Raw genomic sequence first — 71478 nt, 5'->3', positions numbered from 1 at the left:
TTGTGGAGTCATGAAGACTTACAGACAGAGGGAAAAGCAAGGAAATAAAGTACAAGAATCCACCAAGGGGCCTGATGAGTCCAAGATCAAGGTAAAATGTATATTTTTGAACGTTGAGTCAGTTGCTTAGATATAACCTGTTCTGTGTGTGCAGGGATTAAAATGATCTGTGACGGATTTCCATCATATGGATTCTGGAGAGATCATTTTTGACCCACAATTAAAATCTCCAGGTGGGCTGGTTTTGCAATGACTTAGCCTAATAGGCAAACAGAAGCATGTCTGTTCTACAGAGAGAGAGAATCCCTAAATGTATTTTCAAATGTTTTATTTTCTCTGTTACACTCTGTATTGAACTGACTTGCATGATTGTTTGCTGATGTTCAGATAAAGGGAATTAAATAGTTTTATAATGCGCACCACCATGGCAAAGCAATTCAAAGCCTATAATTTATCACTCATGGTGTAACTCTTCAGGGCTGGGTTTCCCAAAACGGATGGACGAAAGATGGCCTGAGTGCGACAATGCGTTGTGAAACCCAGCTCTGTTCTACTTTTGCCATGTAATGTTATTAAATCAAAATCTGAGAACCCCGTAGTAGAATAGTTTACCTATTTACCTAGTCTGCTTGTTGTGTGTTCAATATGGGAGAAATTTCTCGAGGCCCACAGGAAGAGTTAATAATGTATTCCTACGAGAGGTCGACCGATTAATCGGAATGGCCGATTAATTAGGGCCGTTTTCATAACAATCAGAAATGTGTTTTTGGGCGCCGATTTAAATACATTAAAATATATATATAAAATATATATATAATTTTATACCTTTTATTTAACTAGGCAAGTCAGTTAACTTCTTGCGTTGAGCCATCCCGGGATAATGACTACAGCCTCAAGTCATTACCATAACGCAACGTTAACTATTCATGAAAATCGCAAATGAAATGAAATAAATCTGCTAGCTCTCAAGCTTAGCCTTTTGTTAACAACACTCATCTCAGATTTTCAAAATATGCTTCTCAACCATAGCAAAACAAGCATTTGTGTAACAGTATTGATAGCTAGCGTAGCATTTAGCATTAGCATTCAGCAGGCAACATTTTCACAAAAAACAGAAAAGCATTCAAATAAAATTTACCTTTGAAGAACTTCTGATGTTTTCAATGAGGAGACTCTCAGTTAGATAGCAAATGTTCAGTTTGTCCAAAAAGATTCTTTGTATAGGAGAAATCGCTCCGTTTGGTACATCACGTTTGGCTACCAAAAAAAACAGAAAATTCAGTCATCAAAACGCCAAGCTTTTTTTCCAAATTAACTCCATAATATCGACTGAAACATGCAAACGTTGTTTAGAATCAATCCTCAAGGTGTTTTTCACATATCTCTTCGATGATATCGTTCGTGGAAGTGTGCTTTCCCCTCTGAATCCCATGGGAAAATGCCTGCAGCTGAAGATTATGCACCAATTTAGACAAAGGACACCGGGCGGACACCTGGTAAATGTAGTCTCTTATGGCCAATCTTCCAATGATATGCCTACAAACACGTCACAATGCTGCAGACACCATGGGGAAACGACGGAAAGGGCAGGCTCATTCCTGGTGCATTCACAGCCATATAAGGAGACAATGGAAAAACAGCCTCAAAAATTCTGCTAATTTCCTGTTTGAAGTTTCATCTTGGTTTCGCCTGTAGCATAAGTTCTGTGGCACTCACAGATAATATCTTTGCAGTTTTGGAAACGTCAGTGTTTTCTTTCCAAAGCTGTCAATTATATGCATAGTCGAGCATCTTTTTGTGACAAAATATTGCGCTTAAAACGGGCACGTTTTTTATCCAATAATAAAATAGCGCCCCCATAGGTTGAAGAGGTTAAGAACACATTCTTATGTTCAATGATTGCCTAGGAACGGTGGGTTAACTTCTTATGGCTGAGATCCCGTTACCGGGAGCGATATAACAACAACCAGTGAAAGTACATGGCGCCATATTCAAAAGAACAGAAATCTCAAAATCAAAATTCCTCAAACATACTTCTATTTTTTAGTTTATAGTTTCCCACCACAGTGGATATAGTCATTATGAGTACACCACCAATTTTCTGAAAATTAATACTCTTTGATAATCTTCATCAGATGACACTCATAGGACTTCATGTTACACAATACGTGTATGTTTTGTTTGTTAAAGTTCATATTTATCCTGAGTTTACATTCTGATTCTGCTATCATTCACTCCCACAACATCATAGAAGCCTCATTATAATTTCTATTGATGACATCTAGTGGAAAATGTTTTTAAACAGCAATTGGGACTTCCTGTTTTGGGGAGAGTTCACTCTAATTCCTTGCACAAATGTTTTTAAACAGCAATTGGGAGGGGGGAGAGCACTTTTGAAAGCCACTTTGGCCTTTGTTGAGAAAGAGGGGATCCCGGCTTTCCATTGCTACCACGTTTATTTCTTTACTCATACTTTCCATTGCTACAACGGAGTTTAAAGCATCTGCTGCGCCCAAAGGGGGCAAGTTGGTACTTTGTAATAGAAACCCCCCAATTGTGAATAATTATAATTTGTCCCCTCCCAAACTGTTTTAACACAAAGTTGGAAGCAGAGAATTTCTGCAATTCTACATATGGACACTGAATGTCTGATTTCGAGGGGTTGGGTAAAATTGTTGAATGCATTCAGTACTGACTAGATATCCCCTTTTAAGACTCAAACATAACAAAATAAATTTCCCTTCACTGAAACTCTAGTTTTTATTTGGGTGATTTATTTCTCAAACATGGGACCTGGATGCCGAACATCTTATTCCAAAATCATGGGCATTAATATGGAGTTGGTCCCCCCCCTTTGCCCCTCCCAAAAAACAGCCTCAGACCATTATTCCTCCTCCAGCCCTAATTATTCCTCCTCCACCTAACTTTACGGTTGGCACTATGCATTCGGGCAGGTAGTTTTCCTGGCATCCGCCAAACCCAGATTTCGCCATCAGATTGCCAGATGTTGAAGCGTGACTACTCACTCCAGAGAACGCATTTCCACTGCTCCAATGGCGGCGAGCTTTACATCATTCCAGCCGACACGTGGGATTGTGCAAGGTGATCTTAGGCTTGTGTGCGGCTGCTCGGCCATGGAAACCCATTCGTGAAGCTCCAGATGAACAGTTCTTGTGCCGATGTTGCTTCCAGAGTCAGTTTGGAACTCGGTAGTGAGTGTAACTGAGGACAGACGATTTTTACGCAGCCTATAGAAAAGTTTGATCATATGCACATCCTTAACATAGGTACTGGGCTAGTAAAGTACAGATAGGTTAAGCTCCCAATGCACCTCTTTGACTACGCTTCGATCTGAAACGGATCTTCATCCGGTCATAAAACATAGTGAAATGGGAGCTAGCTTGTGTGGTCAACCACTTTGCGGCTGAGTCGTTGTTTCTCCTATGTTTCCACTTCACAATAACGGCACTTAAAGTTGATTGTGGAAGCTCTAGCCGGGCAGAAATATTATTAAAACACTTGTTGGAAAGGTGGCATGCTATGACTATGCCATGTTGAAAGTCACTGAGCTCTTCAGTAAGGCCATTCTACTGCCAAATAGTTTGTCGATGGAGATTGCATGGCTGTGCTCAATTTTTACACATCTGTCAGCAACAGGTGTGGCTGAAGTAACCAAATCCACTCATTTGAAGGGGTGTCCACACCATTTATAAAAGTGTGCGGATATAAGTCCTTCATATTTTCTACGTACTTTATCTGGTTTTAGTCATTTAAGTTTACACAGAACATTTTTCTATGCAGAAAAATCCCTGGGATGTGGACCAATGGGGTAAATGCAGATCGACAAACCCCATGCTTCAGCATAGCCACTATGCCACATCAGTTGGGCTACAGTTGATAATGTTTATTGCTAATGGCACATCTGATAATATAAACTCAGCAAAAAAAGAAACGTTCCTTTTTCAGGACCCAAATAACTTCACAGATCATCATTGTAAAGGGTTTAAACACTGTTTCCCATGCTTGTTCGATGAACCATAAACAATTAATGAATATGCACCTGTGGAACGGTCATTAAGACACTAACAGCTTATAGACAGTAGGCAATTAAGATCACAGTTATGAAAACGTAGGACACTAAAGAGGCCTTTCTACTGACTCTGGAAAACACCAAAAGAATGTTGCCCAGGGTCCCTGCTCATCTGCATGAATGTGCCTTAGGCATGCTGCAAGGAGGCATGAGGACTACAGATGTGGCCAGGGCAATAAATTGCAATGTCCGTACTGTGAGATGCCCAAGACAGCGCTACAGGTAGACAGGAAGGACAGCTGATCGTTCTCAAAGTGGCAGACCACTTGTAACAACACCTGCACAGGATCAGTACATCCAAACATCACACCTGCGGGACAAGTACAGGATGGCAACAATAACTGCCCGAGTTACGCCAGACACGCGCAATCCCTCCATCAGTGCTCAGATTGTCCCCAATAGGCTGAGCGAGGCTGGACTGAGGACTTTATGCCTGTTGTAAGGCAGGTCCTCACCAGACATCACCGTCGCCTATGGGCACAAACCCACCATCGCAGGACCAGACAGGACTGGCAAAAAGTGCTCTTCACTGACGCGTCGCGTTTTTGTCTCATCAGGGGTGAGGGTTGGATTCACGTTTATCGTTGAAGGAATGAGCGTTACACCAAGGCCTGTCCTCTGGAGTGGGATTGATTTGGAAGTGGAGGGTCTGTCTGGGGCGGTGTGTCACAGCATCATCGGACTGAGCTTGTTGTCATTGCAGGCAATCTCAATGCTGTGTGTTACAGGGAAGACATCCTCCCGCATCTGGTACCCTTCCTTCAGGCTCATCCTGACATGACCCACCAGCATGACAATGCCACCAACCATACTTTTCGTTCTGTGTGTGATTTCCTGCAAGACAGGAATGCCAGTGCTCTGCCATGGCCAGCGACGAGCCCGGATCTCAATCCCATTGAGCATGTCTGGGACCTGTTGAATCGGAGGGTGAGGGCTAGGGCCATTCCTTCCAGAAATGTCTGGGAACTTGCAGGTGCCTTGGTGGAAGAGTGGGGTGACATCTCACAGTAAGAACTGGCATCTCCTCCTCAGTCCATGAGGAGGAGATGCACTCCAGTACTTAATGCAGCTGGTGGCCACACCAGATACTGGCTGTTACTTTTGACCCACCCCCCTTTGTTCATGGACACATTATTCAATTTCTGTTAGTCACATGTCTGTGGAACTTGTTCAGTTCATGTCTCAGTTGTTGAATCTTGTTATGGTCATACAAATATTTACACATGTTAAGTTTGCTGAAAATAAATGCAGTTGACAGTGAGAGGACGTTTCTTTTTTATTCTGATTTTATATTGTCCTGCTACTAACAGGGTTAATAATATATCTGAGAATATCCAACAGGCTTTCTAAATTAATAATTTAATATTTATATTATATAATATTTTCAAATATTGTAAATTGAGTTAGGAAAAGTTCCATTCTTGAACATGGGGTGAGACATTTGTTACTCATTTGTAAATAAATCCAGTTTGTTATTTAGAATTATTTCTGTTTTTAGAGGGAGAAAACCAAAAACCTACAGTCATCTCATGGGTCTCCCAGTCGAAGGCGGCAGGGGTATTGAACCAGCATCTGTAGCAACACAGCATGCACTGCCTTAGACCATTGCGCCACTCAGGCACTGTACAACATGACCGGTCGGGAGTGGGCTACAGTACTACAGTAAGAGAAAAATAATCCTAATAAAAGGATAAGAACCTTAGTGTAACAACAGTTTTAGTAAGTAATACTGAAGACATGCACAATTATCAGTTTCTATTTAGGTTTATGTCGTCCATTCATTGTCAGACACAGCAGAACCCAAAAGCATAGTCACTGCTCTAACTCCTCCTTGCGCTGGTCTGGAGCAATGAAGTGGTGACTCAGGGTACTGTACAAAACCACATATTACCTCTTAAGTCCTGCTGCGTAAGTTCGCAACTTTTAAAGGAGGAACCACTGTAGCCTATTGCTATGTGTGCATTGCTGCTCTCATATTGTGAAGAAATAGCCTAGTAGTTTATCAATCCTTTTAGGCTAAATGTTCTGATCTCTTGCATCAGCCTCGTTGCTTTTAAAAGTGTTTTTGATATACACTGGTTGTATGAATTTGAAATCTGTCGTTCAACAACTGTCCCAGTCTATTTTGGAATATTTATTTCTCGCACAGAATGACAAGCTGACCAATAGAATAGGTCAACTTTTGTATTATCGGGTATAGTAGAGTGACATAGGTTAGTGCTTTTGCTGTTCGTTACTCATCTTGTTGGCTTAGAAAGTAGATGTGAACTGTTCTAACGTCTTCAATATGTGCCTCGGGGGCTTTGAAAGTCAGGTCATGGCTCACATCAACACCATCATCCCAGAAACCCTAGACCCACTCCAATTTACATACTTCCTCAACCGATCCACTGATGACGCAATCTTGATTGCTCTCAACACTGCCCTTTCCCACCTGGACAAAAGGAACACCAATGTGAGAATGCTATTCATTGACAATAGCTCAGCGTTCAACACCATAGTACTCTCAAAGCGCATCACTAAGCTAAGGACCCGGACACTAAACATCTCCCTCTATAACTGGATCCTGGATCCCATCTGCCACGCTGATCCTTAACACGGGAACAGCATCAAGGGTGCATGCTTAGTCCCCTCTTGTACTCCCTGTTCACCCATGACTGTGTGGCTAAGCACGACTCCAACGCCATTAAGTTTACAGGCCTAACACCGTGTGTCGTCAGATCACTGACAACGATGAGACCGCCTATATGGAGGAGACCCGAAAGACCTGTAAGTGTGGTGCCAGGACAACAACCTCTCCCTCAATGTGATCAAGACAAAGAAGCTGATCGTGGACTACAGGAAAAGGAGGGCCGATCACGCACCCATTCTCATCAACAGGGCTGTAAGTGGAGCAGGTTGATATCTTCAAGTACCTTGGTGTCCACATCACCAACAAACTATCATGGTCCAAACCCGCCAAGACAGCCGTGAAGAGGGCATGACAATGCCTATTCCCCCTCGGGAGACTGAAAAGATTTGGCATGGGTCCTCAGATCCTCAAGGTTCTACAGCTGCACCATCGAGAGATTCCTGACTGGTTCCATTACCACCTGGTATTAGCAACTGCTTGGCCTTCGACCGCAAGGGGCTATAGAGGGTAATGCGTACGGCCCAGTATCACTGCCATCCAGGACGTCTATACCAGGCGGTGTCAGAGGAAGGCCCTAAAAATTGTCAGACTCCAGCCACCCTAGTCATAGGCTGTTCTCTCTGCTGCATAGGGTTGCACATTTTGGGAAATATTCAGAGGTGGAAACTTTCTGTGGGAAAATATGGGATTTAAATGGAATATATGGGAATTAATACCATTCTAAATGTAGATGTTTTTTTGCATTGGATATATTTACCGTATCATATGGAGACAAAAATAAACCTTTTACCTAATCATAAGTAGACAAAATTGCAAATGATTAAATCCTTCCCCTAGAAGACAAAACAACATTTAGTTACAAATTGAACTTTAATTAAATGAGTTGACTCTTCACATGGGATGATTTCACTGAACAAAAGGGAATATGATCCCCAATGATCCATCGCATCTCAGAAAATTGTCAAATTATAGTCTAGAATCTAAATATTTTGTTACCTTCCTCTCAGGCTTCCATGTCTTCAACCTGGACGTCCTCAATGTCCAACTCTTGAACATCACACTGAGGCCTCATCTTCACGGTCACTTTCTAACATTGTTGAGGATGGCTTGTCAAAATTGGCCTGGATAACTACACATTTTTTAACCTTTATTGGTCAGCCTGTTGCCTGCCTTGGTGTGTGTGTGCTTCCAAACAAGGACCAATAGCTCTCTCAGGCGGCTGATGTTGGTGGGATTTGGAGAATGATGGAGGCAACGAGGGAAAGAGCCTCAGATTTACAAAGTCCCTTCCACCAGGTGTCTGATGAGATATCAAATCTATTTTATAGCCCTTCGTACATCAGCTGATATCTCAAAGTGCTGTACAGAAACCCAGCTTAAAACAGCAGAGTCTGAACATCAGACAGGATGGCATTGTCTCCCTCAATCCGTGCAATGTCTACTGCTATAGGTTTCTGGAGTTTCAGGCAGCTTACCACTCTCCCAAAATACATCATCCAGGAGGATCGTCTTGATGGGGCTGTCCATATCGGCAGACTGTGATCTGGCCATTTCTTGGAAAGACTCCTTCCCCTCCAGGAGACTGTCAAACATGATGACAACACCACCCCAACAGGTGTTGCTGGGCAGCTTCAGGGTGGTGCTCTTATTCGTCTCACTTTGCTTGGTGAGGTAGATTGCTGCTATATCTTGATGACCCTTCACATACCTAATAATTTCCTTGGCACTCTTGTAGAGTGTATCCATTGTTTTCAGTTCCATGATGTCCTTGAGGAGCAGATTCAATACATGAGCAGCACAGCCAATGGGTGTGATGTGAGGGTAGGACTCCTCCACTTTAGACCGAGCAGCCTTCATGTTCGTAGCATTGTCTGTCACCAGTGCAAATACCTTCTGTGGTCCAAGGTCATTGACTGCCTTCAGCTCATCTGCAATGTAGAGACCGGTGTGTCTGTTGTGCCTTGTCTGTGCTCTTGTTGAGTGGTGAAGATGTAATCAAAACTTACCAGAAAGCATTTAGTCCTTGGCTCAGTATAGTAGTGTGGGTTCAATAGCATCTCATTAGTGTGCAAGATCTTGAGAATCAGCTGCACATGTGATGGAAGAATGCAGAGGGTTGCAATTCCATTGAGTTGTGGATAGTTTAACAAAAATATGCCGCAAGCCCTTGAATTGCTTTGTGTATCCCACAAAAAAACGGTTCACTGTTTTTAAGCAAACTTTTTAAAAATGAATTTAAGCAAAATTCCCGGGCTTAACTTCCCATGGCAAATTTTGGGAAATTTACTGGAGCGTTTCCGACCCTTTGCAACCCTACTGCTTACCACACGGAAAGCGGTACCGTAGCGCCAAGTCTAGGTCCAAAAGGCTTCTTAACAGCTTCTACCCCTAAGACTGCTAATCAAATGACGTGAATGGAATTTCACTTCTTGAGTTAATAGGCTATTTACTGTATTGCAAAAGTTAGTGTTTGGTTGTCAACTCAACCAAATATCAACATTTCAAGAAGATTGACTGTCTGGCTTTAATTCATTTGTCATAAAAATGTACACGTCTCCTTCTAAACAAAATCTAAGTTAAAGAATGGAACTAAATAAAGTTAGACTTTAAAGTGCAATTTAAAGTTTGATTTATTAATTTTCTTTAACTTAGATTTTTTGTTGCGATAGAGAGGTGACTACAATATATTAGTTATTAACTTAAAGATTACATTTGAAATCAACCTAAGATTAGAACCCTAGGCCTATACACTACCATTCAAAAGTTTGGGGTCACATAGAAATGTTCTTGTCTTTGAAAGAGATGCAAAAAAAAAGGGTCAATTTTTAAAATAACATCATGTAAATGTTGTAAATGACTATTGTGGCTGGAAATGACATATTTTTTTATGGAATATCTACATAGGCGTACAGAGGCCCATTATCAGCAACCATCAATCCTGTTTTCCAATGGCACGTTGTTAGCTAATCCAAGTTTTATTATTTTAAAAGGCTAATTGATCATTAGACAATCCTTTTGCAATTGTTAGCACAGCTGAAAACTGTTGTCCTGATTTAAAGAAGCAATAAAACTGTCCTTCTTTAGACTAGGTGAATATCTGGAGCATCAGCATTTGTGGGTTTTCTTACAGGCTCAAAATGGCCAGAAACACACAACTTTCTTCTGAAACTCGTCAGTCTATTCTTGTTTTGAGAAATGAAGGCTATTCCATGTGGGAAATTAGCAAGAAACTGAAGATCTCGTACAAAACTGTGTACTACTCCCTTCACAGAACAGCGAAAACTGTCTCTAACCAGAATAGAAAGAGGAGTGGGAGGCCCCGGTGCACAACTGAGTAAGAGGACTTGTACATTAGTGTCTAATTTGAGAAACAGAGGCTTCACAAGTCCCTAACTGTTAGCTTCATTAAATAGTACCCGCAAAACACCAGTCTCAACGTCAACAATGAAGAGGCGACTCCGGGATGCTGGCTTTCTAGACAGAATTGCAAAGAAAAAGCCTTATCTCAGACTGGCCGATAAAGATTAAGATGGGCAAAATAACACTGGGGGAAAAGTGTTATGGACAGACAAATCTGTGTGAGGTGTTTGGATCACAACGAAGAAGATTTGTGAGATGCAGAAAAATGAAGTGCTTGACGCCATCTGCCTCCACCAAGCCTGACAATGTGAGGGTTTGGGGGTGCTTTGGTGGTAGAAAAGTGGGAGATTTGTACAGGGTACAAGGGATCATAGAAAAAGGAAACCACTCCATTTTGCAAAGCCAAGCCATACCCTGGGGACGGTGCTTAATTGGAGCCAATTTCCTCCTACAACAGGACAATGACCCAAAGTGCAGGACCTATTTAGGGATAAAGCAGTCGGCTGGTATTCTGTCTATAACGGAGTGGCCAGCACAGTCACCGGATCTCAACCCTATTGAATGGTTTGCGAGCAACTTGACCGTATGGTACCTAAACAGTGCCAATCCAACTTGTGGGAGGTGCTTCAGGAAGCATGGGCTGATATCTCTTCAGATTACCTCAAATTGACAACTAGAATGCCAAAGGCCTGCAAGTCTAATTGCTGCAAATGGAGGATTCTTTGACGAAAGCAAAGTTTGAGGTACACAATTATTTAAATTAAAAATCATTATTTATAACCTTGTCAATGTCTTGACTATATTTCCTATTCATTTTGCAACTAATTTCATGTATGTTTTCATAGAAAACAAGGGCATTTCTAAGTGACCCCAAACTTTTGGACGTAGCGTCTTTTATTTTTTAGTTGAACTCTGGATTGAATTGAACTTTTGAGGACTTCGCAAATGCTATATACCCCTAAATAGTATAATTTGATGATATGACTTATAAAGTATGGTTCCATTTCATTTGCTCTGTTAAAGCTACCCTTTTGGAATGACTTTGATGGCAGTAATGAATATATGGAACATTTCGGGAGACCTGACCCATGTGAGTTAAAGATCTGTCATTCTCATTGAAATGGAGCAGTGGATCGTTTCTAAGCGCTATTTCGTTTTTGCGTGTCTTACTTTCGGTTTTGTACACCAGCTGATAGTACAATAGTTTTGGTTATTGAATATATATTTCATAGCGGTTTAGATGATTCTCTACATTTGCTGGTTTTGTCACAAGCTGAAATGAAGGGAACTGCATATTGCACCGTTTTGCAAGATCTGTCAATCAGTCTCACGGTAGCACATTGATAGTCGGTGACAAATATCAAAGCCAAATATGGATGGGCTTGGTTAACACCCTTCATGGGAGACCCAAAGGGATAGCTGTAGAGACCAACTTTCCCATATGAGGTGCTTCCCAGCATATTGTTTTGTTCTTTCTTATAGTGGATATACCGTTGAAGATCTGACATGTTTGAAAGATGCAGATTCAACACTTTATACAAGGCTTATCTATGTTGAAATTTGGTAACCATGGTGACAATCTTTTGGTTTTGTAGTTTCGCCCTCAAACATGGATTTTCCACATCACTGTTGACAAATTACTTTGAAACAATGTTGCTTTAACCAGTTTGTGCCCAGTGGGAAGTTTCCGTCATGAGAGTTTTGGGGGCTTTGTGTGTGCCCAATCATGTGGTGTAGTGGTTATGCTGACGTCTACGTGTTCCCCAGGCTCTGCTGGAGCGGACAGGATACACCCTGGACGTAACTACGGGACAGAGGAAATACGGCGGGCCTCCACCAGAGGAAGTGTTCCAAGGAGCACAGCCTGGGATTGGAACTGAGGTAAAGCTGCCGGAGAAGTAACAGTATTTGAAAGGGTCATCGTGGCAAAGCCTTTGACGGATATAGAGAAGAGAGGAATTTGAAAGACTGTGGCCCCAAGGATATCAACAGAGACGTTTACAGCAACACTACAGCAGTCTTCCCCTGCTAAAGTATCAAAGGAGCTCATCTGATCACATTGTGGAACCCTCACTGATCTAGTCTCTTTTCTGAGTTCAGGTGTTTGTGGGAAAGATCCCCAGAGATCTGTATGAAGACGAGCTGGTGCCACTGTTTGAAAAGGCAGGCCCTATCTGGGACCTGAGGCTAATGATGGACCCTCTGTCGGGTCAGAACCGGGGCTACGCCTTCATCACCTTCTGCGGCAAGGATGCAGCAGCTGAGGCTGTGAAACTTGTAAGTCCCTGTACTCAGTCAAGTCTTCATCTTCACAGAACCAAGGGTCTGGTTTCCCGGGCACAGATGAAGCCTAGACCTGTACTAAAAATCACTTTCAATAGAGAATCTCCATTGAATGTGTTTGGTTTTTTTGTGGTCTAGGGCTAGGCTTAATCTGTGTCTGGGGAAACCAGCGCAAGATGTGATAAATTTCAATTTGGACCAGTCATAGGACCTTCTCCAGCTTCCATATCAACCCTGCAAAGCAATCTTTCCTCTTCTTGTTTTCAGTGTGATAACTATGAAATCCGGTCTGGGAAGTACCTTGGAGTGTGCATATCTGTAGCTAACAACCGCCTGTTTGTTGGATCAATCCCAAAGAACAAGACCAGAGAGAGCATATTGGAGGACTTTGGCAAAGTCACAGGTCAGTGAAAGTGTAGACACGCCAATTTAGGTTTACGTTCTATGTTCTGTGGTTTATCATTAGTCAGATATCAGTCATGTGACGCAAGTCTCTCGTTCTTCCTCCAGAGGGGCTTCAGGAAGTGATTCTCTACCACCAGCCTGACGACAAGAAGAAGAATCGTGGCTTCTGTTTCCTCGAGTACGAGGACCACAAGTCTGCAGCCCAGGCCCGCCGCCGCCTCATGAGCGGCAAGGTGAAGGTGTGGGGGAACCCGGTCACTGTTGAGTGGGCCGATCCGGTCGCTGAGCCCGATCCGGATGTCATGGCTAAGGTGGGTGCTGGCTCGCTCGCTCTCACAATCCCACTCACTTTCATTTTTCTTATCTTACAATAAACTCTTTCTGCATAAACTGAGATCAATATGGAGTTGAATTGTAATGTTTGTGTGTCATCAGGTGAAAGTCCTGTTTGTCAGGAAGCTGGCCACCCCGGTCACAGAAGAGCTACTGGAGAAGACCTTCTCTGCGTTTGGAAAGTTGGAGCGGGTGAAGAAGCTCAAAGACTATGCCTTTGTCCACTTTGAGGACAGGGATGCTGCTGTGAAGGTGGGTTACTCTCGGTAAAAACATACTCCTGTTTTTGTGTTTATTTTTTTTCTTCCCTTGCTTCGTATGTGTTAACATTTTTGCTGCTTTTCTCAGGCAATGGCAGAAATGAATGGGAAGGAGCTTGGGGGAGAGGAGATTGAGATAGTCCTAGCCAAGCCCCCAGACAAGAAGAGGAAAGAGCGGCAGGCTCATCGCCAGACCACCAGAAACCCAGGGTGAGGCCACGGAGAGAGACTGTGCTTGACTAATTTCTGTTATCTAGTTGAGTAGATCTCCCATCATGGGATTGCATTGAAGCTGATGTGTTGTTCTTGTATTCTGCAGGTATGATGACTATTACTACTACCCACCGCCACGCATGCCTCCACCAGGTAGGGGCAGGGGCCGTGGTGGCCGTGGGGGCTACGCCACCTACCCCCCAGACTACTACAGCTACGAGGACTACTACGATGACTACTATGACTATCACGACTACCGTGGGGGTTATGAGGACCCCTACTACGGTTACGACGATGTGTACAGCATGAGGGGCCGTGGCAGCCGGCCAAGCAGGGGAGGTCCGCCCCCACCCAGGGCCCGCGGAGCACCACCCACACGAAGCCGAGGGGGCTATGCCCAGAGGGGGCCTCCAATCGGCGGGCCCAGGGGTGGCAGAGGGGGCCGGGGGGGACCCTTCCAGCCACAGAGGGGCCGCGGTACCCGAGGAGCCAGGGGGAACCGCGGGGGCAATGTGGGAGGGAAGAGGAAGGCGGACGTCTTCAACCAGCCTGACTCCAAACGCCGGCAGACCAACCAGCAGAACTGGGGGTCTCAGCCCATCGCCCAGCAGCCCCTGCAGCAAGGGGCCGACTATTCCGGTAACTATGGTTACAGTAATGACACCCTGGAGTTTTCACAGGATTCTTATGGGCAGCAGTGGAAGTAGACACGTCAAAATCATTATTTGGCAAAATAAAATTAAAAGACAGAAAAAAAACGTAAGGAGTTTGGCAACACTTTTTCTTTTCTTTTTTTATCCCTCACAGGGAAAAAATATTTCACTAAGAGAAAAAATGGACAGACCCCCAGAATTGGCACAACATGATTGGCTGGAATAGTATTTTGGCCTGAAGATGTGAATGTAACCATTTTGCTGAATCATTTCTTACGGTTACATGTGCGTTTTAAGATATACGCCCCATCACTTTTACCTTCCAACATTTTGTTTCTTTTAAAGCCAACAATGAGCATTTTAAATGTGGACATTAATTTTCAAAAGTCTGAGAGGCTGTTAAAATCATGATATTGCCTTGCAGGAAAGTTTGTGTCCAAGACCCTCCCTCCCCTACCTGTGTTCCCCTTATTTCTGTTTTCTAACAGTAGCATAGGGACTTGCTTGTAAATAGTTGCTTATGGCTAGAGCTTCATATACATTTTTTTTGCCGTGATGGAGAAAATCCACAGAAGGAGAGAATGTAAACGTTTTGTAATGTTGAAAGTGTATGTCTAGCATTTCTAGAGGTAGATCAATTGTGTTTTTTTAAACTGATATTATTAAATAACTTCCTATGTTTTCTTTTAAACTTGCCCGTTAGAATTTGGTTTGGCTTTACCTTAAAAGCCATAGCAGTTTGTTCTCGTGATGTTTGTATTTATAACTTTTATCTTTGTTCCATTTCAATAAAACTCAGTTGAGCATCATTCAGTTGTCAGGTAACTTCAAATTCAATGGTGTCATTCAGTCTATTTCAAATTTCACAGTTGAAACAAGATTTTGTCTGCTTTTTTGCTCCAAGAATAAATCAAGACACAATGAAATTGTCATACCAAAATAATGGATGACAGAGAGCACAAATGTTTGAATGACTGGGGAAAAAAATTAACACTTTCTTTTCCAGGATATCCCACCCTCTTATGATCCGATGAAAGTTAAAAGATATACAAATGAAATTAACATTATAGTTTACATTTGTATACCGATGCAGTTGTTTTTTTGTTTTTTTTACCTCAATCTTTTACATTGGACTCAACATCAAGACCAGAACAACTAATAATTTAAATGCACTCTCATTCCCTGAAGGCATTGGGTCAGTTGCAACTCACCTCTCAAACACCATGAGGCCCAATTTACACAGTAAAAAAAAACACAATTTATAAGAAGTAATGTTTGTGCTGCTGCTGTAGCAATGACCCTTCAAGCCCTGCTGTCTTTCCATAGCAACATGCTAATAGCAAATGCCTCTGGTCCCATGACTATTATTTGTCTTTTGTTTTGTCCTTTTATTCAAACTTACCCAGGTGGTGAAGCGAGAGCTGCATCGCTTGAGTGAGGAACGTACTCACCCTGAACTGTGTTCCTTACAAAAGGCCCGGGTGAGCTAGTTTAGAGTAGTGTTTCTCCTCGCCTACAACTGCGGCCAAAATCAAAGGGGGGCAATTTCCAGCTAAAGTCATGCCACGCTTGTTATTGTTGCTGATAATATACTACTGTGAATGATGTAGGTTCTACATATTAAATGTTTTATTTTTGTGGGTCTCAATGACAACCCTTGCATCCTCAAACTAGGGTAATGAAGCTTCTATATAATTGCATTGATTTTGGAACTCTAGACAATTTGTAAGTCGCTCTGGATAAGAGTGTCTGCTAAATGACTTAAATGTAATGTAAATGTAACAACTTCAAATCTGGAGAAGGTAATTACCGTCCCCCTTACTTGGGAGTTAGCCTAGTCATCCTGATTGGCCAAGGCGTGGTAGGTCACAGTAGTATTAAAGCCATTTGACCACATTACTCTGAAGCATATTAGACCTATTAATTCACAGAATGAAATGGACAAAAGCAGACAGTCAGATTCTAGGCTTTTTATGAAGGACATGGGTCTAAACCTCCAAACCAAATGAACACCTGTCACTTAGGCTCTGTCTAAAATGGCACCCAATTCACTACTTTTAAACAGCCAATAGGGCCCTGGTCAATAGCAGTGCACTACATAGGGAATAGAGTGCCATTTGGGACACAGGCTTAGCTACACCCCATTGTGATAATTGCTTGAACTGTCCCCATGCCACATTCTTTTGAAAAAGGATTTCCTTTCTTAATCTCAAATCAACTTTCTCGAGGAAAGCGAAGGGACTAGAATTCCTTTTTATTTTATTTTCCCTCCGACTAAGCATATGTTTTATTGGGCAATTAGAAACTCTGACATTGACCTTCTGTATGATGGATACCTGTTCCTACTGTGGTAATTGATAACACTGATCCCAATGTATTTCAAGATTACAATTTAGTCGACGGCTGGGCAAGCGATAGAACAAGATGGTGCCTGGAAATTGGGCAGTGTGTTTGTTTCACAGATGTGCCTGATCTCCCAAGCAAATGTGATTAATGTTGCCAACAATTTAGCATTGTATTAATGTCTAATCAAAGGTATATTCAAATGATGCTATTTAATAAGTTGTGTGTTATATGTTGCTTCTGTCACCAGACTGTAGGGGAGCTGCCCTCAAGCTAGCCCTCACCCTGTCCTACCTGTGGACCAGTTAGGTTGGGCATATACAAATGGAGTAGACATATGGGTAAGGTGTCATTTGTTCCAATTCTATTCTGTTGTGTATTATTCATCTATAACATTTAAAATCAGAGCCCTTAATGTAATATAAATTATTTTATAAGTAAATCCATTGAAGATGCTCTGTGATGTCAATCATTCACTGATATTTGCCTATAATATTCTAGTAGGATTCCATTGATAACCTAGCATTCCATATATATTTTTAACGATTCTATTGAGGTGTAGCTGAACTCGTGCTTTGTTTTACGGGAATGTCTGATATTGGTTGAGATGGCTTTCTCTGTGGCCCTTTTACAGCTCTCCCCCTAAGGAGACTGTTCCTCCAAACTTTCAGCCTGGGCCACAGTGGGCATAGACACCTCCCCTGAGGAACTCTTGGCATATTTGCAAGCCCAGGCTGATGAAAAGACTCCATGGCTACTCTACTACGTTGATCTTCCTGTCCCCATACCTCTTCTCTCTAATTTCATAGAATGGAAGGTGAAAATAATATTTAATTTCTTCGATATAAAATCTTTATTTTACATAAATATAATTTTTGGGGGGACAGTTGCACTGATTATTCTGTTGATTTTGATGTGTCCACATACCTATGCAGGAGTGGTTAGAGGCAGACTCCCTGTCTAAGCAGCTACATCAAGGCCTGGACCTTAAAGAGAGCCTGGCTGCACGGGTGAGGGAGGCCATCCAGCGCCTAGAGACCCTGGAGTAGGCCAAGAGAGCCGCCCGGGGCTGGCACTGTCACCACCCACTGTCGCTGTGGCTCCTCCACCTGTCACCCTGAAGACAGCCTGCTGGACACAGGCTGCTGGACATCAGCCGAAGCCCTAGCAGACAAATTAAATATGAGAGGAAAGTTGGACCATGTTTTGCTTTGACCATTTAGGCAGACCTATTTTTGTTGAAGTAAATTGACTCTTGTTATACTTTGGGATTTCAAGACTGGTGTTGATGTATGTGAAAGGTGGGATATGACTTTGCAAAAAAGTGACAGTGCCCTTTTCGATTGAACATGTACTCCTTAATAACAGGGTCCTGTGTGGCTTAGTTGGTAGAGCATGGTGCTTGCGTTCGATTCCCATGGGGGACCAGTACAAAAAAATGTATGCACCCGCAACTCGTAAGTTGCTCTGTATAAGAGCATCTGCCCAATGACTAAAATGTGACTCACTTATCTAGCATTACATTACAATAGGGGTTGAGGTTGTGTCATTTCTCTTAAATCTGCATTTACCAACTGGTTTCTCATGAGCAGACACCGACCTCATCAATTGAGGACACTATCGGATATGGCGTGATCCGAAGTTGGAATGTAGTTTTGGGACCCATCTGTCCATGGCGCTTGCTGTGATGCCATGTTCTGGACACTTCATGAGTGGCCCAGTGTCACCTTTGCTCTGGTTGTGGCCTTACAATCATCAAGATGAATCAAAACCAGGTGACTGACCAATAGGTTTCATAATTTGTATGGGGCTTTATAAGATATTTCTCCATACAGTATCAGTAGTAGACGATACACATCAGCATAATTAATATTGAAGAATGAATATAACTTGCAACAATGATTGAGATAGTAATTTTTATGTCAACCGCTGCCGCCTCTGCTGCAGTGCACTGTGGACATGCAGTAGCTGTTTCACCAAGGCTTCAGTAGGTGATCATGCAGCTGTTGACTGCCCTGTACAGGATTCACCAACCTCGACGATGTTGTCCATGGAGTGTAGCGTGGAGAAGATTCACGCGCCGAAACTGACGAGAGCTCACTTTCCATGAACGGGCAGATACTTAGATATTTCAGATAGGAAACTGCTTTTTCTGTGCATCGGTAGTAAATGGTAATCGTGGGAAATGTGGTATATTTTTGAACACCCAAATAGTTTTTCAGCACCAAAATATATATTCCTTGACTTTACATTTTTTTACAGTGAAGTTTTACATCAACTAGCTATGTTTTATGCAGTTTATTGAATGGTTTGGAACATGAAACCTGACCTGTACTATTAGCGATCACAAATCTTTATGTATTATATATTTTATTGACATGTAGGGCTGGTTTCCCGTGCACAGATTAACGTTAGTCCAGAACTAAAAAGCTTTCTCAATGGCGATTCCCTATTAAAAACTTTTATATTCCAGGACTAGGTTTAATATTTATTTTTCTTTATTTTTACTATTTTCTACATTGTAGAATAATAGTGAAGACATCACAACTATGAAGTAACACATGGAATCATGTAGGAACCCAAAAAGTGTTAAACAAATCTATATATATTTTATATTTGAGATTCTTCAAAGTAGCGACCTTGATGACAGTTTTGCACACTCTTGGCATTCTTTTAAGCAACTTCACCTGGAATGCTTTTCTACCAGTCTTGAAGGGGTTCCCAAATATGCTGAGCGCTTGTTGGCCGCTATTCCTTCACTCTGCGGTCCAATTTATCCCAAACCATCTCAGTTGGGTTGACGTTGGGTGATTGTGGACGCCAGGTCATCTGTTGCAGCACTCCCATCACTCCTTGAACAGCAAATAGACCTTCAACAGCCTGGAGGTGTGGTGGGTCATTGATGTAGAATAATAGTGAAGAGAATGTAGAAAATAGTTTAAAAATAAAGAAAAACCCTTGAATGAGTAGGTATGTGCATATGCGCGCAAAAAACTGCATTGAGTCACGTGATAGTGGATATTGTGACGTCAGATGAATGACGCCGAGATGGCGGCTGCTGGAGGAGAGCCCTCTGCCCAGAGTGGTCCGGATGATTTGTTCAATCATTTCTACACAGAGGTATGATACATTTAGGAAATATATGCTATTTAAGGTGTTGAACAATTCCGTCCATTAATGCTCTGGATTTGTAAGAGGCCTTTAAGCACCTGCTGGCTAAAAAGCTCGAGAGGCTAACGTTAGCTAGCTCAGTAGCTGAAGCGAGCTAGCTTTCGTTTGCTCGCATAACACGGTGTGTGTATATGTGCTAGCTAGCAATTGCTAACACTAGCAGCTGTGGTGTTGATTCGCCAGAACAATTCTCAGTGATCCTAATACGCATAAAGTTTGGTAAACCGCTATTTTGTTTTGTAAGTGTAGAGAAATGGTGTTTGCTTTTTTTAAAGTGGTGAATGGTTGTATTTGATCTGTAGTCTTTCAAGTATTAGTTTCGGTATTTCACTTATGGATACGCCCCCAACGTATTCGTCAGAAGTCTATATTACAATACTTGCTCTAGTTAGCCAGAAGATCCGACCCCCTTGTTTACAGTTGTACTTGGGTCTTACAGGATTCCTGTGTAGAAGGCACTGCAGAGCCAGGGCAAAATATGGCTTGGAAAACGTAGACCATGCAGCATTGCGTTGCAGAGGCAGTAAGACAAATGCAGCATTACATTAGAAATGAATGTTCTTCTGGTGTACCCAAACGCAATGACGCTGTCTGTGTGATTGAGGTGTTAATCTCGGTACGTGGTGTTTTATGCTGGGTTTAGACAAGGTATGCAAAAGCTGTCATACCAGTCTGCATAGTGGGACAAGAAAGCAAGAAAGACTGAGGGCAAAGCAAGCCAGTGTTGCAAATCTACATCTGGAAGAAAAACAACATTATGGAGGACAGCAAAATATTTTAACTCTGGCGGCAAGTCCCATCTACCATAGTGGCAGATGGCATTTACCGTTGTGCTCGCATTGAAAACAATGACATCCAGTTTGCCGTCTACCTCATACCATGTAAACACAGCATTAATCTACACAGGAAGCCTGTCAGACCCTAGTGCAGCTGTAAGAAAGCAGGTCGGGTCTGCTGGCTAGTGCTCTGGAATGAATGTAAACATGCTCAGTTCCATCTATCCAACCTTCCCCAAGCGGACTCATGAGGCCTGCGGTATAATGCTAAGCCAGCTGGCCAGTGAGAGGGATCAAGATTATGTAAATGATCATGAGTGAACTTCTGTGACCTTAACTAATATGACATTACTTTGTCCAACAGGTAAAGCAGATAGAGAAAAGAGACTCTGTGCTAACCTCGAAGCAGCAAATAGACAGGCTGCTCAGACCTGGGTCGTCCTACTTCAATTTAAACCCCTTTGAGGTAAGTGGCTAGTTCCTGTCACATTCAACTGTAGTTTAATCTATTATTATTGTGACAAGATTGATATGTAGAACTGCATTGAAGGGTCCTTAGTACAACACCAGCCACCTCATCAAGAGGTTCAGGCCTCTTGGCATAATGGCTTAGGTGTTGTGCTGACCGACGCATCGTTGCAGTATTCAACCCGTTTGATATACTTGCTGAATGTGCTGGAATGGTGTCAAAGTTAAATGGCGTTAACGTTGTGTGACCATTGTCTGGGCAAGATGGTAAAGTGCAAGAATGTGTTTCTCAAAGGGAAAGGCGTGGTGTAACATTCTTTGTCCAACACCAGTGACTTTGTCAAGAGGTTTGGATCGCTTGATGTAAATTGGTATTTTACTGACAGCCTCATCTGTGTTGCTTAGGCTATGCAGTGTCAACTTTGCTTGCTTCTAGTGAAATGCCTAATTTCAATTGCAGGTGTTACAAATCGATCCAGAGGCAACAGATGAGGAGTTGAAGAAGAGATTCCGAGCGGTAGGTATGCTACATCTCTGACAGAAAGTACCGGAGTATCCCATCTTGGACCAACAGATTCCTTGACAGCTTCCAGGCCATACCACTGTTGTACAGCCAACCCTAGGTGCCCACCTGTACCCTATTAAGAGACTATTTGCATGGACTCTTTACACCCATTCCATACATGCACACTGACACTCACTACCATCACTGCTGCTTTTATTTATTTGTACTGGTCAATTTACATACTGTCTATTTTATAGTTTAGATTTCCCATCATATCTTAACTGTTATCCTTAGTGGTGAAACAACCACTTCCGTTTGAGATAGATATTGCAACAACAAAGAAGTTAATGCAAAAACATTGCTTTTCCCCCTCGTTTACCTTTGTTTAACTAGGCAAGTCAGTTAAGAACAAATTCTTAATTTCAATGACGGCCTAGGAACAGTGGGTTAACTGCCTGTTCAGGGGCAGAACAACAGATCTGTACCTTGTCAGCTCGGGATGTCCGCAATGATGTCCGAAGACTGACCGATATGGGAGTTTTGGGTCCGATATCGTTTTTAGGGAGACAAAGGTCACAGATTATCGATATAGCTGCCGATTATAGTTTTTTTTAGAGGTGGAATGGCAGTGGATAAGAATTCAAAACACACAAATTAATTAACCTTTGTCTCAAAGTAAATGTAATGATATTGGTCACATACGTGCTTAGCAGATGTTATTGCGGGTGTAGCGAAATGCTTGTTTCTAGCTCCGACAGTGCAGTAATATCTAACAAGTAATATGTACTCTTTCCATTTCAGTTGTCCATCTTGGTCCATCCAGACAAGAACCAGGATGATCCAGACAGAGCACAACTAGCCTTTGAAGGTAGAAATATGATTGCAGGCACAATATGTCTACATCAGTTAGCCGAATACATTCAAAGAGTTCTTATCAACCCCCAATACCACTATTTCTAGCTGTGGACAAGGCATACAAAAACCTGCTGGAACCAGAACAGAAGAAGAGGGCAGTTGATGTAATCCAAGCAGGAAGGGAATATGTTGAGCATAATGTAAGTAACTGACCGCTGGTCCCTCTGTTCATACTTCTTATAGGGGGCTTCCCAAATGGTACCCTATTCCCTTTATAGTGCACTACTTTTGACCACTGCCAGCACTATAAAGGGAATAGGGTATATATTTACTGTACAACTGTATGAATAGTAGTGATGCTACTATTACAGTTGAAGTTCATGTATTGCAGTAAAAATGTTGTGCTGTGGCATATTTTATTGCAACAGATGAAAGAGAAGAAGAAACAGCTGAAGAAGGATGGAAAGCCTCAATTCGTGGAGGAGGATGACCCAGAAATGGTATTGACAAGTGGTTAAATTTAACTTGTAACAGATGTAAGGCTGTTTTGATATTGGGCTTATTGTTATTTTACTAAGGAAACCACTCTTCTCTCAGTTCAGACAGGCGGTGTACAAGCAGACTATGAAGTTGTTTGCAGAGCTTGAAATCAAGAGGAAGGAGAGGGAAGCCAAGGACATGCATGAACGGTAACAGTGCCATTTCAGTGAACTGAATATTGTACATGAAGCGTTTGGGGGTATTTAGTCAGCCACCAATTGTGCAAGTTCTCCCACTTAAAGTAATTTTCATCATAGGTACACTTCAACTTTGTTAGACAAAATGAGAAAAAAAAATCCAGAAAATCACATTGTAGGATTTTTAATGAATTTATTTGCAATTTATGGTGGAAAATAAGTATTTGGTCACCTACAAACAAGCAAGATTTCTGGCTCTGACAGACCTGTAACTTCTTCTTTAAGAGGCTCCTCTGTCCTCCACTCGTTACCTGTATTTAATGGCACTTGTTTGAACTTATCAGTATAAAAGACACCTGTCCACAACCTCAGTCACACTCCAAACTCCACTTTGGCCAAGACCAAAGAGCTGTCAAAGGACACCAGAAACAAAATTGTAGACCTGCACCAGGCTGGGAAGACTGAATCTGCAATAGGTAAGCAGCTTGGTTTGAAGAAATCAACTGTGGGAGCAATTATTAGAAAATGGAAGACATACAAGACCACTGATAATCTCCCTCGATCTGGGGCTCCACTCAAGATCTCAACCCGTGGGGTCAAAATGATCACAAGAACGGTGAGCAAAAATCCCAGAATCACACGGGGGGACCTAGTGAATGACCTGCAGAGAGCTGGGACCAAAGTAACAAAGCCTACCATCAGTAACACAATGCACCGCCAGGGACTCAAATCCTGCAGTGCCAGACGTGTCCCCCTGCTTAAGCCAGTACATGTCCAGGCCCGTCTGAAGTTTGCTAGAGAGCATTTGGATGATCCAGAAGAAGATTGGGAGAATGTCATATGGTCAGATGAAACCAAAATGGAACATTTTGATAAAAACTCAACTCGTCGTGTTTGGAGGACAAAGAATGCTGAGTTGCATCCAAAGAACACCATACCTACTGTGAAGCATGGGGGTGGAAACATCATGCTTTGGGGCTGTTTTTCTGCAAAGGAACCAGGACTACTGATCCGTGTAAAGAAAATAATGAATGGGGCCTTGTATCGTGAGATTGAGTGAAAACCTCCTTCCATCAGCAAGGGCATTGAAGATGAAACGTGGCTGGGTCTTTCAGCATGACAATGATTCCAAACACACCGCCCTGGCAACGAAGGAGTGGCTTCGTAAGAAGCATTTCAAGGTCCTGGAGTTGCCTAGCCAGTTTCCAGATCTCAACCCCATAGAAAGCAGCCCCAAAACATCACTGCTCTAGAGGAGATCTGCATGGAGGAATGGGCCAAAATACCAGCAACAGTGTGTGAAAACCTTGTTAAGACTTACAGAAAATGTTTGACCTCTGTCATTGCCAACAAAGGGTATATAAATGTATTGAGAAACTTTTGTTATTGACCAAATACTTATTTTCCACCTTATTTTCCACCATAATTTGCAAATAAATTCATAAAAAAAAAAAAAAATCTTTCTCATTTTGTCTGTTGAAGTGTACCTATGATGAAAATTACAGGCATCTCATCTTTAAGTGGGAGAACTTGCACAATTGGTGGCTGACTAAATACTTTTTTTGGCCCACTGTATATCGTTGGTGAAATACAGAACACATCAGCACAGAACGCTCAGTGTAATTGCTTAATACTTGAATTATAGGAATACATGGCCCTCATGTCTTTGGTCTTCTTTTGGTGGCCATAAGGAGGGAATACCATTCAATGTTTCGCGTCATTTTTCTCCTCAGGAAAAGGGCAAGAGAGGAAGAGATTGAGACGGCAGAGAAAGCGAAGCGAGAGAGGGAATGGCAGAAGAACTTTGAGGTATGTTGAAAAAAGGTTGTAATTACATTTGAGTGAAAATGACATTAGGCAGTAAACGATCATCTCCCAAAAGAAGCTGGGATGAGGAGGGCCGGAGTACCTGTGGCGCATCAGACCCTGGTTTGATCACGGGCTGTATCATAACCGGCCGTGATCGGGAGTCCCATAGGGCGGCGCACAATTGACCCAGCGTCGTCCGGGTCAGGGGAGGTTTTGGCCGGGGTAGGCCATCATTGTAAAATAAGAATTTGTTCTTAACCGACTTGCCTAGTTAAAAAGGTTAAGAAAAGTAGCTGCAGGCTCTTCAGTAGTTTAACTGAGATTCAGGGATATGGCGTTACCACCACCACCAGCAGAGTAAAGTCAGTTGTTGTAGAAGTCGGCCCGATATTGCTGTTTTCTTCATGCATCGCTGACTATACCTTACATTTTTTGTCACAAGGAAACAAGGGATGGCCGAGTGGATAGTTGGAGGAGTTTCCAGGCAGGCAAAGGCAAAGCTAAAAAAGAGAAGAAACCCCGGTCGTTCTTGAAGCCTCCTAAAGTCAAGATGGAGCAGAGAGAGTGACATCTGTTGAGGTGTGATGGTTAAGGATTCTACCCAAAGTGTGCACTTGCACACTCCACATCATGTTTAAAAGCATTGGCCGAAGAGAGTTTCCACCATTGTACAAATCCATGCGAGGAAGTCTGGAAGTGCACACTTGGGAAGAAGGGTGGAAAATTGAGACTCGACCCATTATTCTTACTTACTCTTGACAGTGCATCCACTGTCCTGAGAAATGTACTTTTGTGCTTGTTTTTTAATGTATATAATTGTGACGTGCAACCTCCATGAGAGCATCACACTGACTGGCCTCAATTAAAGTAGGAAAGATGACAGGAAATCTTCCATTTCTGTAACCACCTTAGTTTGCTTGTATTTTTTTATATACCTTTAAATAAAAGCTTGTTTGTAACAATGCAGTCTAGGTTCAGGTTAGAACAATGACATCCTCAGGTAACGACTGCCTGGTATGTGTTCGGAAATAGGTACAGGATCCTATAACATATGAAGGAATTCTTCTCTTACTGTGAAACAATGGGTCCAGTCGCTCTTGGAGGACAATGGAAGTAGATTTCAGAAATACTTCTTTATTATTTCTGCGAGTGCACAAATATTCTCCCTTCAGTTTACTCCACTATTCATGCACTTTGGTTGGCGAACGAGGTAGCGAGTATCCCTCTTGCTTTGCCTTCATCAGAATGTCGATTCCACTACACAGAGAAGGCATCCTATTCCATATGTAGTGCACTACTTTTGACCAGAACCATATGGATCCTGGGCAATAGACATGAACTAAATGGGGTGTCATTTGGGACAGAGCCAGAAAGTCCACTACTATTCCTATATTGATGCCCCCTCTCTTCAATACATTGGAATTAGTTACCCCAATTTACCATTGCTCGTGACCCTCTAGCCATCATCTTTGTCATAAGAACAGTATTCTTTCGTAGCATTGTGCATCCATTATGTTTTCATATCAAGTGTTTAATTGCAGCAGTGTTGCACTCAATCTACAGTAACACAGAAAGCCAGGGCCTAGTCTGTCAGTTTAACTCTAATTGTTACACTGTCCAATATATTCTTAAATAGGTCATCTGAGTGATCAAGTTATACATTTCCAAAGAGATTTGCCAGTTTATGCTCATGCAATATTAAAGACAATCAATTCCATTTGGCAGACAAACAAATTGACACAGTACATTTTCTTAAAGTGCGTAAGTTGTAAATCAGTTCAATGACAAACCTATCGAGGATGTTCTGGTCTACAGCAGAACATTAACAATGGTCGGGCTCCCGAGTGGCACAGCATCTGTGCAAGAGGCGTCACTACAGTCCCTGGTTCTAATCCAGGCTGTATCACATCCGGCCATAATTGGGAGTCCCATAGGGCAGCGCAAATTGGTCCTTCTGTAGCTCAGTTGGTAGAGCATGGCGCTTGTAACGCCAGGGTAGTGGGTTTGATTCCCGGGACCACCCATACGTAGAATGTATGCACACATGACTGTAAGTCGCTTTGGATAAAAGCGTCTGCTAAATGGCATATATTATTATTATATTATAAATTGGTCCGGGGTAGGCCACCATTGTAAATAATACTTTTTCTTAACTGACTTGCCTAGTTAAAAAGGTTCAATAAAAACAAGTGAGCACATGACAATACAGACAGAACAGACTACCAGCACTAAATGACAAAGTGATCTCCACGGCTACAGGGGCAAAGAAAAGATCAAGCAATTGAAATGCATCTTCACATTCACTTACCCACTGGCGTAACAGTTTTTCTGAACCCGCGCAAGGTCGTAGTTCTTTTTGGAGGGTTACTATCAAAATGATTAAAATAAAAAGTAGACTTCTAACAGGCGCATGGGGGCTGCAGGGGTATGCCAATGCACTTACCCCTTCATCTTTAAACAAACTTAAAAGGTAGACTCAGCAAAATGACATTGCCACCAGCAGCAGATATTGAGATGAGGGAGACTCAAGATGAGCTCGCACATGCGCACAGCTTTGCTTCATGCCATTAGAGTGTGGTAGGTACTGGACCAAAACGTCAGAGTTGAGCTTCGCACTTAGTTGTTGCGGGAATTGACCCACTATGCTGTTTACTTTCTGCATGTGTCATACCGCTGAGTCTACCTTTACAACTTTGGCTTCATTATCATTTCTCATCACAAGTGTTGTTTTTCCTAGAGTTCAGTGTCTTCAACTTCACACAAGGGTAACCCAATTCCCAGTCATTTTTTGTTACCACATAAATATAGGTCAATTTAGAGCCTGCTGGTGGACCAGATTAAAGTGCTAGATATGTAGCTTCGGCCCAGCTTTCACGCACGTGAACGAAGCCTGGAAGTAGAGGCCAGGTGATACAAGTTTTGTCTCACATGACTTTACACTGGTCCCCGCTAGAGGCCATAGAGCTCTGGGCGCCTCCTGTCCCATTCAGACTGAGCCCCTTGAAGGCACCAACAACTAATCATTCTTCGCAGCTTTCTGGTTGCTCTTGGAATTGGTCTTACTCTACATGGGGATAAAAAAATAAAAAAAGGTTAAATGATCCATCTCTTGTAAGTTTTAATACTAAAATCCTGGCCAATGGTAGCCATGTAAGACCTCTGTAAAGAAGAGACATTCTAATTGAACTGACACTCATGTCTCTTGTGATTCCAAGTTTCATCCATAAACTCCTTTAGTCCATCAAAATGAAATGGGTATATTGTGAGATCAGATGTCCACTGAACGAGTGACTTACATCTGTCATTATGACCAGTCACACGTCACGTTCACACACACAGAACTACCTTAGGGAGGAAGTGCTGGCTCCTGACGGACCTCTCTACAATCTTTCTGTTTCCTACAGTAACACAATACAGAAACAGAGATGCTTCAGTGGCATTGTGAGTCTCCCAAGCAGATACACACAGTGCATTTGGAAGGTATGCAGACCCCTCGACTTTTCCCACGTTGTTACGTTAGTCTTATTTTAAAATGTATTACGTTCCCCCTGATCAATATACACACAATACCCCAAATTGAAAAAGCAAAAACAGGTTTTTAGAATACTTATGTAAATGTGATATTTAAGTTCACACACCATTTACTCAGCACTTTGTTGAAGCACCTTTGGGCAGCTATTACAGCATCGAGTCTTCTTGGGTATGACACTACAAGCTTGGCACACCTGTATTTGGGGAGTTTCTCCCATTCCTCTGCAGATCCTCTCAAGCTCTGCCAGGTTGGATGGGGAGCATCGCTGCACAGCTATTTTCAGCTCTCTCCAGAGATGTTCGATCGGGTTCAAGTCCGGGCTCTGGCTGGGCCATACAAGGACATTCAAGGACTTCTCCCGAAGACACTCCTGCATTGTCTTGGCTGTGTGCTTAGGGTTGTTGTCCTGTTGGAAGTTGAACCTTCGCCCAAGTCTGAGGTCCTAAGAGCTTTGGAACAGGTTTTCCAACAAGGACCTCCCTGTACTTTGCTCCGTTCATGTTTCCCTCGATCCTGACTAGTCTCCCAGTCCCTGAAAAACATCCCCGCAGCATGATGCTGCCACCACCATGCTTCACCGTAGCATTGGTGCCTGGTTTCCTCCAGACGTGACACTTGGCATTTAGCCAAAGAGTTCAATCTTGGTTTCATCAGACCAGAGAACCTTGTTTCTCATGGTCTGAGTCCTTTAGATGCCTTTTGGCAAGCTGCTAGCGGGCTGTTATGTGCCTTGTACTGAGGAGTGGCTTCCATCTGGCCACTCTACCATAAAGGCCTGATTGGTGGAGTGCTGCAGAGATAGTTGTCCATCTGGAAGTTTCTCCCATCTCCACAGAGGAGCTCTTGTCAGAGTGACCATCAGGTTCCTGGTCACCTACCTGACCAAGACCCTTCTCCCGATTGCTCAGTTTGGACGGGCAGCCAGCTCTAGAATGAGTCTTGGTGGTTCCAAATTTCTTCAATTTAACAATGACGGAGGCTACTGTGTTCTTGGGGACCTTCAATGCTGCAGATATGTTTTGCTACCCTTCCCCAGATGTGTGCCTCATCACAATACTGCCTTGGAGCTCTACAGACAATTCCTTAGACCTCGGATTGGTTTTTGCTCTGACATGCAGTGTCAAATGTGGGACCTTATATAGACAGATGTGTGCTTTTCCAAATCATGTTCAATCAATTGAATTTCTAGAAATATCAAGGATGATCAATGGAAACAGGATGCACCCGAGCTCAATTTCAAGTCTCATAGCAAAATGTATGTTTTTTTTATACATTTGCAGTAATACATTATGGGCTATTGTGTGTAATTGATGAGGGAAAAAATGTATTCAATACATTTTAGAATAAGGCTGTGACGTAACAAAATGCGGATAAAAGTAAAGGGGTCTGAATACTTTCCAAATGCACTGTACTTAGATACTTATCTAAATAAGCTCTAAGGGACAGTTTCCCAGACACAAGATTTAGCTTAGGCCTGGACTAAAAAGCCTGTTCAATTAAGAATCTCCATTGAAAGTGCTTTCTAGTCCAGGATTAGGCATACTTTTGTCTGGGAAACTGGCCTTTAATTATTTGATATCTACTAAAAACAATGGCCAACCACCTCAAACTTTCTCTTTGAATGTCAGCCTGGTATGCTCTGAGCCAAGAGTCTGGTATAGCTCTCTGCAAGAGACAGTCTTCCTTCTGACTGCTGTGCCTCCGGACTACAACTACGCTCTTCCGTTGAGCCCATGCTCACCACTATGCTCTTCCATCGGTCCCCCATGCACTTATTCGTGTGTATTTTGTTGTCTGGTTTTGTCCCTGTCCCTAACACAATTGCTGAACTGCTTGATGGGATCACCCAGGGACTTAAAATCCTTCTCTAGTTGTGTGTCTGCGCTGCAGTAGAGTTTTAGTATCTCTCACTCAGAGCTGGAGGAACTCAACTAATGGCCTGTTTTTTCAAACCTGTCAACGACAAAGAAAATAATTAGGTCGGGAAGATGTTTTCTGCACAAGGCTAGTACAAAGGAGGGAAACTACACAACTTAATAGATGCACTGTCTCTGATTGCAAGTTGATCTGAACGGTCTTAGAAAAGTGGCATTGTCATGACAGAATGTAAACTACATTATTTACAATACAGCCAACCATACTAATAATAAAGACATAACAAAAATCAATGCAAGGCTATTTCAAGTGTGACCCGCATTGTCATTTTTTGGCACATACCTGTAAATAGTCGATTTGTTGTAACCAAAGAAGTCAGGTAATCCAAATTCCTCAGTGGCAAAACAGTATTGCTTTGAGGTACTCCGGTTGATGGACTTCTGCGCATTTGTCCGGTAAAGTGCCTTGTCTCCTCTTATTGGGATTTCACAGACAACCCTCCCTGCTTCTCAGGCAAATTAGCTGAAGACATAAGCACTAATCTCATTACAGGGATGCAAACAAACTAGTGTAGTTTTCGATTACATGGAATGACCCATTCCCATTATTTGAATTGTTAGTTTAATGAACTGTCAGTGTAGGTATAGTTATAGGCCTGTGTTGCCAGGTGATATTTCTGTTAGTTCGGACCATACGTAAAGAGAGGGGGCAGAGAAGCCACAGTCTGGAGGAAGACCGCATTGAGGCATGAATCACGTTTGTTTTCAATGTCAGAAAGGGGATATCCACTTTTCTTTAGAATAGCTGCCATTTGAAGTTGACAGTGACTCATTGGTGCAACCTTGAGCCATCAGCCATCCACTACTTTGTACCCAAATAGCACAAAAGTCACTCAATCCCCACCACCCTTGATCATGTCTATACATTTTGACCGATGGAAATAAACTGTTTGTACAAAATCCAATTCAACGTATTTTCTGGGTTATTTTTTGTTTCTATAGCTCAACGTTTATTAAAGGTTAATTGTTCAGTTCACCCAGTGAACTTAACCTTAGTTTACTGGCACACATCTACAGATTCTGTATAGGCTGTGCTCTAGTTTATGGTAGCAGATGAGGGAGCGAAGGAAAGCAGGCCAGGGAGATACTGGAAGATGGATGAATACCCATGACGGTAGGTACTCCTGCATGGCTGCCACAGCTGATCCTCCTGTCCTTGGCCCTTCCTGCGGGTGACACGGCAGACTTTACAGAGGAGTGGCCATGAGTGAATCTCAATATTTTCTTGCAAACCCTTTTCTACTCCTTCTCAAAACGCATCGGAGGGGAACATTCGAGGGGAGGGACCTTGGTCCTTCTCCTCTAATAGGGGTGAGAAGATAATTTCAGAGTCAATGTCCTAACACTACTCATCTAGACTATTTAGGAAGCAGCAGAGTTGATGGTACAACACTACTAAATAGAGCAATAAGCCAGGGTCAGTCAAGGGTTTCCTGACAGCCTTCTATATCATTGGCCAAAACACACTACAGTCATTAAATAAATCAGGGTTCATAGACACAGTCGAGTATTTAAGAGAAAAACGCCTCCCCATGGCGCTACAAGCCTTGGCAAAGGAGGACTTAACTTTAATTCGACAATCATACGTAGTTTTATAAATTTAAATCTTATACAAAAAAACAAATGTACAGGGAGGAGATGAACAGCGGTAGCGTCTCATAATAAATACTGTAAACCGTGTGCTGCTGTGTGCCTGTGGCATACGTTACTATTATGACCCTGTGTGTGCTTCATCTCAGACCACAGGCCTGATACTATCACACATGTCAAAGGCAGTTTGCAGTTTGTGTTGTATGGGGTCTGATTTGTGAGTGTCTGTCATTTCCCCAGACTAGATGAAGACCAGCTGAGAAAACATGTCCAGTTGTGACTACTATTATTACATTAATATGGCATCAATCCCTCTCCTCAGAAGCATTGCATAACGTAACAGAGATACAGTAGATATATTATATCAATAGGAGAGGCCTATATAAGCAATAAATGTGGAGTGGCAATCACTCATTGACAAAACGTGCCAGTCGATTGGCTAACATTAGCCAAGATTGATAGCTGAGTTTCCAAATAAATACAAGACAGTGCCCCTCTTCTCCAAGCGTTTCACCTCAAATGAAGAGGTCACGATATTGGCTTTCAGAGCAAGGCTTCTCTTGCTCTCACTAGTGTTCCACTACCCAAGGCCGGTCCTTTCCTTTACATGCGGAAGACTGGAGCTGGGTAATCTAAGGTTGGGCTAAAAACTCCCCTCTTGGTCATATGCCTTCTGTTGGAGCAGAAGCCGAGAGGACTAAAAGGAGGGCTGTCTTTTTCTGAAGTCCTTCTGGTTTTCTAGCTGCCAGCATGAGCCTCTCTCCTAATTGTGGAGATGGGTGGGGGCAGTACAGAAAGCAGGAGGAAACGGGTCCATGCTGTGATGAATGGCCAAGGGATTTCAGACAGACTGATAAGGTCCATCAAATTTGGCCGTACCGCCTTAAGTGGTCGTATCGGTCTGCTCCACCTGAAAAATCGCTCTATTGTTAAGAGTCTGTGGAGGTCCCGGGTCACCGGCTGATGTCGCGGTTGCCCTCCCAGCTCTTCCCCCCCACCGCATCGCCTGCTGTCCCCGATTCGAAGAAAGGGTGTCTGAGGGAGTCTGCCAGGGCCAGGCGTTTAGCGGGCTCGTATTCCAGCATGCTCTCAATCAGGTCAAACAACCGATGGTGCTCCTCGGCTTCCGACAACAGGTACCTCTGAGAACATACAGAGATGCGATCAACATAATGAAAATCAGGAAAATGTGAATACTATATTTGGGGTTAGGGTTAATTTCAATAATGTCTAAATAGAGGTTGATATTAGAAATCCCTGGTTAATCCGACATGAGGGAGTGAATGGGAAGGAAGATAAGTAGTGGGGTGCTACACAAGGAGCTGCTCTCTTACCCGTAAGGGTTTGCAGTTCTCCCTCACGTATCTCCCAGCTGACGAGCTCTCGTCCCAGTCCAGACGGCCACGGTAAAAATATTTCTGCTTCCTGAGTTAAAGGGGAGAGAGAAATTATTGCAAAGTTTGAGGAAGAGCGGCATATATAGATAAAAGGGGGCAGGGTGCAGCAGCATGGAAGAGTTGCCATAGGGTTCAATACCCACAGACAAAGATCCCCAACAGGCCCTTTGATGTGGCATAAACCTACAACTTCACTTTGATGCTCTGCGTCAACAACTAGACAAAGCAACACTATGGGTGTGTGTGATGGATGACTTTTTGACCTGCAACTACACAGATGCAGCTCTGACCTTGTCTTGCGTATCATCCTGGAGGGCACCGGCCCCAGTATTCTCTCCATCATGGCCAGATGCTCCCTGTTATCATGAGTCTGAGGGAGGGATGAACAAACAAGACAGCAAAGGTAAATCTTAATTGCATCTCTTTCAGTGTATAAATGGCCATAAATGTAGATTGTGGATATCAGCAACGAGACCGATGCCAACACACACCATTATCTATCTTGCAACAATTTGACTGATAGCACAGAGTAAAATTTGGCCATAAATGCTGAGAGCTTTGAATAGAATGAGTGGAATAGTATGAGAGCGCCATCACCTATGGCGTTAGCATAGCCAGGCAGAACTCAGAACACGGAGGACAACGTCAACCAAGGGTTGATCCCAATTGGATTAGCAGCTGTGTCGCTCTGCTGCACTCTCTGGCTCAGTGTGTGTGTGTGTGTGTGTGTTTGCTTATGTGTGCACGAAAGCCATTCTGGGCTTTGTTCAGTCCTTCCTGACACGGAGAGTAATCTTGGAAGGCAGCTGTCGCCACAGAGAGTATGGGATTGGGAAGGGAAGTGGGGCTTTACCTGGAACAAGGTGAAGCCCAGGTAGTACTCGAACAGGATGCAACCGATGCTCCACACATCACACGGCTGGCTCCAGCCCAGCTCTACAAGACAAAACACAGAATGGGTGAATGTTTTTGGGGGGGTGGTTTCCCGGACACAGATTAAGCCTAATACTGGACTAAAAGTATTGTCAATTGGGATTCTCCATCTGAATTGGTGCTGTGTAGGCTGGTTGGAAACTAATAAAACAATGAAAAACCTCAATGTAAGACCCTCGCCTCACACGCTTGCTCCAGTGCTTGGACTTATCAAAAGCAACAACCAAAAATGACTTCACAACTAGCATCATAGATCAAGAGGGTGAAGATTTAGCTTCTTTAAATAGAACAAGGACTCATACAGGCCACATAACAGACCATGGGTAAGCTTACACATTAAGCTTTGAAAGTATGTGAAAAGACAATCAACTCAGCTCAACTCTGAGCAAGCACACTCGACTAATTGTCTCATGTACTGCAAAGTGAGTACAAAGCCAGTCAACTGTGCTCAATGTCTGACTGTGGGTTGCTGTTCAGTGTCTACCTGACTGGAACCGAACTGGCAGATTATGGCAGTTCAATGCCACTGCTAAGGAACACCCCCTCTGTTTTAGAATAGCCCAACCAGACAGACTATATGTCATGTGAATTTTGTTTTTAATGTTCATAAACTGAGCTTCACTTAAAACACTGTTTATTACTAAGAATTTGTAAGGTTCTCATTGAAATGAAATATACAGAGGCCAGTTTACAATAGTCAGTAAAGTTTATTTACGAGAGCGCTGCTGTTCATATGCAAAGACATTCCTTTTAGAACTTTCTCTTACCCTACCTACACACATGCATACACACCAACCTTTGGATATTCTCATGAGTCTCACCACAGTTTATAACCACTCAGCTGACAGTTCTAGTCTCCCCCAGATACTAGAGCTCTGGAGGGGCTCTCCCTGTCCTATCTTATCTCTCCAGATTTACAGCCAGGTCGGTTCAAACATAGATTAATGCCCCTCTTCATTCTCTTTCGACACACACATGCATTCCTTTCTTCCTAGGTCTATGCTTACATAACCCCTTCCTAATGAACAAACATGATTTATCATTATAGAAAGACAGTTATAATTCTACGTTAAATGTATACATCATTTAGTCATTATTCATAATAATCATAACAGCATAGCAGTCCATTGTCAATGTAGTGGCTACAGCACCCTTAGTTTAGAATAATCCTCATCCAATTGTTCAGCTTACTGGCCTGAAGGAAGATAGGGCTAACTCTGGAACGTCACTCACCTAGTATGACTTCCGGGGAACGGTAGTGCCGTGTGGAGACGATGGTGCTGTGGTGCTCGTGGTCAAATGTGGCGCTGCCAAAGTCCACCACCCGTACGTCCGTGCTCTTCACTGTCCGCTCGTCGCGCTTCTGTAGGGAGGAAGGTGAAAAAGGACATGGCTTAGAACCTTATAGTTTTGTTAAAAATAAAAGGCAGAATGCAACTTTTGTTTTTCAAACCTCATGAAACACGTAATGCTAAACTTTTAGACAATTGGCCAGTGAATGACACCTTGATTAGTCCTGATATCTAGTAACATTGACATTATCTATTTTCATGCTTCTGACATTAAACCATACCTGTATCCAAACTGAAAATGATTCCCATTTGTTTTGGTACATTTAGATCTAATCGTCATTTGCACTTCAGGCAATAGCTGACTGCCAAAGCATTTGCGATGACACTCAGCCTGTGTCCCAAATGGCACCCTTTCTCCTATATAGAGCACTACATTTGAACAGGCCCTGGTTAAAAGTAGTGCACTATTAGGGAATATGGCACCATTTGGGATGTAGCCTCAAAGCAAAACAGGCTCTGCAGAAAGCCTATTATCCTGAGGCCCGACTCCTCGTCTCACCTTCTCTACATTATAGGTCATAGTGAAGTCGGAATTGACAAACAGGATGTTTTCTGGCTTCAGGTCTGTGTGCGTCAACTTGGTATCATGAAGAACTGTGAGGAAAAAATACCAATTAAAATCCCAACAGCCATTCACATTCGATGGTGGTCAACGAAAAGAACACTCTTCTGATAGGTGTGTTTGAACCAACGATGCCCTCATGTGGCTAAAGACTTCTTATTGCAAACAATGGTGGCCTTATAGTCCAATTCCTACCTCTCTAGGTGAGTGAGGAGGGGGATGGCTAAATCAACAAAAAGGAATGAATGAAGGCTTGTGTCACGGTAGTGATAGGGGTCTATGTAGGGCATTGGTTGTTGGAGTGAGACTTATGACCAGTTGGTAGGTCATGTTGAAATTGTTAAAGAGAATGTGCTCTTGATAACTCATCTGGTTGAACAAAGGCAATAAATACAAGATAGTAGCGTAATATCGGTGTGCACTTACACTTGACAGCTAGGTTGTGGAGTGACAATTATGACTAGTTGACTGCTAGTTTCTGCACTTATGTCGGGCCATTATTGTGAAAGAAAACGTGTTCTCAATTACTTACCCGGTTAAATAAAGGCAATGTTTTTTTTTTATATACAAATAAATATATACTTACACTTGACGGACAGGCATAGCTGGTAGGCCATGTGTCGGACCTGGGCAATGGAATAGGGCAGGTAGTTGTTCTCCTTGAGGAAGTCGAAGGTGCTGAGGGCCAGCAGCTCGAAGGAGATACACATGTGGCCGTGGTAGTCGAACCAGTCATACATCTGCACACACAGGCTGGGAGGAAAGATGAGAGGGGTTACATAACTAACAATGTAAACATAAGTCAATAAAAACAAAATGACACAGGGTCCTGTGTAATTAGGGGTTTTCTTCAGGATCAAACGGGGGGGGCTTAGGTGGTGGGTGTGGCAATGGGCGTGGTAAGCAAGGCTGAATTTCTGAGGCCACCCCATCTCAGTGATGTAGAGAAAGGTTTGCATTTATTAAGCCAACTTTATGCATATCTACACATTTCTCCATGGAACAGAGATATTTTTGCAGTTTAAAAGCTAATTTCCTGCAATTCTACACAGTTGGCCATGGAGCTGAAAGAAAAATTGTGTCGTTTTAAAGCTCAATGTGTTAAACCTAATAAAATCAATACCCCTAAATTGGAATTTTCAAGTCTCCTTGATTGTCGAGTTCTCACAAAGATTATATTATTTCAAAATATATAGGTCCATTATCTTTTCTACATACTTCATACCTGATTTTAGCCATTTAAGTCCATTCCTGAAAATGAATGTAATTACACTGTTTGGAGAAAGTATTTAAATTGGAGAAAAATCCATGGTAATGAACAATACACTGTAGTGGTCTTGAGTCAGGAGTAGGCTACTCACTGTTTGTTTTCCGGATCTTTCTCATTGATTCTCTCCAGCACATTGATCTCCAGACGAGCTGCTTCCTTGTATTTCTCCACATTTTTTATGATCTTCAGAGCAACAGCGGCCCCTCCCCTGTAAGACAAATACAGGATGAATGACAAAGACATAACTACCACACCACATGATGAATATAGACACAAAACACATGAGGGAATACCTTGCTGTGCAAAGCTGTGATTCCCTAAATTAGGTCCATCTACATAACCCGAGTTAGTGCTGTTGCTTGGGAACCTGGTGTCACAGGTTTGGTAGCTAAAATAAGATGGATACCCGAAGGATAGCTTTTGAAAAAATATTTTTCAGCCTCTTTAACATGATACATTTGTCCAAACTTGTTGAGCCATGAAATTCCACCATATTTCATACAAGCAAACTGTATTGTGATGAGTACATTCTATTCCCTTGTCCTTGCATGTTGATTATGCAACATGTTATGTTACCAAAAAGAAGTTAGGCTTTATCGCGTTCAAGTTCAAACCTGTATTGTGCTTCAGGGGGCAGAGGCAGGGACATTAGCATGGAACAAATTTGCATGGGGTATCATTGCCCAACCCCCTAAACTCAGGACCCATAGAGAAGCACACAGACGTCTATAGTGAGCCTAAGTGCAGGCGCTAATACACCCATAGCAAGCGGCCACGATGTGATAGAATAACAGGATCAGCCGAAGGAGGAGGGCTCTAACTCTAGAACTACTATTTGTAAATAGTAAACACCTAATGCAGGTAGAGGGAACACTTAAAGAAAATAATAGGACTCCGGAGGCTTTCAAAAAGGGCCACCAGCTAACAGTCAGAGCCGTTTTCATACATACCGACAATGGTCAATACATTGCATCACCCTCCCAAAGGTGCCTTCCCCCCAGAGTGCTGACAATCTCATCTGGAAGACAGACAGAGAGACGGGGAAAGAGAGTGGGAAAGAAGGGAAGAGAAGAATTAGACATGTGGACCGGAGCAGGGACATCAAGGCAAAAAAAAGTGACAGGCGTTTCAATACTAGCACCCATCCCCTTTTTCAGGTTGTGGACAAATGGGATGCCAAAAGGAATGTTTACTTTTACACGGCCCTAGATAACCTATGATAATCGGGGTCCACACACTACCGGAACAAATTATGGGAAAATGTTTGAGTGCCCCCCAGCAGCCTATAGGAAACGAAAACCAAAATTATATTCCTACAGATGTTTTGGTGGTGTGCCTAATTTAGAGCAGGGGGGGGGTTTTACTGGTTAACCTATGTAATTGAAAAATCCACTCAAGCAAAACTTCTGAAATAAGTGTAAATGTGCAGACTAAGCAAATAAATTTGGTTTCAGACTGGAAGAACATACAAGTCATGCCAGGGATACGAGCTGGAAAATGGTAAGACTATATGTTAAGTGGGTGGGTGTTATGAGATCATGGATCATAATAACTGTGCTTTTTTTAAGCATACAAATCATGCTCTTAATTTACCACTACAAAGACTTCTATAAAGTGTAGCATTAAAAAGATGCAACACTGTCAAAGGTAAAAAATGCAACACCGCAGACAAGGCCCTATGGATGTTTACTAGGTAGGCCTCATGTTAGTTTTGAAGGCAAGGGCTAGATATGAGGGGTTGCAAAACTATTCAAAACAAACGTTCCTAATTGCTTTTCCCACTTAATGTATTACAAAAAAAAAAAAATGTTTTAGACCTGGACTTTAAACTAAAACGCAAGAGACAATTAAGAAGTTGAGGAAATGTTGTGTTAGGGGAAAACTCTAATATCTCTGATATAAAACCACAGCTAGATAGCCTCAACACAACGAGCAGTATTTATCTAAAACCGATATCCTCAACTTTTTTTGTGTGCTATCCACCCTGCTTTTTGAGCAAGAGCGAACAGCATTCTACCATGGCATCATCATCAGGCACTCCCCTGTCAGTGAATGCTCTATGGTTTTAAATACTCATATGGAGAAGGGTTACGATAGAGTAGTGGCAGTGAGTACATCTCTCTTGCAGGACGTCCCCACTCCGACAGATCAGGTGCCCTTCCTCGTCGTCCCTCACACTCAGTGCCCGCGTCCGGCTGTCACTCCGCTGTTTGCAGCCCCCACAGCATTAGCAGGTCACGACACGACCGACAGGGGACAGGGGGTTTTCGGGGGCAGCCGTAGCCACGGCGATGGAAGGCGGCACAGGTAGAGGAGGGAGGAGGAGGGTGATGTTGTAGTTGATGTAGTGGTTGTAGGTGGGTGTGGTGGTCATAGGGCGATTCGTATGACACCACGTGAGGAAATATATAACGATAGGGATATAGTGCAAGGGAACAAGTCAAAGATCACATTTTGTCCTCTGCTTCTCTCCCCCTCTACCTCTTAACCCCTGCTATTACAAATAAGGAAGCAACCTGCATATCCATCCATTCATCCAACAAAAAGCCAATTCAGAAAATACCAAAAATATCTACATCAAACTATGATATTGCCCACTTAAAACGAAGCAGAGTACTTCCCAAGAAAACAAATAAAATGAGAGGATGGTAAGGCAATCAAGCAAAAGATAGTTCAAGATTAAAATCATCAGTGATACATAGATACATGCCAGCCTATGGTCCTCTCTCTCATTTATGTCTACTTAACGCAGAAGGCGAGAATGTGGATGATGCTTTATCCACGTGGGTCCAAAAACAGTCAATGTCTCACTACACAACTCATTTTATGAGAAGACTGTAGAAGGTAAATCTGGATTTAACTAAGACAAAACAGCTACTCAAATCCTGCTGACAAAAACAAAACAAAAGATTGTACTACTTACCAAGTCCAGGAGCTGTGGACAAGAGAAGGTAATAGAGAAGTAGAGAGGCAGAAAGACACGAGCAGAAGAGAAAGATAGAAAGGAGCGGGAGGGTTAAAGGACAAGCTCGGGCCGGGCTGTACTCACCGAGGAGGATGGGCTATAGGACCTGGTTCTACGCCGCCTTCGTTTGTGCTTACGCCTGCTGCCCTTCCTTCGGTACGACTCCTCCCGTTCCCTCTCGCGCCCCCTCCGGTAGTCGCACATGCTCGGTGAGAAGTCACGTGCGTAGTAACCGCCGTCGGCTGCTGCTGGAGCACCTCCATGTTCCCTTTCCCGGTTTCCGCGGTCTCGTTCGTGGCTCTGGTCCAGGCGGCGGTAGCCCTCACAGTAGCGCCGGTCGTATGGCCTGCGGTCTGCCGAGCGATTATCGTAGCTGCAAAAGAGGCGCCCAACACAATGGGTTAGAGCAGTGGTGTCTCTGACCACCAACTCAGTCTACACGTTATTCAATTAATGCCATCAGAGCCCTTTGATACTGGTACATGAACCTATTGAGAGTTTAACAAACATTTCTACCAGATAAACTATCATATGGTACAAAAGCTTACATACCAATTATTTTGTTTGCAAGTACACAAATATAACACAGCCATACAAACAGACCTCCTGGAGCGAGCGTAGCTTCCCTCCTGTCGGTTTCCCCGTCCCCTTCTGTCTCTGTCCCGATCCCTCTCCCTGTCACTGCTAGAGGAAAAAGAGGGCGATCTGCGGTGCCTCTGCTTGCGTCCTCTGTCTCTGTCCCGGTCTTGATAACTGCTCCGGCTGGCCCTTTCTGAGGATGGGTACCGTCTCGAGTGTGGCATCTGTGACAAGACATGTTACTTGGTATTTCATTGCCGTTGGTGAGGGGTTGGATTGCACTCAGTAAGGAAGAGATACAGAACAGCTGTATGGTGGGGGAAAGGAAGAACAATAGTCAATGAAAACCAGGTGAGGATCCATCCTCAGCTCTCCCATCAAGCCATTAAACTCTCGAACTGTTTTAAAGTCACCATTGGGCTTATGGGAAATCACTGAGCGGTTTCTTTCCTTTCCGGAAATGGATTTAGGAAGGACGCCTGTATCTTTGTAGTGACTGGGTGTATTGATACACCATCCAAAGTGTAATTAATAACTTCACCATGCTCAAAGGGATACTCAATGTCTGCTTTTTTATTTTTACCCATCTACCAACAGGTGCCCTTCTTTGTGAAGCATTGGAAAATCTCCCTGGTCTTTGTGGTTGAATCTGTGTTTCATTTGCTTGACTGAGTGACCTTAAAGATCATTGTATTTGTGGTGTACAGAGATCAAATCTGATTGGTCACATACACATATTTAGCAGATAGCAAAATACTTGTGTCCCTAGCTCCAACAGTGCAGTAGTATCAAACAATTCACAATAATACACAAATCTAAAAGTTAAATGGAATTAAGAAATATATAAATATTGGGACAAGCAATGTTGGAGTGGCATTGACTAAAATACAGTATAATCCATGTATACATATGAATTGAGTAAAACAGTATGTAAACATTAAAGTGACTAGTGTTCCATTATTAAGGTGACCAGTGACTCCATGTCTATGTAGACAGTGCAGCAGCCTCTAAGGTGCAGGGTTGAGTAACTGGGTGGTAGCCGGCTAGTGATGGCTATTTAACAGTCTTATGCCCTTGAGATAGAAGCTGTTTTTCAGTCTCTCGGTCCCAGCTTTGATGCACCTGTACTGACCTCACCTTGTGGATGATAGAGGGGTGAACAGGCCGTGGTTGGGTGGTTGATGACCTTGATCTTTTTGGCCTTCCTGTGACATCGGGTGCTGTAGGTGTCCTGGAGGACCGGCAGTGTGCCCCCAGTGATGCGTTGAGCAGACCGCACCACCCTCTGGAGAGCCCTGTGGTTGAAGGCATTTCCGTTGCTGTAGCAGGCAGTGATACAGCCTGATAGGATGCTATCAATTGTGCATCTGTAAAATGCTTGTGTCCCTAGCTCCAACAGTGCAGTAGTATTTCTTCTGAATGTTTTCAGCCTCGAGGTTGAAGAGGCGCTGTTGTGCCTTCTTCACCACACTGTCTGTGTGGGTGCATTTCAGATTGTCAGTTACGTGTACGCTGAGGAACTTGAAGCTTTTCAACTTCTCCATTGCGGTTCTGTTGATGTGGATAGGGGCGTACTCCCTCTTCTGTCTCCTGAAGTCCACGATCAGCTTTTGTTGACGTTGAGGGAGAAGTTTTTCCTGGCACCTCTGCCAGGGCCTTCTCCTCCTCCCTGTAGGCTGTCTTGTCATTGTTGGTAATCAGGTTCTATCACTGTTGTGTCGTCTGCAAACTTGATAACTGAGTTGGAGGCGTGCCGTGGCCACGGAGTCATGGGTCAACAGGGAGTACAGGAGGGGGCTGAGTACGCACTAAAATTAGGTACTCATTTAATCATGGTAAACACCAGTTGTGGAAAAAGTACACAAATAGGACACCTTAGTAGAAAATGACTCAGGTAAAAGTGAGTCACCCAGTAAAATACTACCTGAGTAAAAGTCTAAAACTATTTGGTTTTAAATGTACTTAAGTATCAAAAGTAAAAGTATAAATCATTTAAAATTCCTTATATTAAGCAAACCAGACAGCACCATTTTCCTTTTTACATGTAACCAGGGGCACACTCCAACATCATTTACATACAAAGCCTATATTTAGTGAGTCCGCCAGATAAGTGGCAGTAGGGATGTGGTCTTGATAAGTTGTGTTAATTGTACCAATTTCCTGTCCTACTAAGTATTCAAAATACTTTTGGTTGTGAGGGAAAAATGTATGGTGTAAGAAGTACATTATTTTCTTTAGGAATGTGGTCAAAAATATAAAGTACAGAACCAAAAAAACGATTTAAGTACTTTAAAATATTTTTACACCACTAGTAAACACATTTCACAGAGGTGAGGCCATGCAACTGATGTAACTTGTTCAAACAAGACATTTAAGCTTTTCATTTTTAATTAATTAGTACAAATTTCATAATTCCACTTTGACATGATCGGATAAAAATTTAAATGGAACTTTAAATTCAGGCTGTGTAACAACAAAATGTGGAAAGAGTCAAGGAGTGTGAATAGTTTAAGGAACTGTTATTAAGTTGGGGGTGGCCTTATAACGTTACCTAGCTAACGTTAGCTAATAAGCCAACCAACGTACTGTACTGTACCTAGTTAGTTGATGTCACCTGGCTAAATGCAAACGTTAACTAAGTAATGTCGTGAGTTAATCACTGTGCCAGTTTAGTTAAGTGTGATAGGTAAATACATGGGATTACCAAAAATGTGTAATTCGACAACTAGTAAACCAAGTAGCTTGATAAATGACAATTTGTTGACTTAGACTAGCTAGCACACTACTAACTACGACATTCTGTCGAATTGGCTGGCTAACGTAGGTTGTTACTAGCTAGCCAACGCCATGATATTTCGCAGAAATGCAGGCACACGAATTGCTTTCGTGAAGAATTGCATAAATTGTAATTTTGTTCAAATAAATGTTTGGTTAACTATTTCTGATATTTAACTAACGTTTGCTAATAGTTATTTAGATCGGCTGGCTAGCTAGCTCCCTAATGCTAGCATAACATTGGCTAGCTAGCTAATTTGACCGCCATTTTCCATAGCGTTACCTAGCTACTCGCGTTCGTTAGCTTTGATGGTAGCTGACTATAATTGGACTCGCGTGGATCAACATATCACTTAAACCGGAATACAATGTAGTGCACACATGTATTTCCATATTATTTTACCGTTATATCAGCCAGGCCTGTGCGTTTATCCCACAGGAAATCCGTGTTTGCGCTTCAATTCCTAGTTTTCACTTCTCACTATTGGTTCAGCTAGCTAGGGCTCTAACCTCGTACAAACCATCCTGATATCGCGAGTTTACATTGTTTCGCTTCAGAGAAACATAATGTAAGCTCGCGAGAACAGGATAGTTCGAAGCTACGAGCACTGCTCCCCACAAGTAAACACCCCCTAATTAAAACACTCTTCCAGCCACAGCCAGACCACAGAGCTACTGTTTTTTTCCGGCCAGACCCTTCTTCAGGTGCGAGCTAGTGCTTTTACTAATGTTTAATACCGTAAATTCTTCAGAAATAACTTCAACATTTGTGAATATAGTTTACTAATATATTCTGGCAGAAAACATTTGCAGAATAAATTAGGAATGCTATAAAGTATATTTAAATACTTGAATTAATTTATTAAAAGCACAATTTAAGAATTGTAATATGAACAAAAAAAAACTCGGTGCATGATTAAAATACAAAAACGTTCATTTTTTTATTGAAAAAAGGTTAAGACTACCTATTACAGTATATTCATACATTTACTGCAGCGGTGAAGCTGGAAGTAGTAGTATGGGCTTTCATAACTTTTCCCTGCACTCTGGATCACAGCGACAATTCAGGACTCTTGACGACCTTTTCACACCAAGCTCACATTTATAATCCCACGCCAGCTCTGTACCAGCTCTAATGCGCCTGAAAAATAAAAAGACAATATGATGAATATACTGAAGTGTATGTTATAATACACATGCTTTAGTCCACCTGGGCATGGGCATTTATTATAGAGCCAAAGGCATGAGCAGAACCCATATTAATCCTGGCTTGGATTCTCAAAAGACCAAGCAATAGATAATATCATAACAGAAGGTCACTAACTTGCTGGCAAAGAAGGCCACCCAGGGGAATCGAAGGTCATGTGTGTCCACAAAAACATTCTGCGCAAACAGGTTTGGTTGGCAGCTATGCTGTAGAGAGAAAAAAAAGGATAAGATGTTGTCACAAATTTTCAATCCCAATAATAACTTAACAACTATTTAAGCTTTGACCAATCCCAGAGGTTTGTAAGACCCTGGGTTTAATAATAATAATTAGGCAAAGACTCAGCTTCTGCAAAAGGTTTGTAAGCTTTATTCAGAGAACGTTCTAAAGTCAAAAATGCAAAGACAATAACTTTATAACTCCCACCCCCACCTACTTACACACGCACAAACAGTAGGTGGGCTGTATCTTTCCCCACGTCCACATTCCTCGTTTATCACTATTCTACCAAGCTGGCAATTCCATGCCGTTCCCTTCCTCCCTAAATTAGAGGGACCTTGACAGGGCCTCTTTCCTGTCATAAGTTTTTCAGAGTTTCAACCAGGTCAGGTCATGTATAGTTCAATTGTCCTCTGTTTTCTCAGTCACACAATTCTCACGCTTAACTTGTCTCAACCAAACCTTATTGGATTTTAGTCTAATAATTACGTTTCAGGGTGGACTTCTTTAGTCATTACTTTAAACATATAAATTCCCTTATCAGATGTATAGTTGGCAGATCTCTGAGAAGTATGGATATAGGTCAAATACAGTCAGGGCATACTATCCAACACACGATACCCTCTGAATATTCCTCATCGTGACTCACATTGAGGTAACGACCCACATTCCCCTTCAACTTTGCGTCGATGACGTAGCATGACTCCTCCCCATCAAAGAAATGCCTAGTGGCATTTGAGGCCTCCTTGTCATTTCCCTCTGCTGTACCATCCTGCTGGTCAGAAGATTTGGCGGCAGAGTCCGATTTCTTCGCTGGGTCTATGAAAGAAGTGTCATTTGATTAGTCTGGGAACCAAAAAAACAAACATTTAAAATAAAAAAATCCCAAAAGTGGAGAATTCATAGATGTTTCTGTCTAGATTTTTGTCTGTGCTTTACTTTCCTCTACCTTCCTACAGTATTTTGAGAAACCAACATTTATCAAACCAAATAAGAATGAATTCTCTACTGAACCTCAGTAAACTTTTTAGTTTCCCTCCATGTTTATTCTGTATTTACGGTTTCCTCTTACCCTCCTGTAGTATTTTGGCATGCCTGCGGGTGACGTAGCTCCTCTCCATAGAGGAGACGTTGTGCCTGAAGTCATCATCAGAGCCGCCATCATCTTCACTGACATCATAATCCTTGTCCTCATAACTGTCCTCATAGTCACTGGGTTCTTCATCATATAAGTTCTTCATACGTAGCGGCTCTTTGTCGTGGTTTCCCTCTTCATCACAGTCATCATCATGTTCACTGTTGTCTTCTTCTATGGGCTCTTCTGAACCTGATGGAGAACAGAGGCCGCAACATTACAGAGATGATCAGTTCTGTTTCTCTTTGCACTCCGTGATCTCTGTGTCCCCACTGGGTATGTATATTTACAGTTCATGAATCGACATGGAAACCCAGTGTATCTTTTTCACATTCATATAAACATAATACACAAATAGGGTAGATCTGATGCTATGGCTGCAGGTGAGGCCAGGCTCTGCGTGTCTGTACCTGACTCATTGTCGGAGCAGCGGGCCTCACTCTCGTAACCCTCCTTGCTCTCAGCTCCCTCTATGTGGTTCAGGTTGACCATGTACATGTTGCCCTCTGTGCTCAAACTCTTCTTGTTCATGATTATCCCTAAGGGGAGAGATGGCAAAGGAAAAAGTTGTGAGCATTGTGTGGAATATAACAGGAAGAGAGATATATATATTGCATTGCAGAATAAGACTAATAGTGTATGTAATAGGGCTGTCCCCAACAAAAACAAATCTTGGTCGACCAAGAGGTGTCTGTTCTTTTGACCAATTGATTGGTAGAAATGTATAAACATGTTTTTTTCCATATAGACAGCCTATGTGTTTGAATCAAATCAACTATATGCACTGAGCTTGTCTGACGCTTTAGGCAAACTGTTTGATGAAATAATTAAGACACACAAATTACTAGAGGGAGTCCGACCGCAATTGATTTGATTCTGCCGCCTGGCTCAGACTTGCTGCACTGTATAAGAAAATAGACAGTTACCACCCGTGGTCTCTCTCCTCCCTGCTGTAGCAACCACCACAGATAATTAAACATTTGACTGAAAAGTTCCAAAATCCCTCATTTGATTAGGAAAAACATGACCTATTCCCCCTCAACCCTTGTATGCATCGCATGCACGTGACCAAAGACCTACTCGCACGGGACTAGCATTACTAGAATGTCCCTTATTCTAAATAACGATTCGGACGGGATTGTCCCCCCCACCCAAACTGCCCCCAGTAATTCTCTTTTCTTTTCCCCAATAAATTTACAGTTATGAAGGAAACCTGGAGGTTTTTATTCTTGGCGTGAAGATACAGAATTTCAACATGTCCAGGTGATTAGGCCACACTGATAACTCGAGCTTGGTTCCCAAGTTCCTAAACCATATTTCCTTTAGTGTCGCCATAATATTTGAATTGATGAAGTGTGATCATAATCATGAGGATATTTTAGTGATCTGCAGTATGTCCTAAATGCCCTCAAGCCTTCAGAGTCAGCTAAACAGTGCAATTGCACTACGGATGAGAAAGTTAACTCATCATTTCCAAACGTTTAGGTCAGTTGTATGCTGCTGCTTTGCCATCTATTAACAGCAAGGGTTGCATTAAATAGGCTCAATACTTTTTACTGATGCATTTGGCAATATTCAATTTATACGCACAAAACATAAAAACAAAATCATTCACTGTGAAACTTGATAGGCTACTTGTAGGCCATTCATATATCACTTATGCGCAGCACTTCGTTCAATTTATCGAATCAGTTACTGTTTTTGTTTTCTAAACAGGATGTGCTTTTAGGCCTACAGCTCGATGGTGGTTATTCAAGGTTGCAATACTAAGCCTACTAAAGTTAATTACATTATTACTATTATAATAATAATAGCATCAAGAAGGAGATCAAGAAAAAGGAGCGCTATTATTATAAATATTTGGTGTAAACACTAAATCAATTAAAAATAATACCAGAGAGGCTGTGCTAATACAAAAAAAGTGTAAAGTTTTTATTACAGCAAATCAAAGATTAAAAACATTTTTTATCAATTTGTGAAATTGTTTACTTGACATGTTGTTGCATGAGGCTTGGTGCTCACAGAATCACAGAATTAAACAAAAACAGGCAACAGAAGCAGGATTTATTTCTGTAGATATATTGATGATTTATAAAGCCGTGCACATTTAACAGTTAGGCCATTGATTACAGACCTAATTGACTATATAACTAATTAAGTTGCGGTTTCCTCTCCTCACTTGAGACAATTAAGGCAAGGGCTGTTTTTTTCATCTCATTCTGCTGCTGTCGCCACGGCATTGTTCTCAACACCAATATGCTGGTTAACTTTGCTATTATTGATATTATATGCTTAAAGGTAATGATTACAGAACCCCACCCTGAAACATAAATCATTAGTAATTATTAGTTTATGTAACATGAATACTTGAATTTTTCATTATACAAGTCCAACAAGGTTCAGAAGAGACCTGTGAGGGAGAGAAATGTGTGTGCCTAAGAAAATACAGAGAACAATTCAACTGTGTTTGACCCGACCTGGCTAGAACTCTGAGAAACTTATGATAGGACAGGGAGTCCTTCTCAAGGTTCCTCTAATCTCGGGGGAATGGAACTGTCGGCTGGGTAGTGATACATAGTGGTGAGAACTCTGGGGAAGGATACAACTCACCTACTGTTCGTGTGTATGTATGTGCGTAGGATATCTACTGTTTGTGTGGAAGTATGTGCGTAAGTGGGGAGCAAGTTATAAAATGGATGTCTTTTTCTATTATGGACTTCAGAACGTTCTCGTGAATAAACTGTACTAACCTTTTGCACAAAGCGGAGACTTTGCCAAATTATTATTAAACCCAGGGTTTTACGAATCTCGGGGATTAGTCAAAGTTTATTGATTGTTAGTTATTATCATTGTGATTGAAAATTCTTGTGACAATTATGCACATAGCAACATAGTAAAGGAAAAGGCACCAATTCAACAGCGCACTGATATGTTTCAGAACAGTGGACAGCGACCACTATCCAATGAGGGAGAAAGCGCATTTTTGCTACTGCTCGACTAAAGAAATCTTGGTTGACTAACAGCCTATTGACCAAACAATTGACCAGTCGACTAAAGGGGTCTGTGTTGGGTTAAATTAGGTTAGATTACTAGCTCACTCACCAGTGTAGGTGCAGATGAAGGTGCCCTTGGCAATGTCATCCAGGCAGCGGATTCCCCAGCTCTTCCCCACGGTCATGAAGAGCTGTAGCCGCAGCTGAAGGCCATGCTGCACCACCCGGTTAGAGCACACCCGTGGGTCACAGCGGCACAGTGCATTGCACTCATATATACTGCAGACAGAGGGAGGTGGTTGATATAGAAATAATAATAATAAGGGCTTTTCAGACATTGCTCTCAAAGCATGTCACAAAAACAAATGCAGCAGAGAAAGAGCTTGAGAGGAAGGAGAAATCTGAGACCAACAGTCAAATGGATATTGCGATTGATGGATCATTTCCATCTGTCAATTAACAGCCTCACCCTGTGGAGAGGCGTTTCTCCAGCCTCTTGTGTGTGTAGCCAGCGTTGACGTCCTCAGGGCCCGCTGGCAACAGGGCTGTGGCCTGGATGGTCAGCTGGTGACAGGAGCATGCCGACCTACATCAACACAATACACATGTCCATAAATGCTTATGTCAAAACAACCTCTACATACCCCAAATATAATCCGATTAAGACATCGCCATTGGGTGAATGGATATAGACGAGCTGTAATTTGACATGTTTTAAAAAAAAATTTTTTTAGATGTGCCACATTAGGGAATTACACCCCTCTTCATTGGCTACTACCTTTAACTCTTGGTACATACTCCTTGATTTCTGTAATGCAAAGTATCAAAAACATGGCACCACGATGACACACTAGGGGTTAAAGCAACCACAGAAAAATACCATGACTGAAACTTAAGTCGATCTTAGATCGATTGTCGGAGGGGTCAAGTTAACCTCCCTTTTCATGTAAAACAAAAAATAATGACCATCATGCTTTTAGGGAAAGAGGGATATTTTGTACATCTATTAAACTGCTTATCCAGTCTTTAAAAAAAGTTTAAGGAAATAAGTTTTAGTGATGGAGAACTTTAACCCTTGTGACACACACCTGTCCCTGCAGCCGTCGGTGCAGTCGCAGCCCATCAGAAAGTCTGAACTGGTGTTGATGGAGACCCCACTGGCTGCGACACGCTGCTTGTTGTAGATCACCGAGAGTGGCCGGATGCTGTTGAGCTCGTTGATGCAGGACAGCGGCTGGTTCTCTCTGCCCAGCGTCAGGTCTGGGATGTTGATCTTGTAGGGCCGGGGCTGGTGAGTGGTGGTCACAGACACAAAGGGGTCCAGGCAGAACATGTCCAGGAAGAGGAAGTCACAGCGTGTCTGTTGAAGGTAGTCCTGCACAGCAGTCATGTTGCTCAGGCTGAGGCCACACGGCGACCGGTAAAATATGTGGAAATACGTCTGAGAGAGACAGAGGGCCGGAGGAGGAACGAGGTGAGAAAACCTCAAAAAACAGCACAACTATACCAGAGTTTTGAATAACTACAGGTATGAATCTTGGATGACAACAGAACTATACATTACTTTTCATCTGTTACTATGGAAATGTAGCAATTGCTCTGCTCCAAATTCTCCAGTTAAGAAGAGCACAGCATCAGGCATGACCTAACACCCCTGGAGCTGAGTAATCACTATAGGTAATGGCAGACTTCTGTATCATAACGTATGATGTTCCAGACAGTCCAGTTAGCTAGGTGCTCACCTTGTTACTGACCAGGGGTGAAGTTTCCCCTAGGATCAGCTCCACCTCCCCCAATCCTAACCTGAAGCATTAGAGGGGAAACTGCCCAACTAACCCATGATCAGCATCTAGGGGAAACTTCACCCTACACCCACCTTGTTATTGACCCGGTGGCGGCCCTTCATGCGGCGGAACTCGCAGAGCAGGGGGATGAGCAGCGGGTTGCGTCCGCGGTGCTTGGCCTCGACCTTTGACCGGATGCAGTTCAGGCAGGCGGGGCAGCAACGGTGGGGAGTGAAGGTGACCGAACCTTTAGCTGTGATGACAGACGACTCCTTGTCAGTCGTACGATCCTGGCCAAAGGGCCTCCTGACATGACCAGGGAGAAGATGACATAGGTTTGAGGGAGAATGAACGAGGGAGGAAAGGTTGACAGCATGAAACAAGGATCCAAAAGGTTAAATAAAGGGTACTTATATTGGACCTGTGCCACGGTGTGTGTGTCATGGTGTGTCACGAGAATCTTCAATCCCAATGATAATAACTGACAATCAATAGCTCTGACCAATCCCCGAGATCTGGAAGACCATGGGTTTAATAAAAATTAGTCAAAGACTCAGCATATGCAAAAAATGCTGCCTTTGGGGCGGCAGGGTAGCCTAGTGTTTAGAGCATTGGACTAGTAACCGAAAGGTTTCATGTTCAAATCCCCGAGCTGACAAGGTACTTATATATGCCATTTAGCAGACGCTTTTATCCAAAGCGACTTACAGTCATGTGTGCATACATTCTACGTATGGGTGGTCCCGGGGATCGAACCCACTACCCTGGCGTTACAAGCGCCATGGTCTACCAACTGAGCTACAGAAGGTACCAATCTGTCGTTCTACCCCTGAGCAGGCAGTTAACCCACTGTTCCAAGGCTGTCATTGAAAATAAGAATTTGTTCTTAACCGACTTGCCTAGTTAAATAAAGGTAAAAGTAAAAAGTAAAGACAGCAGTTTATTCAGAGAACTTTCTAAAGTCCATCATACAAAGACATCCATTTTATAGCTGCGCCCATACTTCCACACAAACATTAGGTATCCTACGCACATACTTCCACCCAAACAGTAGGTGAGTTTCTCTTTATAGTTCTCACCACTGTGTAGCACTGCCCAGCCGACAGTTCCATTCCCCGAGATTAGGGAAACCTTGAGAAGTACTCCTTGTCCTCATACGTTTCTCAGAGTTCCTGCCAGGTCGGTTCAAACAGTTGAATTGTTCTTCGGTATTTTCTTAGGCACACACACATTTCTCTCTCTCCCAGTCCAACCTAATTGGACATCTGTTTAATACTTTAATTATTCCTTATACATGCTACATAAAATATACTCCCTAATGGTTACGTTTCAGGGTAGAATTATTTAATCAGTATCTTTAAAACATATAAATTATTCGACATAGCAAACCACAGATGTTTTGAACAGGTCACAAGGTGAGACTTTTTAAATGAGAAAGGAGTATCCCGTAGCCAGAGAGCATTCGCTATAAATTACAATTAATTTTGGTTCATAAGACGAGGTTCCAATCTCGTTCCTGGTACTTCATAGCACATAAACACCAACTCATCCAATGGCATAAACCAATTGTCAACTCCAGATGCTCCCATCTCAAGAAAAACCTCTTCTTGACCCCACTCCTGGACAAGCTCACTGAGGGGATTAAAGCCTCTAGGTCATACACTATCCCAGGATAAGTGCAACATCAGAGATGACTTACACGACCACGTGTAAGACACGACCACACACATCCCCCAATGCCAAAGGAGGGAGTGACTGGCGCAGAAACATTGTGGAGACAAGTAATTGGTTCCCGATTAATCACACCATCCCTTCACATGGTTTAAGAATAGGTAGACACATTCACATATGAAGACAACGTTCCCTCCTATCCTCTTCCCTTTCTAATATTCTGCATAGCACCAGGGACATGTGAAAGACAAGCCTGACCTCTCCCCTCTCTGGGCCCCAGGTGACTTGAGCCTGATAAGAGAATTTATATGTTTAAAGTAATGACTAAAGAATTCCACCCAGAAACGTATAAGACTATGTGAAATGTATTAGAATAATAAGACTATATTCCAATAATGTATGTGAGGGACAAGTTAAGAGGGAGAAATGTATGGTTGAGAAAACAGAGGCAGGTAGACTACACATGATAACTCTGAAAAAGCTGACAACAGGAGGGCCCTTTCAAGGGCTCTAACCTAGGGAGGAGAGAACGGCAAGAAACTGCCACGGCTGGTATTAAAGCGATAAGTGTGTGTGTGTGTATAAAATACTGTTCAAATTTTGGTTGACTCTAGAATGTTCTCTCAATAAAGCTTACGAACCTTTTGCAGAAGCTGAGTCTTTGCCTAATTATTATTAAACCCAGGGTCTTACAAATCTCAGGGATGGGTCAAAGCTTAAATAATTGTTTAGTTATCATCATTGGGATTGAAAATTCTTGTGACAAGCCCCAGCCGAGGGAAGAAGTGCAACTGAGTCCGAAGGGATACATTCTAATAACAAGTATATCACCTAAGCATGTTATGCAGATAAGACATCGTAATGATCTGTTACACAACTTATTCTGATTTTCCAGCCACATGGGTTACTGGCCCAACGCTCTAACCCAGGGGGTTAGCAAACACAGCTGATTAATCAAATTGCATTCTAAACTGAAGATCATGATTAGGTGATTATTGGAGTCAGGTGTGTTAGCTGGGGTAAAACTGTGACAGCAATCAGGCCCTCGAGGACTGGAATTGCCCACCCCTGCTCTAACCGCTAGGCTACCTTCCACCCTAATAAAATTGAATAATAATGTATGCAGGAAATACATATTCAAGAAATTTGTGCAAGACACACTTTTGAAAAGAGTACAGAAACAGTATAAACACAAGACAAATTCTACTCACCCTACGGATGCCGACTGTTTACCAGCAGCTGGCTGGCCCTGGCTGACATTGTTGGAAGTGACCTGCGCTGGTATTACTGTTGACGAGGGGTTGACGTGAGGTTTGTTGGCAGCAGCCGTGCTAGTCTGGTGGATTGTAGTAGTAGACGAAACTGCTCCCCCTGGGTGATGGACAAAGAGTGTGCTCGCTAAATAAACACATTGTCCAGATGGTTGATGTAGATATTCATTCAGACAAACACAAGGCTGTAGATGTGTTCATTATTTATCAACAGGGCACAGAATAAAAAGAAGATAAGACAGACACTTACCACTGTTGGGCCGTGTCACTGTTGGTTTATCCTTTGCCTCCTCAACACGTTTCTTCATGTTGGCCATATGCTCCAGACGCAGAGAGCCTCGGTACACCCATTCCTTATGTTCGTCATCCTGAGAACACCACACAGACACACTTTACCACACAGTGAGACATACAGGAAAAAAAGGCTTGGCATTATGTGTGTCAGTGAATAATTAGACTTCAGTTAGGAAAGCATAACCAGAATACCAGGCACAATATACTGTAAGTCAATCACTATCAATTTAATTCATGGTTACAGACTAAGTAGTTGTAGCTTCTCACCTTGAAGATGACGCACAACAAGCTGCAGTCAATCTGCTCTACTTCTGTCCTCCTCTGGATCCCCTCAAACTCCACGTTGATGGGCTGGCCTGGTCTGTACTGGGCCATAGGCGGGTTGGGATACACCTTGATGTAATCCTTGATGAACTCCCTGTTGACCTCATCCTCTATGTCCTCCCACACCTCCGGCACTGCAGTCGATAGAGAGAGACAGGAGGCTTAGCTTGAGTGAGTCTGTGTGGTATCTGCAAGTATCTCACCAACACCTGCATTGCAGATTAAACTTGTAGCATGACAACAACCCGCGTATGAGTTTTGCTGCTCCGTACAAGCCAATTAATTGAAAAATGGATAACTCAAATTACTTTGGTATATCTTGTTGCACAGGTGGATTCACCCAACTACAGCTGGATCTGAATAAAACATCCTACATTTGGTAGGAGGATCAAACAAGATTGAGCCAAGAAGTATTGAGTATAAGAGAGACTTTAAAAAATATATATTTAAGTCTGAGGCTGTTCTTACGTGGTCTGCAAACAATGTGAAGATCCGGCAAACCGACATAGGAAGGTGTGCCGTCATCGAAAAAGACCAGGAACCTGAAACACAAGAAGGAGCGCCACAGAGCTTTACTAAGACATTGATGGATCACATTCAGCATGATGTTTACATATAATATCATCCAACCAATCACACATAATACTATCACATATGGCTGCTACGCTGGCTGTTCTACCTGATAAATGTACACTGTCCCTGATTAGAGGGGAACAATTAAAAAATGCAGAGGAACTGGCTTCGAGGTCCAGATTTGAGTTTGAGGGGTGTAGGCTATATTAAATGGATTTATGTTCCAAAGGTCCACATCAGTGGCTTGTAGGTTATGGTGTAAGCCATGAGATGCTAAACGTGTTTATGTTAATTAATGCTCAATTACTGTGAGACCGGCAATTATTTGCATGACAATCGAAAGGCTGACAAAATGTCATGAACGCCACAGCCCTACTCACACACACGCTCATACCTCATACGGTTCTTTCGGTTGGGGAGCTCAGCCAGAATGCCAGAGTAGAACCAGGACTGCTCGGCGTCCTTGAACTTGGCCACCACGCGCACACCCACGTACAGCCTCTCCAGTGAAGCAGTCTGGTCAAAGGCTATGTGGTGTCCTGACAGCATGCTTCTCCCTTTCTCGCTAAAGTCCACCTTATACCTGCTTCCATTCTCTGTGGAGCGTCAATGGTTGAGATATAGAGAACATGGAGAAAACAAAGAATTCTGTAAAGGACATGAACTGATATAAAAGCAGATTTATGACTAGATATGTCAAAGTGACTTGAGATAAGAAGAGATTATTGTCCCCATGTGGACATTTTGTTTGCAGCTCTGTGCATATATTACAACACATCAAGCATAGACGAATGGACATATCTATACCATTACAAACAAATACAATGAGAATATAAATAAATCAGTGGTTATGTGTGTTCTTACCTGATGGTTTGATTTCTGTAATCCTTCCTGAGTGCCAGGTCTTGGTCCTCCTCCTAGCCAGAACCTTCATATCAGTCTTAATCTCCTCCTCTGTGAGGCCGGGAGGTGGCTGAGTGGCAGGGTTTGGTGCATGTGTCGGAGCTTGCGACACGCTGGTCACCACAAATGGAGTGGACGTTTCTGTCAGAGAGAGCGAGAAGACCACCATGAGAACTAAATATTTTCATTAAAGATAGATCACTGACATCAAGTTAAAAGCAATTTAGAGAAGACCAATAATACAAAACAAGGTCAGACATTTGAAGTCAAAAATGCAAAGCACAAGTCACCTTTTCTGGCCTCTTGTTGTTTTAATGGGACAGTGGAACCACTTTTGCTGGCCTCCTGTAATTTTGGTGGGGAAGCTGTAGCACCTTTGCTTGAGTTCTGCTGTTTTGTCGACGCAGAGCAGTCACCTGCTCTGGGCTTTTGTGGTTTCGATGGCACAGAAGGATTTGTTGGGGCAGAAGGTGAGTCTTCCCTGTAAGACACAAGTTGATGCTTGGTTCGGACAGATTCTCTTCTCTTCCTTTCACCTTTTCTCGGCCGTCCACGTTTGCTGGACTCTGGACGTTTTGTTGAGATCTTTTTTGATTTCGATGGAGTATACTCATCGTCGCTGTCTTCTTGTGGACTTGGTGGTTCAGACTCTGACTCAGCGAGGGGAGTTGCTGGGGTATCATTAGAGTTTGAGGCTTCATTTGGGGCAACAGTTACAGTCACAAAAGGGGTGGTCACAGCTGGAGAGGATGGCATGCTCTCCATGTCATTGTACTAAGGAAGAATGAGAGAAAAGCGTGTCAGGAGCATGGCCGAGACCACACACGTAGAAGTGTGTGCATTTACATCCTATCTGGTCTAAGTTCTCACATTTTCTGTGTCACTGTCTGTAGCTGGGACTTCTCCAGGAGCCGAATCGGAAGCAGCAACTGAGAAAACGATAGAACGGAGATTAAACAATAAAGCATAACATATTGAGATTGAAGATCACATCCCATCCCCTCTGTTCCCATTGAAACAACATCTCCCTCAATCCCTTACCTCCGTCTGTGGCCATGGTGTTGTCGTTTCTGTCAGCGTCCCCATCATCAATCTCAATGATGCTTTGCTGGCCCACTCCTTCATCTTCAGAGTCTGTGTCTCTGTACTCCATGCCCAGTTTGCTGTACAGCGCCTTCATAACAGTCTCACACTCCACCACTGACCTGTGGAGAAACAGTCAAGGCAGAGGTTGCGGTCCCGAAGGTAACAGCCCTGTTCCCACCCTCCCTGGAAGCTTCTTCCCCACATTCTGTCGCACGTTTCTTTACCTCTACGCACATATTTTTATGGTCACCCTGCCTTCACATTTCGCACTCAATCATGAATTATAATTCTTAAAGATTTACTGGTGAAACATCCACACAGCATCTGCATGTGTCACGGCAGAATCAGAATCCTTTAGGTAACATTTATAAATAAGATATTTTATTAATTTTCATAAGCATGCTTATGTGGGTAAAGTTACTTGCTCCCAGAGAGGGGAGAGGTCGGGTTAGTCTTATCTGTGAATGTGTCTAACTATTCCTAAACCATGTGAAGGGATGGTGTGATTAATGGCGAACCAGTTAGGTTGGCTCCACAATGGCTGTGTGCCAGTCACGTCTCTGTAAGCTTGTCCAGGGGGGGGGGGGGGTGTAATTGCTATATGCCATTGGATGAGGTAATGTTTGGTTCTAAGTGGTACCAAGAACGAGATAAGAGCTTCGGTTTAGGAGACCAAACTGAACGATAATTTACAGCTAATGCTGTAGCTAATGCTATAAATTATGGGACTCTTTTTTTTTCTGGTAAAAATGTTCTTTGTATAATGTTCCTTGTATAATGTTCCTAAGACCTGTTAGTCGTCATGTGAGTTTTGATGAGTGTGTCTTGACTATAAATGATACTAAGGACTTTTGTAAGCACTCTCAGAGAATTCATTTATAGACACTGAATTGATCTGAGAGTCACAGGGCTATGGTGAAGCTCATATAATTAAAGATGGACTTTATGACAACTCTGACTTGTGTGTGGTTTGCCCTCATGATTTGGTAATACAGGAAATGTCCACGACACATGCCAACCATTTGATCTCAAATCAGTTTCATGGGAATATACTTAGATCTTCCTGAGTTATGTAGTGTTGTTTTGAAGTACAGTATTGTTTAGAATTATTATGTACAGTGAGCTAATTTTAGAGCAGAGGGCTGTAGCCTTTTTGGGGTAGGGGGCAGCATTTTCATTTGTGGATGAATAGCGTGCCCAGAGTGAACTGCCTCCTACTCTGTCCCAGATGCTAATATATGCATATTATTATTACTAATGGATAGAAAACACTCTGAAGTTTCTAAAACTGTTTGTATGATGTGTGTGAGTATAACAGAACTCATACGGCAGGCAAAAACCTGAGAAAAATCCAAACAGGAAGTGGGACATCTGAGGTTTGTAGTTTTTCAAAGCTTGGCCTACCAAATACACATTGAGATATGGATAAAGTTGCACTTCCTACGGCTTCCACTAGATGTCAACAGTCTTTAGAAACTTGAATGAGGATTCTACTGTAAAGGAGGGGCTCATGAGACCTCTGAGTCAGTGGTCTGGCAGAGTGCCTTGGTCTCATGACGCGCGCTCCCAACAGAGTTACCTCTCGTTCCAGTACTTTTCTGAAGACAAAGGAATTCTCCGGTTGGAACATTATTGATGTTTTATGTTAAAAACGATGTAACGGAACTTTGAGTTTTTGTCTCATGAAGATGGATTACTGGGCTGAACACGCTAACAACAAGTGGCTATTTGGACATAAATGACGAACTTTATGGAACAAATCAGTCATTTATTGTCGACCTGGGATTCCTGGGAGTGCCTTCTGATGAAGATCATCAAAGGTAAGTGAATATTTATGGTGTTGTTTCGAATTTTGTTGACTCCAAAATGGCTATTTTGGGTTCTGAGCGCCGTTCTCAGATGATGCTTTTTCCGTAAAGTTTTTTAAAAATCTGACACAGCTGTTGCATTAAGGAGAAGTCTATCTTTAATTCTGTGAATAACACTTGTATCTTTATTCAATGTTTATTGTGAGTGTTTCTGCAAAATCACCGGATGTTTTGGAATCAAAACATTATTGCACGTGAGTCGCCAATATAAACTGAGATTTCTGGATGTAAATATGCACATTATCGAACATACATGTATTGTGTGACATGATGTCCTATGAGTGTCATCTGATGAAGATCATCAAAGATTAGTGGTTAATTTTATCTATATTTCTGCTTTTTGTGACTCCTATCTTTGGCTGGAAAAAATGGCTGTGTTTTTTCGACTTGGCTATGACCTAACAATCATATGTGGTGCTTTCGCTGTAAAGCATTTTTTAAATTGGACATGATGGGTAGATTAACAAGATGTTTATCTTTCATTTGCTGTATTGGACTTGTTAATGTGTGAAAGTTACATATTTCAAAAAAATATTTTTGTATTTCGGGCGCTGCCTTTTCAGCAGAATGTTGTAGAGGGGTTCCCCTGCGCTAGAAAGGTTAACAAACTGTAGCATACCTGTGTTGTTTCAATCAAAGCACATATTTTGCTTAGTGCTGTTGAGTTGTCCTCATGAGGGAAGTGAGGTTGTTTTTGTCTTACAGTTACGTTATACTATGCTATTATAGTCGGTTCTGTGTAGAATCGATCATTATGTGATCTTGCAGACATTGATTTAGATTTGATCTTTTTATTTTATTTGTCAGAGTAGCATGTTCTCTGGGCAGCCGAACGAGTAGAGCAGAGACTGTGCATAAAGTAGAGAATCCTACACATGCACAGAAGCTTCGGATCTTTAGCTACTGGGAAAAGGCTTCCGAAGAATTCGGAACTGCAGCCTTTGGAATGTCAACAGTCAAATCAGTGCACAACAAATCCACAGCCACGAGTCCAATAGCACTGCTGCAGACAACAGTCTCACATATATATGCTACATTGGAGGCTCCTCAGAGGAGTAAAGGGAGGATCATCCTACTCAGTGAATTTCTAAAAAATGGAAAGTGAAATATTAAAAATGTATCTTTTTTTTAGATAAAACTATTCTAAATGTATTCACGTCATCAAATAACTGATTGAAACACTGTTAGGAATAATGGCTAAACAATATCCCCATTTTAAATAGAACTGTAACTAAGTAAACTTATACTCTGTTTTATTATATCTGATTAACAATATGAATTCATAAGTGAGTGATTGTGGAGCCTGAAAAAGGGGGTAATTAAATTAAATAAATACCATTCCAGCCAGGTTGGAGAAGATTGGAAGTGTTTTTTTTAAGTAAGCAGAAAGGGTCATTAACCTATGGCTGAACCGACTCAACTTAGCTCTGGGATGTTTAGATAAGGCAGTGTGTGTTTCCTTAGGTTTTCCATTAGCTGGAACTGTCTGCTGAATGGTGATGGATGAAAACTTCAGAAGGTTTATCTCGAATGAACTTTTGAACTGTTGGGAGAAATAATATTTTATAACCTATGACGTCATATTTTGTATATAAACTGTTGTTTGTGGTTACATGGCAGCGCGCTCCGAGAATAAATACTATTATCTATTTTTGATAAGACTGGTCTCTGTCTATTTTATGCAAATAAGAATCTTACAAATTCTCATAAAATAGACTAAGTGAATTCAATTAAAGAAAACATAATGGAATTATGAAATTACAGTAACAAACACTTATCTCCCGAGTGGCACAGTGGTCTAAGGCACTGCATCACAGTGCTAGCTATGCCACTAGATATCTTGGTTCGAGTCCAGGCTCTGTCGCAGCCGGCCGTAACCGGGAGACCCATTGGGTGGCGCACAATTGGCCCAGCATCGTCCGGGTTAGAGGAGGGTTTGGCCAGCAGGGATGTTCTTGTGCCATCACGCACTAGCGACTCCTGTGGCGGGCCGGGCGCAATACACACTGAAATGCTCGCCAGGTGTTCAGTGTTTCCTCTGACACATTGGTGCAGTTGGCTTCCGCGTCTAGCGGGCATTGCGTCAAGAAGCAGTGCAGCTTGGCTGGGTTGTGTTTCGGAGGACACACTGCTATCGACCTTCGCCTCTCCCGAGTCTGTATGGGAGGTGCAGCAATGGGACTAGACTGTAAACTACCAAACTACCAGCTGCAGGACAACTATTTTCCATCCTCCTTTGAGTACATTGAATTCAATAGAAGTCCTAGGAGGCTCATGGTTCTTCCATGAGCCTCCTATGGACTTCCGAAGGACGTCCTCCAACCTATTACAGCTCTTGCAGCACAAACTGATATGATGTCCACCAAATCAAAGGATCAGAGAATAAACCTTGTACTGAAAGCATAATCTACAGCTAGATAGCACTGCAGTGCATAAAATGTGGTGAGTAGTTGACTAGCCAATAGTTTAACAGGTTAACAAAATCATTTATTTATTATTTCACTTACTAGCTAATGCAGCTGGCTAATTTAGCCTACTCAAACAGAGAGGAATGATATTTATGTTGGCTAGCTGGCTAAGGCTATCCAACAAAAACTCTGAGTCAAGGTAAGCTTTTGGTTTTATAGTACTATGGCACTGGTAATTTTCCACAACTGTCCAGTACCCTCCTCACACACCACACAAAGGAGTGATTTATTACTGGCTCCTAAAGACTCAGCCAGGCTGAATTCTTGTTCCATCTGTTGAGGCTCTAAAGATCTTATCACTCCCCTTAGACGCATAGACAGTGAGAACTGGTGAGAACCTGTTCTTGTTTGTTCAATGCTTTAAGAAAGTGGAACCAAGTACCTTAAAAAATATATATATTTAACCTTTATTTAACCTCTTCGAGATAGGGGGCGCTCTTTTAATTTTTGGATAAAAAACGTTCCCGTTTTAAACAAGATATTTTGTCACGAAAAGATGCTCGACTATGCATGGAATTGACAGCCTTGGAAAGACAAAACTCTGACGTTTCCAAAACTGCAAAGATATTATCTGTGAGTGCCCCAGAACTAATGCTACAGGCGAAACCAAGATGAAGTTTCATACAGGAAATGCTTCAGATTCTATGTGTTCCAATGTCTCCTTATATGGCTGTGAAAGCGCCAGGAATGAGCCTGCGCTTTCTGTCGTTTCCCCCCATTGTCTGCAGCATTGTGACGTGTTTGTAGGCATATCATTGGAAGATTGACCATAAGAGACTACATTTACCTGGTGTCCCGTCCGGTGTCCTGTGTCGAAATTATTGCGTGATCCGTAGGTCCATGCGCGTTCCATTTCTTCAGAAGAAAAAGTCAACTGCCACGATGGATTTTATCGTCGATAGATATGTGAAAAACACCTTGAGGATTGATTCTAAACATCGGTTTGCCATGTTTCTGTTGATATTATGGAGTTAATTTGGAAAAAAGGTCGCGTTTTAATGACTTTTTTTTTTCTTCCCCTTACCCAAACGTGATGAACAAAACGGAGCGATTAGTCGACACAAATAATATTTTTTGTAAAAATGGAACATTTGCTATCTAACAGAGTCTCCTCATTGAAAACATCTGAAGTTCTTCAAAGGTAAATGATTTTATTTGAATTATTTTCTGGTTTTTGTGGAAAATGTTGCATGCTGAAATAGAGGCATAATCCTATGAAAGGCTAATACTAATACTGTTACACAAATGCTTGTTTAGCTATGGTTAAAAAGCATATTTTGAAAATCTGAGATGACAGTGTTGTTAACGAAAGGCTAAGCTTGAGAGCAAATAGATTCATTTCATTTGATTTGCGATTTTCATGAATAGTTAACGTTGTGTTATGCTAATGAGCTTGCGGATAGATTTACACAATCCTGGATACAGGTTTTTTTTCATAGCTAAACGTGACGCAGAAAACGGAGCGATTTGTCCTAAACAAATAATCTTTCAGGAAAAACTGAACATTTGCTATCTGAGAGTCTCCTCATTGAAAACATCCATAGTTCTTCAAAGGTAAATGATTTTATTTGAATGCTTTTCTGTTTTTTGTGGAAAATGTTGAATGCTGAAATAGAGGCATAATCCTATAATAGGCTATCAATACTGTTACACAAATGCTTGTTTAGCTATGATTCAAAAGCATATTTTGAAAATCTGAGATGACAGTGTTGTTAACAAAAGGCTACGCTTGAGAGCAAATAGATTCATTTCATTTGCGATTTTCATGAATAGTTAACGTTGCGTTATGGTAATGAGCTTGAGGCTGTATTCACGATCCAGGATCCGGGATGGCTCGACGCAAGAAGTTAACTGGGCGAGTCAGTTAAGAAAAATTCTTATTTACAATGGCGGCCTACCCCGGCCAAACGTGGACGACACTGGGCCAATTGTGCGCCACCCTATGGGACTCACAATCACAGCCGGATGTGATACAGCCTGGATTCGACCCAGAGACTGTAGTGACGCCTCTTCCTCATGTAACTTTCGAGAGGAGCAAAACTTCTCTCCTGACCCTTATGCCACAACATTTGTACAATCAAAATAAAATATCTACATTTGTAATTTTGATCTGTCGCTCTGTAAACATGCCTGGGCGAAAATAAATAATAGCAAGGAAGCATGGGCTTGGATCACAGCATGACGACAGACGTCGTTAGCAACGGAATAATTATACACAGACAGACAAAGTAGGCCTACTAAACGATGCCAAGTAGACAGACAAAATCAACCATATCGCCCCAGCAAAGTAGACAGAAAATAGGTATATTGAACAACAACGACCAGCTACGGATTCTGATTCATACATGATGTTTGGAGAAGGGGAGACTTGTGCCATGTAACGAGTGACTGAATGAATTATTCCCATCACAGATAATTACAACACCGTTACAATACTTGTTTTGTCCGAGTACTCGGCACACCCCTAGTAATTCAATCTGCAGATTAAAAAAATATATATATATAGAAACTCTCGTTTGCAGCTGTTTTGACTATTGATTACACCCTAGATCAGCTAGATGTACGAAAGAGTGTGCATAGCGGTATTGAATGTCACTGTCTGTCACCTTTATTACTCCAATTTGTCTCTCTCTCTGACCTGACCTGACCTGTGCACCTACGTTATAAACTTTCATTCGTAGGCTAGGTTGTAGTAACCTCATGATGGGTATAGGGAATGTTACAATGTTACATTGAGCTGGGTTAATGTAATATGAATGACAGTCATCCAATAAGCTGCAATAAAAATAAGCTGCAATAAAAATAAGATGCAAGCATTGCAGACCAAGAAAACAAAACGTATAGGCTGATCCCAGATCTGTTTGTGCTCTTACCAATGCCACTTCTCACGGTCAAGCCAAACATTTCTTTATGGCATGAAAAACTGACAAGTCGACATGACAGCAGATCTGGGACCAAGCTAAAACACTTAAGCAAACAGGCTGAAAAACACTCACTCGCAGGCAGTGTTGAAAAGGGTGCGGGTGCAGAGGGCCTGCTTCTCCTTCCGCTGCACTAGGTTCTGCATCTGGGCCAGCTGGGTCCTCCTGAGTTTCACCAAGTCTTGATTCTCCACCTCCTCCTGTATCCAGCCCTGAAGCTCCCCCACGGTCATCGCCATCTCATCATCCCCACTCTCCATCACTTGGGAGACTGTGACACCTATCTAATGGGTACTCTCAGGTTTTCAACAGTAGGTCTGTGTTCTGGTCCTGTTGACAAAACATTGTCAATTTCCTTCCACTTTTCTAAGAGCTCATAACATTTAACTGCAGGCCATGCTTTCATTATTTGTTTAGATATTAAAATTGGCGTTGTAATGTAAACATTGAGCCATTTGACTTAACAACAAATCGTCAATCGCCCAACAAATCAACACATTTGGCACGTGAACTGTTACACGGTTGTTGATAAAACACCACAACGCCTTTCATTAGTTCAAAGAGGTATTAAGTGTAAGCTATTAACAAACGAATTCTTATTTTACTGTAATGAAAAGGTCCAAACTGCACAACGACGGCGAAGAAAGTGAATGTTGAGGTAACGTTAGAGAAAGTGAATGTTATGAGGTAACGTTAGCGAGCTAACGTTAGCGTAGTCTGATTAAGCAGGTTGTGAAATAATCTATTATTCGTATACAAATTAACGCGAAGTGTGTATTACAGCCTGATTAATCAGATAAACGCTAACGTATCTTGCCTGATTAATCAGATTGAAGTTGGCGGATCTAATGCGACAGTTAGTAACGCTAGCTTAGTTTAGCTAAATTAAACCCAATTCCATATTTAGCTAGCGTTAGTATTACGAGTACTATGCTAGCTAATCCAAATGTCTTAATGGTAACTATAAACTAGTATAGCTAGCTACATATCTAGCTAACTATGGCTGAATAACTCAATTTCTTCGGTTAACCAAATTGTGTTGCAAAAAAACGTATTTTCTCACCTGAAGCTTCCCGCAAAAACATTCACTGTCCACTTCCGCGGACGACGTTAGCCCAGTCAGCTAGCTAAGTGAACGTTAGCTTTAGCCAGTCAGCTAGCTAAGTGATTCTTAGCTTTAGCCAGTCAGCTAGCTAAGTGAACGTTAGCTTTAGCAACCAAGGCAAGGGGGAGGGTATGTCACAGTGTTCCGTTTTAGCCTATTTTTTTCAACATGCTGCAGTTCTTAGGCCTTTGTGTTTTAAACGCAGGTAGTATATAACGTTACCTTTGTCCAATTTCCCATGCATACTCTTTGGTCGAAGTAAAAACACCAGGGTGTGCAGGCTAACTAACTATTACTACACCCACCGCCATGATTAATTAGAAGACGCTTGCAAACAGGGCAGTGGATGGTAACGTTATCCCCCCCGTGTGCTCTCCTACGATGGCGCCATGATTAATTAGAAGACGCTTGCAAACTGGGCAGTGGGTGGTAACGTTATCCCCGGTGTGTTCTCCTACGATGGATATACATGTGCACTGCAGACAGTGTAGAATACGATGCTAGAGCAAATATCTACTGTAATATATTTGCTTAAATGTATCGAGTTAATAGTGACGAGTCGGCTCTAAGAGCTGGCTCGCATATCAGAAGAGCCGAATGTATTTATAAAAATATAAAATCATTAAGATATTAATAATCAAAATATTTAAATGAGTAGAATTAACTCATTCAAATAACGACAAAGGAAATAAAATAATATAGGCCTAAATGCTCAAGCACACATTCGTGCACACACTTAGCAGCAGAGGAGAGAGGAAGGACAGCTGTGAAGACAACAGCTGGAAAATGATTCGGAAGCACAGTAGCATGTTAGAGCATAGTGTAGAACTTGCCAAAACAAAATCTCATATAAAGCCGGTTATACGCACAACCTACATCGGCATATGTGCACCCAACTGTGAAAGCTAGCTGTAGCAGAGTTTCAAGAAACTAGCGGGCCTGCTAGTGATAGTGATGGAGCCAGCACCTCCACACATGGAGATGTATCCACCCAGTCAAGTAGGCCTACTCCGCGACCAACAGCAGCGCAGTCTTCTATGGACCAGTTTATGCCAAAGTCAATGTCTGTATCAAAACAAGACCAAATTGATATTGCATTGGCTAAAATTATTACCACTGATTTCCAGCCATTTTTGATCGTGGAGGACAGAGGTTTTAGAAATGATAGTTTCTCTTTATGGGGTAATACCCCCTGGTGTTTGGAGTTGTGGAAATAAAGAGAGAAATAGAGGTGAAAGATGATAAGGAGACTCTGTGCCCTCTTAGGTCAAATAAAAGGAACTGGAAAGGAAAGGGGAGACAGAGCAAGGTGCAGGAAGGAAACCAGAAAAGTTTAACTGTTATGAAATATTATCTGGAAATAGGAAAACAAGTGTGAATGGGTTTGGTAACATGGGTTATCAATAATAGTGATATTTGATGTGATATACTGGAATAAGACATTAAGTCATCTGTATTATCCAGTAATAAATTTGCAGACATTATAGTATAGATTCTAAAACAAGGTGTTAAATGCCGTGACTAATTAATTATTGTCCGGGGAAGTGGATAGCCCTACCTTGGAAAATACTTAATAGAAGGATTGGATTATAGAAGGGAGCGGTAAAATCATTAGCAAAGAGGTTACTAAACCTAAAATGAACTTTCAAATGTTTTAGTTAGTTTATGAACATTGTAATGGTTGGCAAAACAATCAGAGACAACCACAGGGCCCTGTGAACCCATGGGTGGGGCCTAATCAGGGATATAAATGTACTAGGGATGCCCAGAGAATCCTACAAGGGAGGGTCAGTATTCAATGATATCCACGAGAGCTGATCAAGAACTTATGCTACAGGTTCAAATAGAGAACAGAGGCACACCCATGATGATAGATACTGGAGCCACTTACACATGTGTAAATCCAAATTATGCCTCTCATCTCCCCATGTCTGGCAAATATGCCAAAACTATAGGATTCTCAGGATAAACACAGTTAATTCCAGTGATGGCCCAGTTCGTTTAACAGCTGATGGCAGATCAGCAATACTCCCTATTCTAGTGTCAGAACAAACTCTGATTAATTTAAGGGAAGAGATCTAGACTAGTGAAGGTAACAAAAGACAGTCATTTGGAGAATAAGAATTTCAAATTAGAATTGATTTAGAATTGGCTGATGTATTTTCTACATTAGGCACATTACAGGTTCATCTTATCTTAAAATAATAGATGTTTACTGAGTGTGAAGCAGTGGTTAGTGATAACAAATATAGTAATTGATAAGGAGGATTGATGTAAACATGATGAGCATTGACAGTATGTGAATAGTAATATGTTATTAGTACCTTTTAGTAATTTGATAGGCTGAAGTTTCAATACAAGGTTAAAGGATGAGTAGAGGGATTGAACCTTGAGATTGGAAAAACAATTAGCTGCGGTTGAAAGCAAGCAGGTAGTGGGACATGTGAAGTAGAGGTATGAGAAACATTCTTTGACAGTTTTTGATTATTGTTGCTTGGTTTTATAGTTAAGTAACTTCAGTGAATTTGAGCAGGAAGCTAATGTATTATAAAATTATAATCTGTTTCCATTACGTGGAGCAGTGTCCAGTAATATACAAGCAGAATTAAATAAGTATTGACTGCCAAGCTGATAAGACAGCACCAACTTTTTGAAGGTTCTACATTTGTGAAACAACAGTTCTGTATTTTACTAAACTAATGCAACAGGATAAACTGATAGGATTACTGGAAATGGGCTCTGGAATTGTTTATTTTAAAATGGGGTCAATTCCACTTAATGGAACACTGTATTATCTGATGGGTCTTGAATAGAATTCTTGCTTCCAGGAAAAATTGAAGTCCAATGTATGTTAATTAAGGGAGACATAGGTGACCATGTCTAAAACAACTTTTTATTAGAAGCCTAGGATCAAATATCACTGATTTCTTCAGCTGAGAAATTGACTCCATTTGCAACCAGAAAAAGTATTACATTTAGAATGGTTAACAGGAACAATCTAAGTGTTACGATCGTCGAAATAACATTCGGACCAAGGTGCAGCGTGATATGGGTTCCACCTATTTTTATTCGTGCAACGCACAAAAAATAAAATAAGCAACCGATACGTGAAGTAATGGAGTGCTCACAGGCCACTACACATAAACAAGATCCCACAAAAAAAACAGTGGGGAAATGGCTGCGTAAATATGATCCCCAATCAGAGACAACACTAAACAGCTGCCTCTGATTGGGAACCATACCAGGCCAACATAGAAATAAAACAACCTACAACCTATATTACCCACCCTAGTCACACCCCGACCTAACCAAAATAGAGGATAAAAAGGCTCTCTATGGTCAGGGCGTGACACTAAAGTGAAACATATATTAAATGTGTTGATTGGAAATTGGTCTATTAACAATACCAGAATATTTGTACATGATTATGACAGTGAGAGACCAATCATATAATATCATATGGGTGTGTACTGGGACTAAGGGTAGTGCATGCTGAATAAAGCATGGGAAGGCCTGGCCATTTCTGTTGATTTTCGACATATGGTTTAACACACACACACCAGCACATACAGACCATTTACTGGTTATGAATATGGGTTAGTGGTGTTGACACTGTGGGATTTATTTTGTATGGGGTGTTTTCAATTCAGTTTCACATTGGGTATGCAGAATGATGGGAATGTTTTTGAAAGGTATTTAAATGGTTTCAGAAGGTCAGGGAAAGAAGTGAGAGGAAATATTTGAATGGTGTCGATGACTTTCCTATGAGACCTGATCAATCTCATTAGAAATGATCGAAACAGGTGGGATTCAATTATAAAATTAATGAAAAACACCAGCCTCTATTCAAATCGTACCATTACTTTGAAATTCTATTATTTTGTTAGGAAATTATAAGGAGTTGTAATCTAAGCTGACTAGTTATTTGAATATGTTTATTTTTTAACATGTTGTTTTTGAATCACGTGTTCAAAGGGAAAATTGCCAGTTCCCTGGGGTTATGGTCTTTGGGTAAATATACAAATATACTTTGTTCAGTCTGCATATAGAAGGGAAAATATATGTTAACAAGGGATGACAGTTACTCCAAATGGATTGTGATACATGTATTGATGATTTAATTTATTTATTTTTTTTCGATACAAATTTCACCAGATTGGGATTTATGGAGTATGGGATTCTAGGAGGGGTTAGGTCGATAACTTCATGATCTGGTAACTCTTCTGAGAGGTTGCCAGTAGAATAAAGGAGTTATCATGGAAGGTGACGTCAGATTGTGTCTTAATGCATATGGTAGGAATAATTTGACCACAAACAGTGTGTGTTCACCTCAAAGCCCTCCGTAACCAGCTGGAGAAAGAGCGACATGGGCGTGCATGTCATGTTTTGTCTTATATTGTCTTGTCATTTTGCTTTTCCTTCTGTTCGTTTTCCCCCTGCTGGTCTTTTTAGGTTCGTTCCCTTTTTTCTCTCTCCCTTCCTCTCTCTCTTCTCTCTATCGTTCCGTTCCTGCTCCCAGCTGTTCCTATTCCCCTAATCAATCATTTAGTCTTTCCACACCTGTCCCCTATCCTTTCCCCTGATTAGAGTCCCTATTTCTCCCCTTGTTTTCCGTTTCTGTCCTGTCGGATCCTTGTATATTGTTCACCGTGCTGTGTCTTTGTATCGCCCTGTCGTGTCGTGTTTCCCTCAGATGCTGCGTGGTGAGCAGGTGTCTGAGTCTGCTACGGTCAAGTGCCTTCCCGAGGCAACCTACAGTTTATGATCGAGTCTCCAGTCTGTTCTCGTCATTACGAGTGGAATTGTTTTTTATGCTTTATTTACCGCTCCGATTTGTCTAGGAGTATTGCATATTTCCTTTACTGGATTAAAGACTCTGTTTTCGCCAAGTCGCTTTTGGGTCCTCATTCACCTGCATAACAGTGCAATACGACAGTGACTTTTAAGCACTTCTGAGTTTACACAATGCCAACAGTTTGGACTAAAGTATGCATTGAGTTACTGATCTGTCATTACCAGGCCACTCATGACAGGAAAACAGGGACAAAGGGGGCTGTAAATGAGAATAGTTATTACTTGTAGTAAAAGTTTTATTTTTTTAGTTTATACATTTACATTTTAATGGGGATGATGTGTGCTAAATTGATAAGTTTGAATTTGAGTTAAAGTAAGCACTAAGTGTTATGCTGGTGAATGAGGACCCAAAAGCGACTTAACAGAAACAGAGTCTTTTTTCCAGTCTTAAACAAAAACGATAATCCTGGAAATTATCTTAGGTAAATACAAAACAGGAAAACTGAAATCCTCTCGTCAGTAGAGAGGAACGACTGGAGACGCGACCACAGACTGGAGGTCGCTTCGGGAAGGCACAGGCCGTAGCTGACATAGACACCTGCTCACACGCAGCATCTGAAGAAGGCAAAAACACGACAGGGCGGAACAAGGACACAGAACAGCAAACATCAAACAAGGATCCGACAAGGACAGAAGCGGAAAACAGAGGGAGAAATAGGGACTCTAATCAGAGGGCAAAATAGGGGACAGGTGTGAAAGAGTAAATGAGGTAGTTAGGAGAATGAGGAACAGCTGGGAGCAGGAACGGAACGATAGAGAGAGAGAGCGAGAGAGGGAGAGAGGGAGGGGAGAGAGAGGGATGGAAAGAGGGAAAGAACCTAATAAGACCAGCAGAGGGAAACGAATAGAAGGGAAGCACAGGGACAAGACATGATAATCAATGACAAAACATGACAGTACCCCCCCACTCACCGAGCGCCTCCTGGCGCACTCGAGGAGGAACCCTGGCGGCAACGGAGGAAATCATCAATCAACGAACGGTCCAGCACGTCCCGAGATGGAACCCAACTCCTCTCCTCAGGACCGTAACCCTCCCAATCCACTAAGTACTGGTGACCACGTCCCCGAGAACGCATGTCC

General features: G+C 42.1%; 3 protein-coding genes, 1 long non-coding RNA gene and 1 pseudogene across 9 annotated transcripts in view; 3 read left to right on the top strand and 2 right to left on the bottom strand.

Moving 5' to 3' along the window:
* LOC124012166 (heterogeneous nuclear ribonucleoprotein R-like) overlaps window positions 1-15038 on the top strand; it is a 16499-nt gene extending 1461 nt beyond the window's left edge. For all 4 annotated transcript variants that reach the window (XM_046325641.1, XM_046325643.1, XM_046325642.1 and 1 more), the window contains exons 4-11: window positions 1-91; window positions 11850-11963; window positions 12183-12359; window positions 12633-12768; window positions 12876-13081; window positions 13206-13355; window positions 13452-13573; window positions 13683-15038. The exon at window positions 1-91 is cut by the window's left edge and continues 17 nt beyond it. In XM_046325641.1, coding sequence (XP_046181597.1) covers window positions 1-91; window positions 11850-11963; window positions 12183-12359; window positions 12633-12768; window positions 12876-13081; window positions 13206-13355; window positions 13452-13573; window positions 13683-14283 — 1597 coding nt within the window. In that variant the 3' untranslated portion in view covers window positions 14284-15038. The remainder of the gene's footprint in view (window positions 92-11849; window positions 11964-12182; window positions 12360-12632; window positions 12769-12875; window positions 13082-13205; window positions 13356-13451; window positions 13574-13682) is intronic.
* Window positions 15039-16821: 1783 nt separating this feature from the next.
* Window positions 16822-19047, top strand: LOC124012168. The gene is made up of 3 exons (XR_006834675.1): window positions 16822-16913; window positions 17207-17389; window positions 17508-19047. It is a non-coding gene; the product is annotated as an uncharacterized LOC124012168 (long non-coding RNA).
* A 494-nt stretch (window positions 19048-19541) lies between these two features.
* LOC124012562 (dnaJ homolog subfamily C member 8-like) lies at window positions 19542-25795 on the top strand. The gene is made up of 9 exons (XM_046326334.1): window positions 19542-19692; window positions 20884-20985; window positions 21448-21504; window positions 22294-22360; window positions 22453-22547; window positions 22776-22847; window positions 22945-23036; window positions 24758-24833; window positions 25276-25795. Exons 1-9 carry the CDS (start codon window positions 19606-19608, stop codon window positions 25399-25401), a joined length of 774 nt encoding a protein of 257 aa, XP_046182290.1. The 5' UTR covers window positions 19542-19605; the 3' UTR covers window positions 25402-25795.
* Window positions 25796-31809: 6014 nt separating this feature from the next.
* On the bottom strand, window positions 31810-44251 carry LOC124012160 (annotated as a pseudogene). Its single transcript, XR_006834673.1, has 13 exons — window positions 44126-44251; window positions 40972-41171; window positions 40453-40741; window positions 39519-39609; window positions 38354-38421; window positions 37495-37611; window positions 36720-36886; window positions 36071-36165; window positions 35453-35582; window positions 34140-34222; window positions 33577-33656; window positions 33224-33314; window positions 31810-33031 (listed from the first exon to the last, which is right to left on the bottom strand). The product of XR_006834673.1 is annotated as a dual specificity protein kinase CLK2-like (transcript).
* Window positions 44252-44638: 387 nt separating this feature from the next.
* On the bottom strand, window positions 44639-65986 carry LOC124012669 (histone-lysine N-methyltransferase SETDB1-B-like). 2 transcript variants are annotated; one of them, XM_046326534.1, is made up of 20 exons: window positions 65503-65986; window positions 64515-64769; window positions 57138-57301; window positions 56967-57025; window positions 56387-56870; window positions 56058-56237; window positions 55588-55789; window positions 55089-55162; window positions 54564-54754; window positions 54253-54370; window positions 53943-54102; window positions 51153-51366; window positions 50365-50717; window positions 49746-49862; window positions 49386-49555; window positions 46694-46822; window positions 46221-46475; window positions 45798-45967; window positions 45047-45135; window positions 44639-44863 (listed from the first exon to the last, which is right to left on the bottom strand). In XM_046326534.1, exons 2-20 carry the CDS (start codon window positions 64697-64699, stop codon window positions 44749-44751), a joined length of 3429 nt encoding a protein of 1142 aa, XP_046182490.1. In that variant the 5' UTR covers window positions 64700-64769; window positions 65503-65986; the 3' UTR covers window positions 44639-44748. The 2 variants fall into 2 exon arrangements, with proteins under 2 accessions (XP_046182490.1, XP_046182491.1); XM_046326535.1 differs by having other exon boundaries at window positions 65767-65986.
* Window positions 65987-71478: the final 5492 nt, after the last annotated feature.

This window comes from Oncorhynchus gorbuscha, linkage group LG24 (genome assembly GCF_021184085.1).
Source record: "Oncorhynchus gorbuscha isolate QuinsamMale2020 ecotype Even-year linkage group LG24, OgorEven_v1.0, whole genome shotgun sequence".
In the NCBI taxonomy this organism is placed as follows: domain Eukaryota; kingdom Metazoa; phylum Chordata; class Actinopteri; order Salmoniformes; family Salmonidae; genus Oncorhynchus; species Oncorhynchus gorbuscha.
Note: the sequence above shows the minus strand (reverse complement) of the source record. Positions and strands in the feature narration are given on the sequence as shown.

Coding starts and splice junctions, on each gene's coding strand:
- LOC124012562 (XM_046326334.1), top strand. CDS start 19,606: ATGAATGACGCCGAGATGGCGGCTGCTGGAGGAGAGCCCTCTGCCCAG. Junction 22,548..22,775: donor GGGAATATGTTGAGCATAAT/GTAAGTAACTGA, acceptor TTATTGCAACAG/ATGAAAGAGAAGAAGAAACA. Junction 24,834..25,275: donor AATGGCAGAAGAACTTTGAG/GTATGTTGAAAA, acceptor TTTTGTCACAAG/GAAACAAGGGATGGCCGAGT.
- LOC124012669 (XM_046326534.1), bottom strand. CDS start 64,699: ATGGAGAGTGGGGATGATGAGATGGCGATGACCGTGGGGGAGCTTCAG. Junction 50,718..51,152: donor GCCACCGGGTCAATAACAAG/GTGGGTGTAGGG, acceptor TGTCTCTCTCAG/ACGTATTTCCACATATTTTA. Junction 49,863..50,364: donor ACCGACGGCTGCAGGGACAG/GTGTGTGTCACA, acceptor GTGTTGATGTAG/GTCGGCATGCTCCTGTCACC.